At 36.4% G+C, this 72089-nt stretch overlaps 1 protein-coding gene across 2 annotated transcripts; it reads left to right on the plus strand.

Annotated features, from left to right (window-relative positions):
* Nucleotides 1-10072: 10072 nt before the first annotated feature.
* On the plus strand, nt 10073-24943 carry HMGN5 (high mobility group nucleosome binding domain 5). 2 transcript variants are annotated; one of them, XM_053891456.1, is made up of 6 exons: nt 10073-10248; nt 12131-12160; nt 12756-12785; nt 13064-13117; nt 16057-16185; nt 23644-24943. In XM_053891456.1, exons 1-6 carry the CDS (start codon nt 10234-10236, stop codon nt 24373-24375), a joined length of 990 nt encoding a protein of 329 aa, XP_053747431.1. In that variant the 5' UTR covers nt 10073-10233; the 3' UTR covers nt 24376-24943. The 2 variants fall into 2 exon arrangements, with proteins under 2 accessions (XP_053747431.1, XP_053747432.1); XM_053891457.1 differs by lacking the exon at nt 12131-12160.
* Nucleotides 24944-72089: the final 47146 nt, after the last annotated feature.

The raw sequence follows: 72089 nt of genomic DNA on the forward strand, positions 1-72089 counted from the left end.
GGGGAACCCACTTACACTGTTTCTCGGAATGCAAACTGGTGCAGCCAGTCTGGAAAACAGTATGGAGTTTCCTCAAAAAGTTAATCATAGAAACTCCCTAAAACCCAGCATTTGCACCAGTAGGTATTTACCAAAAGAACACAAAAGTATTAATTGGAAGGAGCACATGCACCCTCATGTTTATAGCCGCATTATCAACAATAGCCAAATTATGGAAAGAGCCCAAATATCCATCTACTGATGAATGGATAATGAAGCAGTGCTATGTATATATGATGGAATATTACTTTGCCATTAAAAAGAATATCTTGGGGCGTCTGGGTGGTTCTGTTGTTTAAGCATCTGACTCTTGATCTCGGCTCTGGTCATGATCTCATGGTTTGTGCAATCGAGCCCCATGTTGGGCTCTGCACTGGCAGAGCAGAGCCTGCTTGGGATTCTCTCTCTCTCTCTCTCTCTCTGTCCCTCCCCTGCTGGCTCTCTCTCTCTAAAAATAAGTAAACTTAAAAAAAAGAATGATATCTTGCCATTTGCAATGATGTGGATGGAGCTAGATTATATTATGCTAAGCGAAATAAGTCAGTGAGAGAAAGGCAAATACCATATGATTTCACTAAAATGTGGAACTTAAGAGACAGAACCGATGAACACAGGGGAAGGAATAAAAAAATGAGAGGGAGGCAAACCACAAGAAATTATCAACTGTAGAGAACAAACAGGTTTGCTGGAGGGGAGGTAGGTGGGGAATGGGCTAAATGCATGATGGGTATTAAAGTACTTGTAATGAACACCTCCCATTGTATGTAAGTGATGAATCACTGAATTCTACTCCTAAAACCAATATTACACTTTTTGTTAACTAGCTAGAATTTAAATAAAAATTTGCAACAAAAACAAAGAAACAAATTATGACTGAAAAAACAATTATTAGCTATATCATTTGTAAAATAATCACCAGAAATAACTCATATAACACGTAAATAGTTCCTAATACATAGTAAGCTTCCAATAAATGGTAGCTGTTCTTACTAATTTAATCTGGAGAAAACAGGGAATATTTTACTAATAATCACCAAAGAGTGGCTCTGTGAAGGTCTGACCCAAGAGAAAAATATAAAAAGTCCATTTCCTCCTCTTTTCTCACTCCCATTCTCACCCCAAACTCTCCCATGAAAGCATTATGATCATTACCTTCCTAACTTATGCCAAGAACCAATCTAAAACATAGCTGTTCTCTCTTCCTGAAGATCCTGGTATAGATCTTCCCTACAGAAGAAAATAAATCATTTTGTAATTCACACTTTTCTGATGGCAAGCATATAATTGTTTAGAATTAAAAAGCTTTTTTATCCAATTTCTACTGGGTTAGACTAAATCACAATACTGTCAAGCCAGGAAAGTAATTAAGCAGAGAAGGTACACTGAGTCAGTATACTTTGTTGGAAAAATTACAGGCCAAAAGTTGAAATAGGAAACTTGATTTCTGTTCTTAACTTTGCTAATCACTTAGAAATCTTAGGTGAGTTGTTTTATTGCTCTAGGTCTCAACTTCCTCACTTGTAGATGATAAATTCTATGCTGAAACAACTGGCCCAAATTTTGGGAAAAAAATAAAAAAGCTGTATCCCAACTCACTTCTTAAATGTATAAAGTCCAGACAACTGCACAAATACTTTACTATAAAAAGTGAAACTACATAATTTCTAGAGAGAAGTGTTAAAACATATGTTTATAATTTGGAGGGAGGAAGTTCTTCTAAAAGAAAACACAAACAAGAAGTCATAAATAAAAAGTGATACAGCTACATAAAAACTTAAATCCTCTTTTGGAAAAATATACTTCTGTAAACATCTCAAAAGATGAAAGAGAAAAATCACATAGAAAAATAAAGCTCATGGGGCAACTACATGGCTAAATTGGTTGGGCGATATCTTGGGGCAAGTGACCTTGATTTCTGCTCAGGTCATGATCTCACAGTTTCTGGGTTTAAGCCCTGCATCAGGCTCCATGCTATTAGCACAGAGCCTGCTTTTATTCTCTCTCTCTCTCTCTTGAAATAAATAAATAAACTTTTAAAAAAAGGCTTTAAAAAAAGAAAACTAAAGGTTATGTTCAAATAATTCACAGAAAAAGGATACAAATGGCCATCAAACATATAAAAAAGTTGTTCAACTTACAATTAAAGACATATACATCAAAAGGAGATATTTTAATCTATCCAACTGGTAAAAAATAATATATTTTAAAATACTAAATGCTGGTCAAGGCAACGGAAGTGAACATTCTTCTGTGTTGGTGAGAGTGTAAAGTGGTGCTGCTCTCCAGTGCTAATTCTTGCTACAAGTCTCCGAAGCACTTTGTTTCAATCCTTCTCAGAGATACCCCTCTTCCAGTATTCCTAGTATCTGATTTGGCATCCTACAGACACATTTTAATCTGGAACACTGTGTGCAAATAGGTACATTGGTCTTGCTAACCCATCCCCCATCACCTCCTCTGCCTTGAGGAAAGTTCAAAGTCTCCTTCAGTATGGCTCCTTTCCTCTCTTCTACTCTTTGGGATCTCTTCCTTTCTGATAAGCAATTTCCAAAAATTTCAAGAACCTAGCCAGTAAAATTCTCAAAGCATAGCCATTAGCAACTGACTGAGAAGAAGAAACACAAAGATTTGGATAAATTCTTGAAATGGAAACAGAATACAAATTAATATATAAAGGAATTATCCTGCCACAGTTATTTAGTCATTTATTTAAGTAATTTCCACACCCAATGTGGGGCTCAAACTCATAACCTCAAGATCAAGAGTTATATGCTCTTCTGACTGAGCTAGCCAGGTGCCCCTTGCCACAGTTATTTTAAAGATAAAATTAAAATGGCTAAAATGTAATAGGATACTACTTTCTATGGGCAAAAGTTATCATAAACTTACAAAATAATATTTCTATTTTCAAGAGCTACAAAAATAATATTTTTCACAGAACAAGTCATACCTCATGAACCAAAATAGCATGTATTTTATTACTTTTTAAAAATCTTCAATGTTGGGGCACCTGGGAGGCTCAGTCAGTTAAGCATCAGACTTGGGCTCAAGTCACGATCTCACAGTTCATAGTTCAAGCCCTACATCGGGCCCTGTGCTGACAGCTCAGAGCCCGGAGCCTGCTTCAGATTCTGTGACTCCCTCCCTCTCTCTACCCCTCCCCCACTCATGCTCTGTCTCTGTCTCTCAAAAATAAATAAACATTACATTGTTAAAAAATCTTCAGTGTGGACTTTTTCCAGGAGAAATTAAGTGATGAATGGCAATTAATCTCATAATAAATTTAGAAGTGAATTAGAATATGAAAACAAAAGGAGATGGAAGGAATAATTCTATTTTCCCTTCAGTTTGAATCAGCAATGAATTCATATATGAAATAGTCTAAACAATATAAACTATTTAATGAACATATTTAAAAATATTTTCTAGTTTGTATTTGGACAACACAACTCTGAAAGCAAGGGAAAATGTTCCAAAAATATATTTAGTTTATAGGAAATAATGAAAATATGTAAATGTAGATTTATACTATTATCATTAAATGTATAAGAACTGAACATTCCCATTTGCTTGAATGGTTACTCACTTGAATAGAAAATATAATTTTCCAGTGTTAAATGTGTGGGAAATGAATGAAGTATGTCAGCTATTTAACAAATTGATCATAGATTGACTTAATAAAAAGAGGATAGGCATATGCACCCCAATGTTTACAGCAGTGTTCTCAACAATAGCCGAATTATGGAAAGAGGCCAAACGTCTATCAACTGATGAATGAATAAAGAAAATGTGGTGTGTGTATACACACACACACACACACACACACACATACATACATACAGTGGAATATTACTCACCAATTCAAAAGAATGAAATCTTGCCATTTTCAACCATATGAATGGAGGTAGAGAGTGTTATTCTAAGTGAAATAAGTCAGTCAGAGAAAGACAAATATCATATGATTTCACTCATGTGTGGAATTTAAGAAACAAAACAGAGGAACATAGGGGAAGGGAAGGAAAAATAAGATAAAAGCACAGAGGGAGACAAACCATAAGAGACTCTTAAATATAGAAAACAAAGTGAGGGTTGCTGGAGGGGAAGAGGGTTGGGGTATGGGCTAAATGGGTGATGGACATTAGGGCACTTGTTGGGATGAGCAGTGGGTGTTGTATGTAACGAGTCACTAAATTCTACTTCTGAAGCCAATACTACATTCTATGTTAACTAACTTGAATTTATAAGAATAAAGAGAATAGAAACAAACAAACAAAAAGAATGATTCTTTCAAAATGAAGGTAAGTAAGAAATAAGTAAATGTTTTCCGCCATGTCCTTAGAATTTAAGAACACAAGAGATGTATATGAATGATCTCCCAAAAAATGACTCTTAAGAGATATTTCTTAATGGATCTCCTCCAGGGGAACTTCTTTTCTCTCTTCCTCCCTGCACTCTTGCTTTGCTGTGTACTCGAAGGTATTTTCAGACTTAATACCATTATTGTACAGCTGTTTGTTTATTTATCCTCTTAATGGAAAATGCAGTTAGTGAGAACAACAGCATACATTGACAATTTCCCAAAACAAAATCTACTTGAGTTCTACTACTTCATCAGAATATTTGTATGTACAGTTTGAAGATTGAAGCAAACTAGTTTTAACTTTTTTATCACACTTTAGCTATGTTTAAATATGTGTAGATATTTATTTCAAGTAATTTACAATAAAATAAAACAATTTGGAGGTTATATGGTGCTTATTATAAAATAAGCTGATATGTAAGGCTCTAAGTGAGTGGATGAAGCCTAAAACAGAGTAGGGGAAAAATCTCTAGTATGATGCAAAGTTAAGAGAATCCAGCATTTAACTTTAGCCTCTTATTAAAATGGTATCAGTTTACTATATCAAATATTTTTATTAGTGAAGAAGTTGGTTTCTTACACACAACATATTTGATAGGTTGCCACTATTTTCTCAGTGAAGGGTGATTGTTTCTAATCAACACTCATTGATGGGACAGCTGAACTATACCAGAAAACTGATTTATCTTTTCTTGAAAATAGGCTGTAGTCTCATGTGGGCAATATGTGGCATTTATCAAAAAATTTTTTATTATTTTTTAATAAATTCTTGCTATAAATGTAACCAGCATTAGTGAGCTTTCTAAGGAGATAGAAAAAGCCTGAAGCATTAAAGCAAATTAAAATATAAAAAGCCAAAATATAATTGTTTTAAAGATGCCATTATCTTAGTGTACCATAATATTCACACAAATTGTAGAAGTCTCCCAAACTACATCTTAGTAGTTTATTAGCCATGGACTAATATTTATGCTTCTATAAGATAAGGCTGATAGTAGGAGCACCTGGGTGATTCAATTGGTTAAGCCTCTGACTCCTGGTTTCCACTCAGGTCATGATCTCACAGTCAGTGGAATGGAGTCCCATGTCTGGTTAGGATTCTCTCTCTCTCCCTCTTCCTCTGTTCCTCCCCTGCTTCCACTCTGTCGCACTTCCTCTCTCAAAATAAATAAATAAACTTTAACAAAAGATCAGGCTGATGGTAAAATATTAGAAAAAATAAGATTTTAAAACTCTTATATTTCATGCAAAAATACAAATTAAGTTTAATAGAATTTAGTAAATTTAAAGGAAACATAAGTCCTTATAGCTAAAGTAAAAAACTTTGGAACTCTTTTCGAGTAAATGAGGACACCTACGAGAAATGGAAAATTTTCAAATAACTTTTAGCCAACAGAAATACTTTCAAGTAAAATTACAGATGAGCTAAAAGTTATTCCAGAGTTTCAGCTAAGTGCTGTAATCAATCCAAGCAATTCCTCAGATCAATCTTCAACAAGACTCAAAAATAAGTGCATTGATGTATTTGGTTCACTGTAGACTTACCATTTATTTTGCTCTTTGAAAATACCAACCAACAATATATTTAAAACACAGAATTTTGGGGCGTCTGGGTGGCTCAGTCGGGTAAGCGTCCGACTTTGGCTCAGGTCATGATCTCTCTGTTCCTGGGTTTGAGCCCCATGTCGGGCTCTGTGCTGACAGCTCAGAGCCTGGAGCCTGCTAAGGATTCTGTGTCTCCCTCTCTCTCTGCCCCTCCCCTGCTCATGCTCTGTCTCTCTCAAAAATAAACATTTACAAAAATTAATAAATAATAAAACATAGAATTTTAATTACATACTAAAAGTCTTACATCATTATTTGTTAGCAATAGTAGGTAGTTTTCTGATTTTTTCATTTTTTGTAAATATAATGGAAACAATAATGGTAATGGATGATGCCAAAATCAAAGATAATTTAATAGATAAAAGCAAATATCTTTTTACTAATCAATCAGTATTTTTGAGATCCCATTGCACATAAAGCAGTGCATACAGAAATACTTCTAATTATGTAACATATATATCATTCTAAACTATAAACAGGACATTTGACGACCTCTTTTATTTTAACTGCCTAGCACCCCTTTTCTCATAAATACATAATCTTTCTTTTTTTTTTCAACGTTTTTTTTTTTTTTTTTTTTTATTTTTGGGACAGAGAGAGACAGAGCATGAACGGGAGAGGGGCAGAGAGAGAGGGAGACACAGAATCGGAAACAGGCTCCAGGCTCCGAGCCATCAGCCCAGAGCCTGACGCGGGGCTCGAACTCACGGACCGCGAGATCGTGACCTGGCTGAAGTCGGACGCTTAACCGACTGCGCCACCCAGGCGCCCCAGATAAATACATAATCTTAATATTCTCTTTTGGATTATCTTTCTGTTTAATGTTGGTTTCTTTCCTCTATAATTTTTCATATCTTTCTGTGTCTTCTCCCAATGGTTACCCAGTGGACATGCTAAAGTTTCTGTAGGTTTTTAGAGGGTTGTAGGTATACTTAATACTCAGGGGAAATTAGAGAGTCCAGTGGAGAGTTGTCTAACAATCAACCTTTATAGTCAATAAACAATTGTAAAAGAGAAATAAGCCAATTTAATTTTATAAAAACTGAGCCAAAAAAGTCTTAATTTGACAATTATACAAAGATTAAAGCCTTACTTAAAAATAATTTATCAATTTTAGAAAAATAGTTTTTAAAGTTAGTAAATTCATAGAAACTATGTAGAATATGATGTGCTGAGAAAATATTCAGGCAAGGCGAAATAAGTATATAAAATTTTAAATCAATGTGAAATTTTAGGACTGAATGGTTGGGGAAAATCAGGTTTGCTTGTGTCATATGAGTGGTACAATTTAAATTCTATAACATAATAAGAAAGCAGGATCTTTTAGGGCAGAAATGATTGGAGAAGGCTTTTGTCAAAGAGGTAATATTAGATTTGAATCTGAGCAGTTTTGGTAGACATTTGATAGGCAAAGATATAACAGAATGGGTCTGTAGATAATAATACAGCAAATGAAGAGTCTAGGGTAGGTTGGTTTGTATAAAAGGCCACCTGATTAATGACTAGAAAGAACATGGTATGTGGTAGGTCAAGAATTAGAGAACTATGTCACAATTAGAATATTTTCTTATGCATGCATGACTATTTTTTCAATCTGACAAGACATAAATCACAGTTGCAACAAGTCAGGCAGCAAGGAAGAAAAACTGACCAAAAAACAAAAATGCTGACAAACTTAAGAGGTATCTTAGATCTCACTGACTACACATTTGTGCTTTGCCTCAAAACTAAGCCTGACTTCCCAAGGCTTCACATGATCATTTGTTTCAGTCCACTTGGACTAGGCATTCTTTTCCCTAACAAGTACAAATATTTCCTGTATCTGCATTTGCTGTTAACAGTCTATTCAACAGTTCAGAGCCAAGTCAAATATCACCTTCTCAACAAAAATTTTCTCCAATGATCTGCCCTAAATGATAGTTCCCCTCTGTTATAATATCAAACTTAGATTGTACCACTCATATGATAAAGCAACCTTGATTTATAAATATGCATGCAACTGCTTGCTCTATGTTAAAAATTATAAAAATCCTAAGGGTAGAAACTATGTAATTTAACTTTGCATGCCAGAGAGTTTTGTCTTTTTACAGGTTAGTCTACAAAACCAAAATCCAATTCAAAAAATAATGCTAAATACGAATTTGTTGAGTAAATGTGTTCCAGTGTTGCCACATTTTTCATTCCCTTCATGTTTTTTTTTTCTTATCCTTTTGAGGCAATCCTCATTTTGTACCCAATTTTTATACTTACATTCTAACTCTTGGAACATAAAATGATTGAAAAATATCTAGGCTCGCTCAGTAATGTTTTCACCATAAGGGCAAAAAGAGGCCTCTAGAGGATCTAAGGATGATTCCAATAACTGTGGGCAAAGGAAGCAATATAAATGTCTTCTTAATTTACTTACTTGAATCAGAATACAATGAGATTGGAGAAGGGAAGTTGACTTGTAATCAAACTGTCTTATACTACTGGATCTGTTTAATTCCACAGTATAGATGGCTGGGGAAGAATGGGCAAAAATTTAAATGATGGGTTCTTCTGTTAGGCCATATTTTAGTTTGAGGGGATGCTTCTGTATTATGTAACAGCTATGAATATTAAATTTTTAAACTGGCAATTCCAATTTTTTAGTACACATGAACACAAATGAAACTCCCCCTTTAGGTAGCTGTGCAAAATATTAATTTCCTTTTTAAATTAAACTTCCAGAATAAGGATTTGGCCTGTCGTTGGAGCACTTTTAAACCCAATTACATGTTACAACAACCAAAGTAAGGTACTCTGAGAAAGGGCTTCAGGACCTGGAATCTCCATTTCTACCCACAATTATCCTCAAGTACAGTATTTGCCAATTCCCATCCCCACTCCCACAACTTTTAGGTCTCAGGAACTAACTTTGGAAGGCAGATAGAAGTCTCTTTTAGAGGAGAAATCCGCCTAAGGATGGGTTAAACTATGGTGAGGCTAAGGAGACACTATCCTTCGGCATAAAATGTAAGAACTCCAAAACTCAACAATGAAGATAAATACTTAATGCACTATTTTAAATATCTAAATTAATGTACCAAAGTCCATGATGAACAAAATACCAACATTTTTCAAAAAGGATCCTACCCTGTGCTTGCATGACTCACCTCAATCGCCTCACCCTAATCTGAGTTTTGGGCCCATCCTTAAATTTTGTGGCACAGATGAGTGCCTTTTAATCACCTGATCCTAGTCCAGGCTCTGAGTCCTAAACACACTTTTGCATGGCACCTTCCTGAGTCCCTTCACTAAATGCTACCTTTGGATTCAAAATCCCTTGTATCAGCACTTTAACTCTGGATAGACCTTTGTTATTACAAACTTAACTCGAGGTCCCATTCTTGGTGTATGCTTACCAAGTGGGATATCAGGTGTCTGTGCCCTCAGGCTCTTCTGCTCTTCCAGCTCTCAGTTTTCTTTCAACTCTTCACCTGCAGGAGACGCAACATTTTGGCACCCTCCTCGTGCCAGGACCACAATACTGCTTTGGCGGAAAGTTCCCACAACCAGAGAAACAGCTTCAGTCTTCTCTACTTTCTGAATCAGTACTCCCCCCGCCCAGTTCATCTCCATCCTCCTGCCAGAGGTAGAATGTGAAGACTGGAGCCTATACTCAACACGGTCTCAAAAACACTTTATCCCTGGAAATAAGTAAAAGTGGTGGTTTTGGAGACTGTGGAGAAAGCAACTGCTGTGACTTTCGCCTGTTATTACAACATAAAAGAAAAACAAAATCAAGACAACTCTGGCTTTCCCGCCAGTCTTAAGCTTGAGCATTTTGCATTTATCAAGTCCGCGTGCTCCTCCGCCACACCAGCGGTCTGAAAAGGCAGCCTTAGCAGGGCGTCTGACAAGTCTGTGGACCACGCCCCTGGGTAGATCAGCTTTCTTTATTGGTCTCACTGCCTGTCATTCAAATCTGGCTCCCACTCCAGCTAACCATTCACGTAGTTTGGTTGCGTCTTGGTGCGTTTAATGTTGCCAATAACGAGGTGGTTTTTTGTTTTGTTTTGTTTTGTTTTGTTTTGTTTTGTTTTGTTTTGGGGATTTTTGTTTGTTTGTTTGTTTGTTTGTTTTGCCGAGTACAGGTCGTGCTGCAATTAGTTCATTGAAAACTCAGTTGCTCTCTGAGCGCTTGGGCAGAGACTGCTTTCGGCTTTTTTTCTGCTGATTAAGATCTCCTGTAGAGAGCTGCAACAATGCCCAAAAGAAAGGTAAGTGAAATAGGAAGATAGAAGGGGAATTAGAGACTGAAATACATATTTCCTAATCCGTAGAGGTTTTAGAAAGCATTTTGGCTTCTAGTTCGATTTTGTGATGTACTGAATGGAAGGGGGAAAGAAAGGCAAAGAATGATCAGTGTAAGATTAAGGATGGTCTTGAATGCAACTAGTAGTTCACTTTCGGCTTGTTTTGTTTAAGGGAAATAATCGTTTAAGAGGTGTCTCCATGCTGAATTACAAACAGCCATAGCGTTGTGCTGTCGCTTCCTACCCCACCTCCCTTCCTCCGCTTACCCTATTGGAGAACACTTCTCTTAACCACACTTCCAGGCACCAGTTTCCTCCTCAGCCTCCGGCTTTTCTCCGGGAACCGTCCCGTTTGGGGTAACGAAAGCCACGGCTTTCTCCCGTATTTGCCTTTGTTCTTCCCGTTTTCTTTTTCCTTTTTCATCTTCCCTCCTCCACTTCTTGTCATGCCAGATGGCTATGCAATGGTAATCCTGTGCCATTAGGCGGCGCAGACTTCAAACTGTCTTAAAGAAGGAGAGAACCACCTCTGCAATTAGCAACTTTAGGGCTATGAGATCTGGGGTTCTCCAAACTCTTTGTGTAAAGGTGGAGAGATGGCAAGAGAACTGCGTAAGATAAAAACTATTGCTGATGTTGCGGTAGCGTGGATTTATTCACTTTTAGACATGCAGAATTGATTTGAGGTATTCAAGGGCTACAGGTATTTTGCAAACCCTCATTTCAAAAATTGTGACTCCTCTCTTGGACAAGAGATAAATTTACTACCAGTGTTTATTTGAATATTTGTTTGTTGTTTTGGGAAGGGGGGTGTCCCTTAGTAGTGAAATTGAACGCTGTTTCATTGCTTCATAAAATTGGAAAACACTGTGCTGATGTAAAGCAGTGTGATTGTTTTGATATTATTCCTATTTATCCGGCCACCTTCCCTATTTCTAAAACATAGGAATAAGACCGAAATTCCCCTGTGCTCTGGGGCTGTATGAATCATGTAATAGCTTGATAATTCCCAGAATAAAGGGCTGCTCAAATACAAAAAGCAATGGTTTTTAGTAACCATCCCATTTCCTGAGATTCCCTCTGCTGAGCTTTTCTAGGCTTGTGCAATGGGTCGTGCTATTTTACAGATCTGACAGCAACCTTGTAGCAGGTAGTGGCGGGAAGTTTTAAGGCCCATGGCCAGCTCCTCGGAATAATGCATTGACGTTGCAGGGGTTCCCTCCATAAAAGAAAAAGAGGGAAGGAAGGAAGGAAGGAAGGACCGAAAGGAAGGAAAGAAAGAAAGGGAAAGAAGGAAAAAGAAAGAAAGAAACAAAGAAAGAAAGAAAGAAAGAACAAAGAAAGAGAAAGCAAGCAAGCATTGAAACATTGTGGGGGTTGTAGTTTTTGTATGAAGGACTTGGAAAAATTAATCCAGCCAGTAGAGAGGATCAGATAAGTACAATTGCATATAAAACATAAGGCAAAACACAGGGAAATTGAGGGAAGTTCCTCCTTCATTCTGCCCACCCCCACACTTTTTTTTGGCTTTAACACTGGCTACAGCAGGTGGATTTTAAAATTTAAAAGGTTTGTTTGTAGGAGATGCAATTTACACAAAAGGATGGAATTATTAGTTGTGTGAATTTATGTCTTGAGAATGCATTTGCATCTTGGTGCACATTTGCACATTAGCGGACAGCAGTGTGTAGCATGCTACTAGGAAATAACACGTGGCTACTTGAGCTGGAATCCAGGAAAAAAGTCATAAATGGTTATGTTACAACTGTAATCCATATGCAATATTTTCTAATCTATGTGTTTATATCGATGACCTGATTCCTGTGTGGTTTTCTCCTCTGTATAGGCTGCCAGTCAAGATGGCACCAGGCAGGGGGTGAGTTTTTTTTAGTTTTAGAATATGACTGAAAAAATCCACTTGTTTTATGAATTTGAGACACACAAGCAGCTAAAAATAGATGCTGATTTGTATATTTGTACCATATGAGTATGAATATGGTATGCTAGTGAGCTCTCTCAGAAATATAGCAGGTATTGAAAATTACAAACTTCTTGGAATTTAGGACCTTATGCTTGTTAAGCTCTGAAGAGAGTTTCTTCCTTTTAAGCAAAAAAAAAAAAACAAAAACAAAAAAAAACAAAAAACAAAAAAAAAAACATCTTTGTCAGTTTGCAAGAAGGGGCTATATTCTTATTTCTAAATATGCTCCTTGTTATTAGCCATTGTGTTCATTTAGCTTAGCATTTGAAGTTTAATTTGAGATATTTTTCTTTAGCTGTATAAAGGGTCCAGGGTAGGGGAAATAAAAATTTATATTTCTACTATATATTCTACTCAAGTTTACAACTGCCTCTTTAAAAACAATGCTCATGTAGTGTTGCACTAAATATTTTCACAATATAAATAATTCTAGTTTTGTGTGTCCATAATTCTGTTAACTGTTTTGTTTTTTTTTTTTTTTTACTTATAGCCAAAAAGAAGATCAGCCAGACTGTCTGCTGTAAGTGGTCTTTTTAAAACGCTTCTCATGTATTGTAAAATGTACTTTTAAAATTCAGGGAATCCTACACAATACTACCTATTTAGTACAAGATTTATTTTGGATGTTGTTGTAAAAAATTTCACACTAAGGACATGTTTGTTTGTTTGTTTTTCCTAGTGCTTGGTCCGAACTATACCCATTTATTGAAATTAAGAGGTTGGATTTCATTATTAGTAATCTGTCTTCAATTATGATTTTTTCCTCCCCCCAACCATGACTTGTGTTTTTTGATGCAGATGCCCGTGCCCATTACACCAGAGTTGAAGCCCAAAAGAACATCGATTACAAAGGTAAAATTCAACATGCAATGTTGACAGAAGATTACTCTTCTTTAGAAATAATTTTTTTGGAGGGGCGCCTAGGTGATGTGGCTGTCGGTGAAGCATCTGACTTCGGCTCAGGTCATGATCTCAGGGTTCATGGGTTTGAGCCCTGCATCAGGCTGTATGCTGATAGCTCAGACCCTGGAGCCTGCTTTGAATTCGGTGTCTCCCTCTCTCTCTGCCCCTCCCCCACTCACTCGCACACGCGCTCTCTCTCTCTCTCTCTCTCTCTCTCAAAACTAAACATTAAAAAACATTTAAAAATAATGTTTTTGGAAAGGCATACAGCTGATCATTTTGCTTTCTTTACTTTCTGTTTAGCTAGTAATATGTTATATTATACCATATGGTACATGTAAACTTTTTGAGTAAGGAATATTTGTTCACGTTCTGTGATTGTCTACCGTATTTTGACATTTTTATTAGGAAGAAACAAAATAAAATTTTAGTTGGGTAGACTTGTAAAATATATATGCCTTTGACATCATATAGTCACAACACCAATATTGCTGGAAAAACAAAAGGTGTAAACTGTAGTAACCAAAATAATGCTTTGTAATAATAGTAGTAACTAACATTTGATAATACTTTACAGTTTGCAAAGTGTTTTCACATAAACTATTTTTATTTTTATTTATTTATTTATTTATTTTTATTTTTCAATATATGAAATTTATTGTCAAATTGGTTTCCATACAACACCCAGTGCTCATCCCAAAAGGTGCCCTCCTCAATACCCATCACCCACTCTCCCCTCCCTCCCACCCCCCATCAACCCTCAGTTTGTTCTCAGTTTTTAACAGTCTCTTATGCTTTGGCTCTCTCCCATTCTAACCTCTTTTTTTTTTTTTTCCTTCCCCTCCCCCATGGGTTTCTGTTAAGTTTCTCAGGATCCACATAAGAGTGAAAACATATGGTATCTGTCTTTCTCTGTATGACTTATTTCACTTAGCATCACACTCTCCATTTCCATCCATGTTGCTACAAAGGACCATATTTCGCTCTTTCTCATTGCCATGTAGTACTCCATTGTGTATATAAACCACAATTTCTTTATCCATTCATCAGTTGATGGACATTTAGGCTCTTTCCATAATTCGGCTATTGTTGAGAGTGCTGCTATAAACATTGGGGTACAGGTGCCCCTATGCATCAGTACTCCTGTATCCCTTGGGTAAATTCCTAGCAGTGCTATTGCTGGGTCATAGGGTAGGTCTATTTTTAATTTTCTGAGGAACCTCCACACTGTTTTCCAGAGTGGCTGCACCAATTTGCATTCCCACCAACAGTTGCAAGAGGGTTCCCGACATAAACTATTTTTAAATGAACATAATTGATATTCTATACTCTAATGTTATGGCTAATGACATTAGAAATAGAAATAGCCTCAATATTAAGTTCGTTTCTCCATGTTGTTATTTCTTTCTTTCTTTCTTTCTTTCTTTCTTTCTTTCTTTCTTTCTTTCTTTATGACTGTGTGCAAATATAATACTAGTAATTTTTTAAACTGCTTTACTGAGGTATGACTGATATTTTAGAGATTGGTTAACTTCCTAAAATCATAAATGCTTAAAGCTAGGAGGAACATTAAAATCCTCGAATCCCATCATTTTGTGATTGGAGAAACTGTAAATTACAGGCATATTTATAAATCGCTTTGAATTATTTGATTAAAAGATACTGCTGGGGCCGCCTGGGCTGTTCAGTTGGTTGAGTGTTCAACTCTTGATTTTGGCTGGGGTTATGAGCCATGGGTTCCAGCCCTGCATCAGCTCCACGCTAAGTGTGGAGGCTGCTTGGGATTCTCTCTCTCTCCCTCTGCCCTTCTCCCTGCTCACATACTTTCTCTCTCAAAAATAAAAAGAAAGATACTGTTAAAACTAGGGCAAGTGAAGTTTTAGTAACAAGTAACAACAGGAGAGAAAAGTTTAAAAAAATTTTTTTTCTATTTAACATTTCAAGGTCACTATTCTATGAAATTGGGTACTCAATTTATAGGCTATTAAGATAGTAAACACTTTATTTCCATTAAAATTAGAAGATAATGTTATAATAAAACAAACACTATATAATCCTGGACTTTAAAATGCGTTATTATACTTGACTCTCTGTTTTTCGTGTGTTAAAATAGTAATAATATATCTATATTGTATTTTATAGTTTCTAAAGCAATTTCACATATATTTTACCATTTGTTCCTAATAACACCCCTATGAGGTAGGTGGAATTACTCTTTTTTACATATAAAAAAACATGCACAAAAAGATTTATACTTTTGCTCAAGATCACATCAAGTAAGTAGCAGATCCAAAATTCAAACACAGGTTTTCTGGCATCTTCACCCAGTGCTCTTTACTCACATAGGCAAAGAGCTTTCTTGGTAAAGCAATCATGATTCAAGTCATTTCAAAACTTGTAGAACGTATATTGAATCACTTATGTCCCCAGGAAATCTCTTAAAATATATATAAAGTGATGCCCTTGCTAGTGTTTCTCTTAATTATTAGTCACTGGAGGCTTTGCAATAAACAAAACCCTGTTGCTAATTATTAGACATGACAGATAAACTGGCCCCCTCTAGTCAAAAAGAGTTAATTTATAAAAATCTAATCTGATGCAGGCAATTAGCTTTGAGTGGTCAATGGTCAGTATTCTAACTTGTTGCTTCTCATCTAAAAGAAAATGTATTTGATTTATATCAGAAGAATATTATTCATTTTTAATGCTGCTTTGGGTTTACAATGGAGGTAAAAGTGTCGAGTGATGATTTCATTGATATTAAGTTTATATGGATATTTTAATCTTTTTATAAATCATTACAGCAGCTGATAAAATAACCTGGGCCATTTAATTAGCACACCACTTAAGTTGTATATTTGTTTTTATTATTCTGTGTTGCTGGACAGAAAATGAAGACAGAACATGATACGATGGAAAAAAACACAGATACAAGTGCCAAAGCAATAACTGAAAACAAGAAAGAAGTCATTAAAGAAGAATATAGTGATGAAAATGGAGAAGCCAAAATTATGGAGGTATTTTAAATATTAACAGATTTATCCATTTGAAAGATCAACAATGGGTACAACTGAAGGAAATCTTGTTTGACTTGCAGTTTAAAAGTTGAGAAACATTAAATGAGTAGTGGTTCTATACTGTGTTAGTCCATTCCAGCTGCCATAACAAATACCACAGACTAGGTAGCTTATAAATAACATAAATTTATTTCTTATAGTTCTGGAGGCTGAGAAGTCCAAGATCAAGGCACCAGCATTTTTGGTGTCTGGTGAGGACCTGCTTTCTGTTTTATACACAGCAGTCTTCTTGCTGTGTCCTGACATGACAGAAAGGGTGAGAGAGATCTCTGAGGTCTCTTTTGTAAGGACACTGATCTCATCCATAAGGGCTCTTCCCTCATGACCTAATCACTTCTCATAGGCCCTACCTCCAGGTAGGGGATTAGGTTTCATCATATAAATTATGGAGAACACAAATATTCAGTTTAAAACATATAATAGTATTGAAGGGGAAAATAAGAAAATGAATTTAAAATATGAGAGTTTACAGGTATAAGTAGTGAGAATATTGGGTTTGCATTGCTATTGGTAGAATAATGACAGTGATCATGACTTAGTAATAATAAAATGACTTTTATTAAATAGAGAGCAATCCTTTATTCCTTTTGTTGGCAAATGGTCTATTCATAAATCCCTTTGCAAGATCATATGATTCTTTTCCCCTTGCAGATTGCAAAACAAATTATTATGTAAATGTTTCTTATAGATCTTTATTTGCATATTTAATGCATACCATAGTTTTTGATATTGCAGTAAAACACTGAAAATGGGATGTAGTGCCAAATATACAAACCAAAGCTGTGCAAATAGGGAAAAAAATTTTGTAAGTGATCCTATGCTATATGGTGAAAGACTTTTATTTCTTATTTACATTATTTTTTGTTTAAATTTAGTTAGTTAACATACAGTGTAATACTAGTTTCAGGTATAGAATTTAGTGAGTCCTCACTTACATACAACACCCAATGCTCATCACAAGTGCCCTCCTTAATACCCATCACCCATTTAACCCATCCCTACACCAACCTCCCCTCCAGCAAACATCAGTTTGTTCTCTGTAGTTAAAAGTCTGTTTTCTGATTTGGCTCTCTTTTGTTCCCCTATGTTCATCTGTTTTGTTTCTTAAATTACACACATGAGTAAAATCATGTGGTATTTATCTTTTTCTGACTGACTTATTTCACTTAGCATAAGGCTCTTTAGCTCTCTCTAGCTCCATCCATGTCTTCACAAATGACAAGATTTCAATCCTTTTTATTCCATTGTATGTATGTATATATATGTATATATGTATGTGTATATATATATATATATATATATATATATATATACACACCACATCTTATATATCCATTCATCAGATGGTGGACATTTGGACTTTTCCCATAATTTGGCTATTGTTGATAATGCTATAAATATTGGGGTGCATGTATCCCTTCAAATCACTATTTTTGTATCCTTTGAGTAAATGCCTAGTAGTACAATTGGTGGAACATAGGGTAGTTCAATTTTTAACTTTTTCGGGAAGCTACATACTATTTTCCAGAGTGACTCCTCCACTTTGCATTCCAACCAACAGTGCAAGAGGGTTCCCCTTTCTCCACATCCTTGCCAACACCTGTCATTTCCTATATTGTTAATTTTAGCTGTTGAGACTGGTGTGAGGTGATATCTTATTGTAGTTCTGATTTGTATTTTCCTCATGATGAGTGATATTGAGCATCTTTTCATGTGTCTATTAGCCATCTGGATGTCTTCTTTGGGAAAATGTCTATTCATATCTTCTGCCCACTTTTTAACTGGATTATTTGAGTGTTGAGTTTGATAAGTTCTTTATAGATTTTGGATACTAACACTTTATCAGATATGTCATTTGCAAATATCTTCTCCAATTTCATTGGTGGCCTTTTAGTTTTGTTGTTTGTTTCCTTTCCTGTGCAGAGGCTTTTTATCTTGATGAAGTCCTGATAGTTTATTTTTGCTATTGTTTCCCTTGCCTCAGGAGATATATCTAATAAGAAGGTGCTATGGGAAATGTCAAAGAGGTTGCTATATGTGTTATCCTCTAGGATTTTGATAGTTTCCTTTCTCAAATTTAGGTCTTTTATCCATTTTGAATTTATTTTTCCATATGGTGTAAGAAAGTGGTCCAGTTTCATTCTTTTGCATGTTGCTGTCCATTTTTCCCAACACCATTTGTTGAAGAGACTGTCTTTTTCCCATTGCATATTCTTTCCTGCTTTGTCAATGACTAATTGACCATACAGTTTTTGGTTCATTTCTAGGTTTTCTATTCTGTTCAATTGATCTATGTGTCCATTTTTGTGCCAGTACCATACTGTTTTGATCACTACAGCTTTGTAATGTAACTTGAAGTCTGGAATTGTGATGTTTCCAGATTTACTTTTCTAAGGTTGCCTTGGATATTTGGGAACTTTTGTGGTTCTATACAAATTTTAGAATGGTTTAGCTCTGTGAAAATGCTGGTGGTATTTTGGTAGGAATTGCATTCAATGTGTAGATTGCTTTGGGTAGTATAGACATTTTAACACTATTTGTTCTTATAATCCATGAGCATGGAATATTTTTCCATTTCTTTGTGTCATCTTCAATATCTTTCATAAATTTTTTATAGTTTTCAGAATAGAGATCTTTTACCTCTTTGGTTAGGTTTATTCCTAGGTATCTTATTGTATTCGGTGTAATTGTAAATGGGATTGATTCCTTGATTTCTCTTTCTGCTGCTTCATTATTGGTGTATAGAAATGCAACCTATTTCTCTACACAATTTTGTATCCCGTAACTTTATGGATTCATGTATCCATTCTATCAATTTTTGGTGGAGCCTTTGGGTTTTCACTGTGTACAGTATTATGTCAACTGCAAAATTTGAAAGTTGGCCTTCTTCCTTGATGATTTGGATGCATTTATTTCTTTGTGTTTTCTGATTGCTGAGGCTAGGACTTCCAGTACTATGTTAAATAACAGTGGTGAGAATGGATATACATGTCTTGTTCCTGACTATAGAGGAAAAGCTCTGTTTTTCCCCATTAAGGGTAATGTTAGCTGAGTTTTGTATATGGCTCTTATGATGTTGAGGTGTGCTCCCTCTATCCCTACTTTGATGTGGGTTTTTATCATGAATGGATTTTGTACTTTTTCAAATGCTTTTTCTTCATCTATTGAGAGGATCATAAGATTCTTTTCTTTTATTAATGTGTTGTATCACATTGATTCATTTGCAAATATTGAACCACCCTTGCAACCCAGGAATAAATCCCATTTGATTGTGAAGAATGATTTTGTCAATGTATTGTTGGATTTGGTTTGCTAGTATTTTATTGAGAATTTTTGCATCCATGTTCATCAGGGATATCAGGGCTATTGCCCTGTAGTTGTTGTTGTTGTTGTTGGTGGTGGTGGTGGTGGTGGTGGTGGTGGTGTGTGTGTGTGTTTTAGGAGAATTCTTACCTGGTTTTGGTATCAGGGTAATGCTGGTTTCATAGAATTAATTTAGAAGTTTACTTTCCATTTCTATTTTTTTGGAATTGTTTAAGAAGAATATATATTAACTTTTCCTTAAATGTTTGTTAGAATTCCCCTGTGAAGTCATCTGGCTCTAGACTTTTGTTTGTTGGGAGATTTTTGATTACTGATTCGATTTCTTTGGTGGTTATCAGTCTCTTCAAATTTTCTATTTCTTTCTGTTCAGTTTTGGTAGTTTATGGTTCTAGGAATGTATCCATTTCTTCCAGATTCTCTGATTTGGTAACATATAGGTTTTTTTTTTTGTAATATTCTCCTATAATTCTATTTCTGTGGTGCTGACTATTATTCCTCCTCTCTCATTTGTGATTTTATTTATTTGTGCCTTTTCTCTTTTCTTTTTGATAAGTCCTGCTAGGGGTTTATCAATTTTATTAATTTTTCCAAAGAAATCAGCTCCTGGTTTTTGTTTGTTTTTTCTGTATCATTTATTTCTTCTCTAATCTTTATTATTTCCCTTCTTTTGCTGCTTTTAGGGTTTGTTTGTTGTTCTTTTTCTAGCTCCTTTAGGTGTAAGGTTAGGTTGTTTATTTTAGATTTTTCTTGCTTCTTGAGGTAAGCCTGTATTGTTATATATACTTCCCTCTTATGATTGCTTTTGCTGCATCCCAAAAGTTTGGACCATTGTGTTTTCATTTTAATTTGTTTCCATGTATTTTTAAATTCCTCTTTGATTTCCTGGTTAACCCATCATTCTTTAGTAGGATGGTCTTTAACCTCCATGTATTTGTGGACTTTCTGAATTTTTTCTTGTGATTGACTTCAAGTTTCATAGTACTGTGGTCAGGAAATATGCATGGTATGATCTCAGTCTTTTTGTACTTGCTGAGGTCTGAGTTTTGACCTAGTATGAGATCTCTTCTGGAGAATGTCCCATGTTCACTCGAGAAGAATGTGTATTCTGCTGCTTTAGGATGAAATATTCTGAATGTATCTGTTAAGTCTATCTGGTCCAGTATGTCATTCAAAACCATTGTTTCCATGTTTATTTTCTGTTTAGATGATCTGTCCATTGATGTACTTGGGGTTTTTAAAGTCCCCTATTATTATTATATTATTGTCAGTGAATTCATTTATGTTTGTTATTGTTTTATATATTTGGGTGTCTCTATGTTGGGTGCATAAATATTTATAATTGTTAGATCTTCTTTCTGGATAGTCCCCTTTATTATGATATAGTGCCCTTCTTTATCTCTTGTTACAGTCATTGGTTTAAAATCTAGTCATTCTGATATAAGTATTGCCACTCCAGCTTTGTTTTGATGTCCATTTGAAAGACAAATGTTTCTCCATCCCCTCACTTTTAGTCTGCATGTGTCTTTAGGTCTAAAATGAGTTTCTTGTAGGCAGCATCTAGTTTGGGCTTGTATTTTTATCCATTCTGACACCCTGTGTCTTTTGATTGGAGCATTTAGTCCATTTCCATCCAAATTAATTATTGATAGGTATGTATTTAGTGCAATTTTATTACTTGTTTTGTCATTGTTTCTGGAGATTCTCTCTGTTCATTTCTAGTCTTTGTTGCTTTCAGTCTTTCCTTCCCACTCAGAGTCCCCTGTAATATTTCTTGCAAGACTTTTTTAGTGGTCACCAACTCCTTTAGGTTTTTGTTTTGTTTTATTTTGTTTTGTTGTTGTTGTTTTTGTTTGTTTGTTTTTGTCTGGGAACCTCTTTATCTCTCCTATCCTGAATGATAGACATGCTGGATAGAATATGCTTGGCTGTAGATTTTTACCATTCAGTACATTGAATCTATCATGCCACTCCCTTCTGGCTTGCCAAGTTTCTGTGGAACCTTATTGGTCTTACCTTGTACTTTATGGACTTCTTTTGTCTTGCTGCTTTTAGAATTTTTGTTGTTATTGTTTATCACCATATTTTGTATATGTAACTACCATATGTCTTTGTGTTGGCCTGCTTTTGTCAGTTTTGATGGGAGTTCTCTTTGCCTCTTGTATTTGGACGAATATTCCCTTCCCAAGATTAGGGAAGTTTTCAGCTGTATTTCCTCAAGTAAACTTCCTGCCCCTTTTCTCTCTTGTTCCTGTGGGATGCGTATGATAGGAATGCTATTATGTTTGATGGGGTCACTGAGTTCTCTAAGCCTACTCTCATGATCCAAAATTTTTCTTCTCTGTTTTGTTCAGCTTCATTATTTTCCATATTTCCATCTTCTATATCACTTATTTGTTCCTCTGCCTCTTCCATCTTGTGGTCATTACATCCAGTCTGTTTTGAATCTCAGTTATTGCAATTTTCATTTTGGCTGGATTGTTTTTTAGCTCTTTTATCTCTGTGACAAGTGCCTCCCTAATATTTTCCATGCCTTTTTCAAGACCAGCTAGTATCCTTACGATTGTTGCTTTAAATTCTGGATCAAGCATATTACTTATGTTTGTTTCAATTAGATCCCTGGCCATGACCTTTTCCTGTTATTTCTTTAGGGATGAATTCCTCCATCTGGGCATTTTTCTAGGTCTCTATCTTCTTCTCTGTGTTAGAAAAGCCAGTTATGCTTCCTGCTCCTGAGAGTAATGGCTTTATGAAGAAGAGGTCATATAATGTTCAGGGCCTGGCTCTTCAGGAAGTGTCTGTTGTGTGCTGCATGCGCTCTGCTGCTGTGTTTGGCTGCTCTATCCTTCAGGTCAGTCATTTATAAGGGTTGTTCTTGCCTGCAGTGGGAAGTGTTTGGACCTTGGCCAGAGGGTTGCAAATTTTAACTAGGTGTGCTCTGGTCTGCTTATTAAGAGATCTGATGCTATTTCGACTAGAGCTGAAGCTTTGCAGAAATCTGTGGTCAATAGAAGTGGTGTGTGTGGGAGGTCGTGCTAGTCTTCTGAGGAAGGGGCTCACTGCACTGGTCCTTAGGCACACTTGCCTGAGAAAAGCAGTACCAGCAGAGTACAGGGTGTTAGGACTTGGTGTAAATAGGTTAAGCAGCCAGTGTTGTTCCTGTGCTGTCTACTGAGGTAGGTTTATTGCTGAGGGGCAGGGGAGGGAAATGGCGCCAACCCATTCCTCTGTACCTAGGACCTCTAAATCTCTAGTCTTTGAGCCCCACTGGTGGCAAACCACAAAAATCAGCCTCTTTCATTTTCCCAGCCAATGGCTTTGGGTAAGCATTCTCCTTGTGCATTTTCCTGTGTGTTCCACTCTCTCTCAACTTTCTCTGCAACCACAGATCTCTCCCTTCCACAGCACATGTGATCCATTTCACCCCCAAACCACATCTCCATACTTTCTGCCTTCCTTGATGTGGCCTCTTCTCTCCCTCTAGTTGTGTAGTTTGTTCTATGAATCCTCAGGTAAATTTCTTGGGTATTCAGAATCATTTGATAGTTATCTAGCTGTATTTGAGGGATGATGCAAACCTATTATCTGCCTACTATGCTACATCTTAGCTCTCCCCCACAGCCTACCCAGTCAAAGAGTTTTCAAGTAACTTTTACAAAGAAAACCTAAATCTCACCATTATAGAAACAAAATATTATTTCCTCAAAAGAATGCATTTTATTTACTCACTGAGAATTGCTGATATAGAATATATGTCATTTTTCCATATTTACTCTGTTTCCCATATTTGTAATGAAAATTATTTATATGAATATATTTTCCTGAATTTATTGTTCCAAATATCCATTTCTACATATGTGTGTGGAATTATTTTAGTTAATTATATCTCTTAGGATGTTTTCCTTATATCTTGATATTTGGGAGGTGTTTTTCACAATAAAATTACTTTCTTATAAATGGAGATCATTCTTTTTATAAAAGAATAATTATAAAACAGCTATAACTCTGTCTAAATACTTAAGGAGAACAATTCCAAATTTATAAATATAATCTTGTTTATTTCCTCTCTATATATAGGCACCAGCTCCTGAAAAAGAACTTGAGGAAATGAACGAAGAAAAAAATGAAGATGTTGAAGGAGAGGGAGTAGAAAAGAATGAAGCAGTGTCACCAGCAAGAAAAGAAGATGAGAGATATCAGAAAGGAGATGGAGAAGATCAATACAAAAAAGAAGAGAAAGGAGAAGATGGGCAAGAGAACAAAAATAGAAAAGGAAAAGAAGATAGAAAAGAGGATGAAGATAGGAAAGAAAAAGAAGAGGGAAAGGAGGAAGAAGACAAAAAAGAGAAAGGATATGAAAAAAGAGGTGAAGATGGAAAATGGAAAGAAGATAGCAAAGAGAAAGAAGAAGAAAGAGAGAAAGGACATGAAAAAGTGGATGAAGATGGAAAGGGAAAAGGAGAAGATAGCAAAGAATTGGAATGTGAAAAAGACAAAGGAGAAGAAAAACTGGGAGAAGAAAGAAAAAAGAATGAAGATGAAAAGGAGAATAAAGGTGGAAAAGAGGATGAAATTGGAAATGAAGAAGAAGATGGAAATAAGCAAGAAGGTAGAAAAGAGAAAGGAGAAGATGGAAAGGAGGGCAAAGATGGAAAAGAGGAAGATGAAACAGAAGAAAATGGAAAGGAAGATGGGAAAGATGGAAGAGATGGAAAGGAAAATAAGAAGGCTAAATTGGGAAAGGAAGTAGCTGATAAAGAAGAGGCCAAAAAAGATGAAAAAAAAGGAGAATCTCAGAATATTGTTTAAAGCTTCCCTATATAGTATCATAATTTGGTAATATGTGCCTCCATGTTGTAATGTTAATAGAGATGAATATTTTTTATCAAATATTGTATAAACACAACTTTTCTTTAGCATCAATGTAATTTCAGAACATCTTCATGCTGATTATTCATCACAAAGTAGCTAACATGAAACCTTTTTACATTTTGTGATTATAATAGTGGAATATATAAAAATATTCTTTCAACTTTTTGAGTGACTTTCCTTTTGTGTAAGTTATGTATTAAATCTGTGAATTTTAATTTTACTTGTATGTGATCAAGTCACAATGTGGGGATATCATGAAAGATTGTTACAACATTCTTATGGTTCTCTAGGTTGTTTTTATTAAAAAAAAGTGAACTATTTTCTGTAATGCAAAGAGTTAGAATTCTTTCCCAAAAATAACTTTATTAACAGCTTGTGAACAAATAAAATTGTAATTCCATTTTAAAAAGATTTACACATTTTTTTTCAAAAGGACAGTTCTGATTATACATGTATCCACAAAATTTTACTGGGTTGATCTTAATAAAAATTCTCTTCAAAAATAGTTGTAGTTTTTTATATCTCTAAAAATGTAGTTAGTGAAATATTATAGCATTTAATTTTTTATATTGTGATATTCATAAAAATTTAAAAGTTTTTTTGCACTGAGATAAAATTAACATAAAATTTACCATTTTAACCATTTCTAATTCAGTGGTTTTTAGTACATTCACAATGTTGTGTGATTACCACCACTACCTAATTCCAGGACATTTTCACCCAAATAAAAACCAAAGTGCCAATTAGTAATCTTTATATTCTCAACTCCCTCCTCACCTGTCCCTGGTAGCCACTAATTTAGTTTCTTTATAGATTTGCCTATTCTAGATATTTCATAAAAATAGAATCATGCAACGTGTGGCCTTTGTGTCTGGCTTCTTTCACTTAGGATAATGTTTTCAGGTTCATTGATGTTGTAGCATGTATCATTACTTCATTTATTTTTATGGCTGAATAATATATTACATTGATATACTACATTATTTCTTGATGAACATTTGAGTTGTTTCTATGTTTTCTCAATTATGTATAATGCTGTTATGAATATCCGTGTACATGTTTTTGTGTATATATATATTTTTATTTCTCCTAGGTATATATTCTAGGAGTAGAGTCACTGGACCAAATAGTCATGCTATAACTTTTTGAGGGTCTTCCAGACTGTTTTCCAAAGTGGCTTCAGCATTATATATTCTCACCAGCAATATAGGAGGGTTCTAATTTCTCCACTTTCTTGTCAATACTTCTTATAATCTATATTTCATTATGTAACCATCCTAGTGGGGTGATATGGGGGTGATTAAAATTATGGTGATTTTGATATGCATTTCCATAATGATGTTGAGCATCTTCCCATGTGCTTATCAGCCATTTGTGTATCTTTGGAGAAATGTCTAACAAATCCTTTGCTCATTTTCACTTGGGTTGTCTTTTTAGTATTGTGTTGTAAGATGTGTACATATTTTATATATAAGTGCCTTATCAGTTATAATATTTGCAAAAATTTTCTCCCATTCTATGGGTTGTCTTTTCATTTTCTTGATAGTGTCCTTTGATGCATAAAAGTTTTTAATTTTGATTTAAGTGTAATTTACCTTTTCTTTCATTGCTTGTGTTTTGTGTGGCATATCTAAGAATCTGGAGCCAAACCCAGGTCACAAAGACATACATCCATATATCTTAAGAGTTTTATAGTTTAACTCTTACATTTAAGTCTCTGATATATTTTGTGTTAAATTTTCTACATGGTGTGAAGTAGGGGTCCAACTTTATTAATTTACATGTGGTCATCCATTTGTTCAAGCACCATTTCTTGAAACACTATTTCCCTATTGAATAGTCTTAGCACTCTTCAAAAATGAATGGACCATAGATGTATGGATTTATTTCTGCACCCTCAAATCTATACCATTAATGTATATGTCTATATGTCAGTACCATACCTTTGATTACTGTAGCATTGTAGTAATTTTTGACATCAGAGAGTATGTGTCCTCCAATTTTGTTCTTGGTTGTTCAGGGACCCTTATAATTCCATATAAGTTTTAGGATCAGTTAGTCCATTTCGCCAAAGAAAAGGCAGTTGAAATTTTGCTTAAGGATCACAATAAATATACAGATAAGTTTTGAGAATATTGCTATACCAAGAAAATTTTCTTTCAGTACATTAACACAGGATGTCTTCTCATTTATTTAGGGTAGCTTTCATTTCTTTCAGCAATATTTTGCAGTGCTTTATGTACCAGTCTTATACCTCCTTTATTAAATTTATTCCTAAGTGTTTTATTATTTTTGATGCTATAAATGGATTTCTTATTTCCATTTTGGATTGTTCATTGCTACTACCTAGACACAACTGAGTTTTGAATATTAATCTTGTATCCAATTTTGCTGAACTAGTTTATTAGATTTGGTAGGTATTTTGTGGATTCTTCAGAGTTTTTTTTCTAATTTTTTTTTTTAAAAATTGTATCCTGCAACTTTGCTGAATTCATGTATCAGTTCTAGCAGACTTTTGGTGGAGTCTGTCAGGTTTTCCATATAGAGTATCATGTCATCTGTGAAAAGTGAAAGTTTGACTTTATCTTTGCCAATTTTGATGACTTTGATTTCATTTTGTTCTCTGATTGCTGATACTAGGACTTCCAACACTATGTTATACAACAGCGGTGAGAGTGGACATCCCTGTTGTGTTCCTGATCTCAGGGGGAAAGCTCTCAGTTTTTCCCCATTGAAGGTGTTATTAGCTGTGTGCTTTTCATAAATGGCTTTGATGATGTTTAAGTATGTTCCTTCTATCCCAACTTTCTTGAGGGTTTTTATTAAGAAAGGATGCTGAATTTTTTCAAATGCTTTTCTGCATCTATTCACAGGATCATGTTTCTTATCTTTTCTTTTATTAATGTGATGTATCATTGATTGATTTGTGAATATTGAACCAGCTCTGCATCCCAGGAATGAATCCCACTTGATCATGGTGAATAATTCTTTTTATATGCTGTTGAATTTGATTTGCTAGTATCTTATTGAGAATTTTTGCATCCACATTCATCAGGGATATTGGCCTGTAGTTCTCCTTTTTTTGTTGGGTCTCTGTCTGGTTTGGGAATCAAAGGAATGCTGGCTTCATAGAATGAGTCCAGAAGTGTTCCTTCCCTTTCTATTTTTTGGAACAGTTTGAGAAGGACAGGTACTATGACTATTTAAAAAAAATTAAGTTTATATTTTATTTTTAGAGAAGAGAGAGCAAGCGGGGGAGGGGCAGAGAGAGAGAGAATCCCAAGCAGACTCCGCTGTCAGCACAGAGCCTGACGCAGGGCTCAAACTCATAAACTGTGAGATTGTGACCTGAGCTGAAACCAAGGGTCAGATTCTTTTTATTTCTTTTTTTAATTTTTTTAATGTTTATTTTTGAGAGAGACAGAGACAGAATGCGAGTGGGTTAGGGGCAGAGAGAGAGAGAGAGGGAGACACAGAATCCGAAGCAGGCTCCAGACTCCAAGCTATCAGCACAGCCCGATGTGGGGCTCAAACTCACGAGCTGTGAGATCATGACCTGAGCCAAAGTCAGACGCTCAATGGACTGAGCCACCCAGGTGCCCCCAAGAGTCAGATTCTTAATCAACTGAGCCACCCAGGTGCCCCCAGAGTTTTCTATTCATAAGATCATGTCATTTGTAAATAAAGATCATTTTGCTTCTTTCCAATGTGGATGTCTTTTTCCCTTTTTTCTCTTGCTTGATTTCCTTGGTTTTAAAAAGACTCCATGAATATTAAGAATAAAAAAGGAAGTAAGTAAATCCAGAAGTCCAGCTTCCAAAGCATACAATTCTGACTCTTTCCCAGAGCTGGGAAAACTTTTCATACCATTTCATATCATGTCTCAAAATTTACTAAAATGCTACAGTAATCAAAACTGACCTAAAAGGGCAGGTTAAATCTCTAAGCACATTGTCTATAACCTCCCACTTCCTAGCCAAATTCTGCAGCCACAGAAAATGTACTGTCATAACTTCCAATATAACAACTGGTTTTTTAAACACCTTAGTCCCTTTCATTTCCAAGGCTAAAATAAAAGTAACAATGCTTGTTTTCTCTTAAAAAACACATTCCAAGTGATGGGTAGAAATATGGTAATGAGTAATCTTAACTTTTCATGTGAAATTCTACCCTCTACATAAAGCAGTTAGCCATCTTCACCTTACAACATTTTTTAACTATATATCTATTGATATATATATATATATATATATATATATAGCATTCATATTACAAGAATGTCATAGTATACTACAGAAGGATCATTCTTTCACACTACGAAACTAAACACTTCTCCAGGACTTGTATTATTTTTTGATATTTTCATTGGATCCTACATTCCCTTTACCATAAAAACTTTGATACACACAATTTCTCTTCTAAACGTTTCAAAAATAGTAAGTTGTGAAGGGGAGAGTGGAATAGAGGAGTGTTAATTTAAAGAAACAGTATACCATCACTATAAGTGAAAGTGGATATAAATTATAAATCTATACCAGAAAAATACTTAATAAAATTATGGAGAAACAGACAAAGGTATGCAAAAATCTTTAGGAAATACCACAGAGAAAAGTTGTTTAAGAAATGTACTTGGAGTTTTCTTAGTAATATGAAGTATCCTTTATTAACTATCTCATTGGCAATGCTAGTTTTTGGTAATATACTGATTCATCACAATAATTGATTTTCTGAGTATATAGTGCTGAAGTTTTAATAAAAGTTCTGTCATGACTTTAAAGTGTTTGCCCTATTAATAAGCATGTTTTTGGCTAGTTATAGCATGTCTCAGGATAAAAATTTTTAATGTGAATAACCTTTGAAATCATTTTCTAACTAGATGGTAAGGTATAATTCAGTTTATTGCTGTACCTTGATAAAAAAAATAACTATACATAATATTTCAGGGTATATCTGCTACATAAAACAAAGCCTGCCCTCAGTGTTTCCCTCTAATAACACCTAAAATGTTTCAAGCTGAACATTATTAATCCTTATAAAAGTCCCATGTTTAAGATGGTGTCAGCAAAAGGAGACATAGAGCTAGGGCATGTCAGAGTTGGAGTCCAATCTCATAATAAACCATAATATAATAAGTATTATTGATGACCTACTAAGATCACACAGATAAATACTGACACCATTTTTAAAGGTTAAGGTTTTTTTTTAATTTTATTTTTTTATTTTTTAATATTTACATCGAAATTAGCATATAGTGAAACAATGGTTTCAGGAGTAGATTCCTTAGTGCCCCTTACCCATTTAGCCCATCTCCCCTCCCACAACCCCTCCAGTAACCCTCCATTTGTTCTCCATATTTATGAGTCTCTTCTGTTTTGTCCCCCTCCCTGTTTTTATATTATTTTTCTTTCCCTTCCCTTATGTTCATCTGTTTTGTATCTTAAAGTCCTCATATGAGTGAAGTCATATGATATTTGTCTTTCTCTGATTGACTAATTTCGCTTAGCATAATACCCTCTAGTTCCATCCACGTAGTTCCAAATGGCAATATTTCATTCTTTTTGACTGCCGAGTAATACTCCCTTGTATAGATATACAACATCTTCTTTATCCATTCATCCATCGATGGACATTTGGGCTTTTTCCATACTTTGGCTATTGTTGATAGTGCTGCTATAAACATGGGGGTGCATGTGTCCCTTCAAAACAGCACACTTGTATCCCGTGGATAAATGCCTAGTAGTTCAATTGCTGGGTCATAGGGTAGTTCTGTTTTTAGTTTTTTGAGTAACCTCCATACTGTTTTCCACAGTGGCTGCAGAAACTTACATTCCCACCAACAATGCAAAAGAAATCCTCTTTCTCCGCATCCTCGCCACCATCTGTTGTTGCCTGAGTTGTTAATGTTAGCCATTCTGACAGGTGTAAAGTTGTATCTCATTGTAGTTTTGATTTGTATTTCCCTGATGATGAGTGATGTGGAGTATTTTTTCATGTATTGGTTGGCCATCTGGATGTCTTCCTTGGGGAAGTGTCTATTCATGTCTTTTGCCCATTTCTTCACTGGATTAATTGTTTTTTGGGTGTTGAGTTTGATAAGTTCTTTATAGTTTTTGGATAGTAACCCTTTATCTGATATGTCATTTGCAAATATCTTCTCCCATTCTGTCGGTTGCCTTTTAGTTTTGCTGATTGTTTCCTTCACTGTTCATAAGATTTTTATTTTGATGAGGTCCTAGTAGTTCATTTTAAAGGTTAGGTTTTGAAAATCCTCAAATAGTAATGTTTTGGTCCTAAAATAAATATTTTTATTCAAGGTACTATTGCAACAATTTTCCAAAATTAAAAAACAGAATTGTTGAAACAAGTTGGTTAACATGTAAGGAACAGAGAAAAAGTCCAAAATCAGCTTCAGTTTAGAACCTCCTGTGCTGAAATGAAATTAAGTTAAATCTAAACCATGATAGAAGGTAAATGACTTATGTAAAGATGCTTTTTCAGAATACAGAAAGGGATTTTTAATGTAATAACTACTCAATAGATATGATTTTTATCTTAAAATACATGAATTCAAGACAATTACATACTTTTAATAATGATACACTTGCCTCCCATGAATTGTCCCAAGGCAATGGTCTTTCAGATTATATTGACATCCTTAAATTGGAAAATGGTAAGTAGACAAAAGTCTGATTTTGTATGGAGTAATAACCATTTTCTCTAACATATTATCTCTCTAACTTAGAGCTGTTCATTCTTATTGTTTATTACAGACTTTGAAAATATTTTTTTGAAATTTGTTTTTCTCATTTTCTTTTATTTTAATTAAAAAAATGTATACTTATTTTTGACAGAGACAGAGTTCGAGTGGGGGAGGGGCAGAGAGAGGGAGACACAGAATCCAAAGCAGGCTGCAGGCTCTGAGCTGTCAGCACAGAGTCTAATGTGGGGCTCGAACTCACAAACCATGAGGTCATGACCTGAGCCGAAGTCAGACACTTAACCGACTGAGCCACCCAGGCGCCCCAAAATTTGTTTTTCTCATGAACATTTTCTTACATATTTATATCAAGTATCACATAAAAGTGTAGATCAAGGTGGTTTTCCTGTCTTTCAAAGAGTCAAACATTAAATCTAGAAAAATTAAATATCCTTTAAGAAACAAAACAATGATTTAGTATATGTTATCTGATAACACAGGCATTTAATCTTTTAGCAACTATATTATGCAGTCCAGGCTTTGTGGAATTTACTAAATAATATAAATTAACCCCAATGTTTATAGAAATTGAATATTACAGATCATATAAGGGAAAGGATGTGTGTGTGTGTGCGTGTGTCTGTGAGTGTGTGTGTTTCCAGAGGAGAGAGAAAGGAGTAATTACAAAGTGAGATGGATGATTTTGAAATATTTTAGTATTAGTGGTTTAAAAGGCTATTTTTTTCATACAGATTAGGCACTCTGACCAAGGGTTAAATAAATCTTCAAATATTTAGCACATATAAAAGTGTTTACTACGTGCCAAGCACTTTCTTAAGCATTTTTTATATATTATACATACATGTAAAAAACACATTTACATATAATAAACCTATGATACAGGTATTATTATTATTATTTTCACTTTATAGATAAGGAAACAAAAGCACAAAGTTCAATAGTTTAGTTTACTTGTATGAAATTCATAATTTCTGGGATTTGAACTAGGTTATGCTGTCTCTAAAACAGAAGTAACCCACAGGCCAATTTTGCCCAATAGACTTTTTGTTTTGATTTGTAAAAATACAAATCCAATGAGAAATGACAAGTACTAACCAGTGTTGCAATTTATATTCTTTAATTCATTTAATCAATAAATATTTCTTGAGTACCTACTATGTGTCAACTAGGTACTGTTACATCTGTGAAGAAAATAGAGATTTCCTTTGCTCTCATTGATCTTATTTTCCAGCAGAGGAAATCAATATATTTTTAATTACATAAATAATTAAATGGTTACAACTTTTTAAATGTGATTACAACTTTTTTAATGTCATAGAGGAACAGTAAGGTAGCTAAAAGACAATATGACAGAGACAGAAGAATAGTGAGGTACCTAAAATACTGAAGCTAGCATTTGTAGGAGGTTAGAGGTGCTAATTTTCATGTAACATAGTGTCTAATTCATTCACCCAGACATATGAGTTCATTGAACTCAGCTGTGAGGTTCTCACTTGAGGTTTTCTGGGCCTGGAAAACTATGTATTACTTCTGCTGCATTTTGTTAGTCAAAAGAAACCAAAGTTCAGCCCAAATCCAAGAGAAAGAAAATAAACAAGGCAACAAATACAGGGAGGCATAGTTTATTGCAGACCCATATTTGGAGATTAGCTACTATGAATCTCAGTTCTCTTGTTCTCTGTTTACAGAATCCCTACATCAATGTTGGATCTTCCAGATTAATCGTCAACTATAAAATATCTTTTCTCTTATTTTTTCTCTTTTTTTCATCTTTCTGGGATTGTTCTTATATTCAATATGTTTATTGAATTTTATTTAACAAAATTAATGTTTATTTTTGAGAGAGAGAGTACAAGCTGGGGAGGGGCAAAGAGAGACGGAAAAACAGAATTCGAAGCAGGCTCCAGCCTCTGAGCTGTCAGCATAGAGCTTGACACGAGGCTCAAACCCAGGAGCTGTGAGAGCATGACCTGAGTCAAAGTCAGACGGTTAACCAACTCAGCCACCCCAGGAGACCCTGTCTATTGAATTTTATATTTCTTTTTTTATTTTAAATTTCCATCAGCTCTTTTTGTTCTATGATTTTCTTTTTGTCATATCAGGCTATGCTTTTTTCTTAATGTAACATTTTTCTCTCCTTTGTCTTCCAATATCAATATTACAACAATTTACTGCTTTTCTTTTTGCTTGGTTTGTTTTAAATTTTCTTCTATTCCCTGGATTGCTACATTTCCTCCAATGTCCTCCGTCTCCACTTTATCCCCTTTTTGATTTGTTTTGGTAACTGCCTTTAATGTTAGTTTTCGCTCAAATTCCAGGTGATTTAAGACATTTAACACTTATATTTTAGAATGAGACACTAAAAAGCTTATTGGGTGGAGCTTTGCAACTAACAGCATCATTAGCTGATGTGTAGGAATCTCACCATTTTATGAGCAGCATCTACCAATGTCATTCTCCATGAGCCTTTTCTCTTCAGTTAGTGAGTTTCTTTAGAGAGGAACCATTCAAACTCCTGTATGAATATATAAGCTTGACTACAGATATTCTGAAAACCCAACATACATGAGGAGCTGTGAGCCTCTGTGTTAGTCAGGGTTCTCCAGAGAGACAGAACCAATAAAAGATAGATAAATTAGATACATCATTGATTGATACATAGATAAATGATAGATTAGATAGATTTATTGTAAGAAATTAACTTACATAATTATGGAAACTGGCATATCTAAATCTGTAGTATGGGCCAGCAGGCTTAAAATCTAGGGGCGTCAACATTTCAGTTCCAGTCTGAGGCCAGCAGCCTAGAAAACCGGTAAAGCCAATGGTGCAGATGTAGGTAGTCAGCTAGAGAATTACTTCTTTTCTCAGGGAAATCAGTCTTTTTGTCATATCCAGGCCTTCAACTAATTGTATTAGGACAACCAACATTATAGAAGGCAATCTGCTTACTCAAAGTTCATGAATTTAAATATTAAGTTCATCCAAAAATATCTGCCAAATCGACACATAAAATTAACTATTACAGCCCCATTGATTATTATGTACACTTTCAATTAATCACTGTGATGTTTTCAAAAGGCCCCTTACCTCTCTCCTTAGTTGTGCCTAGTATCACAGAGTCCAGTGCCCTTTTGTTCCAAAGTCTCTAGTAACTAAAATTGTAGCCTATGGATACTTTGACCAATAGAATGAGGCAGAAATGGACTGAGTTGACATTAGAGGTTAAATAATACTTTGCTGTGTTAAGCTATTCTGTACATTATAAAATGTTTAACAACATCCCCAGTTTCTACTAACAGGGTGCCGGTTCCATCCTCCCTCCACTTGTGAAAGCCAAAAATGTCTTCAGATATAGCTAAATCCCATGGAGTAGAGGCATAAATAAATAAATGAATAACCCTCAGTTGAGAACCACCCATTAGTGGGTTCTGTTTCCTAATTCTTGGAACACTCACTTTTGGAATGTGTGCTCAGGAGCACTCCAACCTCCATGTGAAATGTCTGACCACCCTGAGATAACCATGCTAGGAGGAGGCCTATGACAGAGAGAAATGACCAATTAACCCTCAATTGTTTCTGCCATTCCAGCTGAGGAGCCAGACACATAGGTGAAAAAGCCACCTTAAACAGCCAGTGAAGTTTTCAGATCACTCTAGCGTCTGCTACCATTCAACTGTAGTCATTTCAGGGACTCCAAATGAATACTAAGCTGATCCCTATAAGTTCACAGAATCTTGAAAGATAATAATAAATTTTTATTTTAAGCCATTAAGTTTTGGGATAGTTTGTTGCAAAATATAAGTAAATGGAATGTAAATTATCAAGGAAGTAATGCAAGAACATTTTTTTAGGACTAAATCACTTAAAATTCTGGGTAAAAAGATTTATCAAATGCCCAGCACAATAAATTAAAAAGGAAAGATATCAAGGGACATCATCAGGAAGTTTTGGGACATTATGCATTAAAAGAACAACCTAAAAGCTTACAATTTTTATTCTCTCTCCCTCTCTTACCCCCCTTCATTGTGTGAGTGTGCATGTGCACAAAGGGAAATGTGCACATGTGAGTGTTCATGTGCACATTTTTTTGTTTTAAGTTTTTATTTAAATTCTAGTTACTTAATATATAGTGTAATATTAGTTTCAGGAGTTGAACTTAGTGATTCATCATTTACATATAACACCCAATGCTCATTACAAGTGCCCTATAATACCCATCACCCATTTAGTCCATCACCCTGCCCACCTTCCCTCCAGCTACCCTCAGTCTGTTGTCTATATGTAAGAGTTGATTTTTGTCTCTCTCATTTTTTTCTTTCCCCTATTTTTAGCTGTTTTGTTTCTTAAACTTCATTTATGAGTGAAATAAATGGCCTTTGTCTTTCTTTGACTTATTTTGCTTAACATAATACATTCCATCTCCATCCATGTTTTTGCAAATGGAAAGATTTCATTATTTTTTATGGATGAGTAATATTCCAGTGTGTGTGTGTGTGCGTGTGTGTGTGTGTGTGTGTGTGTATGCCACCACTTCTTTGCTTCTTTATACATTCATTAGTCAATGGACATTTGGTCTCTTTCCATAGTTTGGCTATTGCTGATAATGCAGCCATAAACATCAGGGAGTATGTGCCCCTTCAAATCAGGGTTTTTGTGTCCTTTGGGATAAATACCTAATTGTGAAATTGCAGGGTGGTAAGATAGTTATATTTTTAATTTTTTGAGGAATCCTCATACTGTTTTCCAGAGTGGCTGTACCAGTTTGCATTTCCACTAACAGTGTAAGAGTGTTCCCCCTTCTCTGAATCTTCTCCAACATTTGTTCTTTCCTGAGTTGTTAATATTAGCCATTCAGACAGGTGTAAGGTGATATCTCACCAGAGTTTTGATTTGTATTTCCATGATGATGAGTGATGTTGAGCATCTTTTCATGCATCTGTATGTCTTCTTTGGAAAAATTTCTGTTCATGTCTTCTGCCCATTTCTTTATTGGGTTGTTTTTTTGTATGTAGAGTTTGATAACATATTTAGAAATTTTGGATACTAATCCTTTATCAGATACACCATTTGCAAGTATCTTCTCCCATTCCACAAGTTGCCTTTTAGCTTCATCAATTGTGTCTTTCACTGTACAGAAACATTTTATCTTGATGAAGTCCCAATAGTTCATTTTTGCTTTTTTCCCCCTTACCTCCAGAGAGGAGTCTAGCAACAAGTTACTAAAACCAATGTCAGAGAGGTGCTGCCTGTGTTCTCCTCTAGGATTTTAATGGTTTTCTGTCTCACGCTTAGGTCCTTCATTTTGAATCTATTTTTTGTGTCTTGGGTAAGAAAGTGGTCCAGTTTCATTCTTTTGCATGTTGCTGTCCATTTTCCCAACACCATGTGGTGAAGAGACTGTCTTTTTTCTGTTGGATGTTCTTTCCTACGATGTTGAAGATTAGTTGACCGTGCAGTTGTGGGTCCATTTCTGGGTTTTCTATTCTGTTCCATTGATCTATATGTCTGTTTTTGTGCCAGTACCATACTGTTTTAATGACTACAACTTTGTAATATAACCTGAAGTTCAGAATTGTGATGCTTCCAGCTTTGTTTTTTTTCAAGGTTACTTTGGTCATTTGGGGTCTTTTGTGGTCCCATACAAATTTTAGGACTATTTTTTCTAGCTCTGTGAAAAATGCTGGTGACATTTTGGTGGGGATTGCATTAAATGTGTAGATTATTTTGGGTAGTACAGACATTTTACCATTATTTGTTCTCCCAATTGATGAGTGTAGCATGCTTTTCCATTTCTTGGTGTCATCTTCATACAAAAATCTGTTGCATTTCTATACATCAATGAAGCAGCACAAAAAGAAATCAAGGAATGAATTCCACGTTTTACTTAAAGGATACAAAAATACTGATTCAAAGGGATACATGCACCCTGATGTTTATAGCAGCATTATCAATAATAGCCAAACTATGGAAAAGCCTAATATCCATCAACTGATGAATGGATAAAAAAGTGGTGGTCAAAAAAATGAAATCTTGCCATTTGTAACAATATGGATGTAGCTAGAGTGTATTATGCTAAGTTAAATAAGTCAGAGAAAGGCAAAAACCATATAATTTTATATATACAGCATAATTCTACATCATATATGTAGAATTTAAGAAACAAAATAGATGAACATAGAGGCAAAAAGAGAGGTAAATCATGAAACGGACTCTTAAGTATAGAGAACAAATTGATGGTTACTGGAAGGGAGGTGGGCGGGGGGGATGAGTTAAATACTGATGGGTATTAAGGAGGCACTTGTAATAACCACTGGGTGTGGTGTGTGGGTGATGAATCACTAAATTCTACATGTGATACTGGTGTTGCACCCTATGTTAACTAACTAGAATTTAAATAAAAACTTGAAAAAATAGATGTTACTTGATGGTTTATGTTATTGTTAAGGTCAATAACAGGCTATTAGTATTTTAGTTTTGCAGGAATCAAATGTTATACAGAGATTCTTGACTATGTGGGAGGTTGGCACCTCTAACCCCCATGTTCAAGTGCCAACTGTATATAGTGAACTGGTCTTTGACAAAGAAGCAAAGGCAATACAAGGAGCAAAAATAGTCTCTTCAACAAATTACACTCGAAGAAGTAGACATTCATATGTAAAAAGTGAACATATACACAAACCTTATACCAATTGTAAAAATTAATTCAAAGTAGCTCATAGCCCTAATTGTAAAACACAGAAATATTAAAATTATAGAAGATAACATAGAATAAAACCTACATGACTTTGGCTGTGGTGATGTCTTTTCAGATGCAATACTAAAGATATGATTCATGAAATTAATAACTAATAAATTGGAATTCATTAAAATTAAAAACTGCTCTGTCAAAGACACTATTAAGATAATTAGAATATAAGCGACAGTCGTGGAGAAAGCATTTACAAAAGATACATCTGGTAAAAGACTATTATTCAAGTTATAAAAAAAAACAACACTTAAATCTCAATAATATGAAAACAAACAACCCAACTAAAATGTGAGCCAAAGCTTAACAGACATCTCATGAAGTAAAATATACAGAGTACAAATATACATAGGAAAAGAGGCTCTACATCATATGTCTTCAAGTAAATGTAAATTAAAATATCTCAATAATGAGATACTATTACACACCTATTAGAGTGACCAATGTCCACAACACTGACAGCACCAAATACTGGTGAGGAGCTGCTGGAGCAATAAAAATTCTCATACATTTTTGGTAGGAATGCAAAACGGTACAACCATTTTGGAAGATTTTTTTTGAAGCTTCCTACAAAGCTAAACATAATCTTACCATATGAGCCAACAATCAGATAAGTAAGGTATTTACTTAACAGATTTAAAAACTTATATCCACACCAAAACCTGCACACAGATATTTATAGAAGTTTTATTTATAATTGCCAAAACTTGGAAGCAATTAAGGTGCCCTTATTTCATTAGGTGAATGAATTAATAAAATGCAATACATCCAAACAATAGAATATTATCCCACACTAAAACAATGAGGTATGGAGCAATGAATAGACATGGAGGAAGCTTAAATGCATATTACTAAGTGAAAGAAGCCAATCTGACAAGGCTACATACTGTATGATTCCAACTATATTACATACTGGAAAGGGCAAAAATATGGAGATAGTGAAAAGATCAGTGGTTTCTAAGAGTTGCAAAAGGTAAAGATAAAGAGGTAGGCACAGAGAACTTTTAGAACTGTAAAAATACTCTAATATTATAATAATGGATATATGTCATTATACTTTTGTCCAAACCTATTGAATGTACAACAGCAAAAGTTAACTCTTAATTAAACAATGGACTTTATGATGTGTGTCAATGTAGGTTCATCCTTGGTAAAATTGTACCATTGTGTTGAGTGATGTAGATAATGGGGAGGCTATGAATTTGTGGGGGCAAGAGGTATGTGAGAAATCCCTGTACATTCCTCCCAATTATACTGTAAATATAAAACATCTCTTAAAAATTATCTTTAGTTAAGAAAATACAGAAAACTCAGTTCAATTTGAATTTCAAATAAACATTAATTTTTTTTAGTATAAGTATGTTCCATGCATTGGTTTCTTTTGACCTATTTAATAGATCAGTAGACACAGAATAAATTCAAAATAGTTCTTGAAGAACTACTGTGAACAAAGGCTCTACAGACAATTAAGTTTCCTAAAGGAAAACTATAATACATATATTAATATGAAAAATTTTAAAAGGAAGAGAATTTGCATAATTCATTTTATAAAACTAAGATATCCAAGGCAAAACATAGGAAAAATAACACACTAAAGAAAAATATCTTTATCTTAATAAATTGTGTCTAAGAAGTCCAAGTAAAATGTTATAAATGGAAATTGAGTACATTGAAACAATACATATTGACAAATCAGGGTTTGTTACAGTAATATAATGATAATGTAATATTGAGGAGTATATCACTAGAACACATTGACAGTTTGAAGCAAAAAAAATGACATTATATACTAACACAAGTAAAAATAATAAAAATATCTTTCATTTAATGAGTGCTTACTCTGTGCAGACTGAACAAGAGTCCAAAAGGGTATTTGAAAAAATTAAAACCAATTCCAGATTTTTTTATAGTTTTACTACACTAAAAATAGAAGCTTAATATGATCTAAAGTGTGTTTTAAAAACATACACATAAAAAGTGTCAAAGAAAACATAGAACTATTAATAATAACTTTCTCTGGGGAAGTAAAAATTAGAAGTGGGAATGGGCTATATGAAGTGTAGGCATTTCACCTTTTATTCTGTACACGTTGGTATTATTTGACTTTTTAATGATGAAAATATATTTGTGTGTTATTTGTATAATGTTTATAAATGGTTACATATTTAAGGTAACAAAGAGCATCTACTATTGGTAAACAAAGAGCATCTACTATTGGTATTATACCGTAATCTACAAAGCAGAGGGTGCTTGCTTTTGACGAAATTATTTAAAGTTATACATATATTCTATCCATTCAAGTTAAACTCTAAAGAGGAAAAAGAAATTGCAGTATTTGAAAGAGAAAGAAAACTTTTTTATTTGTTGATGTTATGTCTTAACCCCAAAAAATCCAAGAGAATCAAATGAAAAACTTCTGTAGCTAATGAAAGAGTTCCATAGAGAAATGAGTTAATAAACAATACACACATTGCAATAGCTTTTCCTTATAATATAAGCAATAATCTTAAAAATACAATAGGAACAATGTTTTTTCTCTATAGCAATAGAGAATATAAAAATTTTGAAAAAACTAAATAATAAATAGATAGGACCTAGAAAATTAAACTATGAAGTTTCACTGAAAGGACAAAAAAAGGTAAATTTCTATAGGTATATCTCTAAAATCTTTTCAAAATAGCCTACAGATTTCATGCAATTTTTAAAACATTCTTAAAAGAATTTGCTTAGAAACAGCAAAGTGTATTTCTAAGGATAAATCAGAAAAACAGTCCAAAGTTTTAAACAAAGAATAATAAGGGAAAACTTTTTCTATCACATGTTAAAACATATTATAAGACAATAATAATTAAATTGTATGGAATTGATGCACAAACTGAGAAATTAAAACAGAATAAAAAACTTTAAAACTTACTCAAATATACAAAAATGTAATAATAAGTGTTGAATTTTATTATTACTTTAAATTTTTGTTTATTTTTTTAATTCTAGTATAATTAGCATAAAGTGTTATATTAGCTTCAGGTGTACAATATACTTATACAAAAATTCTATACATTACTTATGCTCACACAGTAAATGTTCTCCTAACCTCCTTCACCCATCACCACACCCACCTCACCTCTGGCAACCACCAGTTTGTTTTCTATATTTAGGAGTCTGGGTTTTTTGTTTGTCTCTATTTATTCATTTGTTTTGTTTCCTAAATTCCATAGGTAAGTGAAATCATAGGATATTTGTCTTTCTCTGACAACTCAACACCAAAAAGAAAAAACAATTAAAAAAGACATGAGCAGAAGACATGAATAGACACTTCTCCCAAAAAGACATACAGATGGCCAACAAACACATGAAAAATGCTCAACATCTCTCATCATCAGGGTAATGCAACTCAAAATCACAATGAGATATCACCTCACAAATGTCTGAATGGCTAAAATCAATAACATAAGAAACAAGTGTCCATGAGGATATGGAGAAAAGTAAACTCTTGTGCACTGTTAATGGGAATATAAACTGGTGCATCCACTGTGGAAAACAGTATGGAGCTTCTTCAAAAAATTAAAGACAGAATTACCATATGATCCATAATCACATTGGTGAGAATTTCCCCAAAGGAAATGAAAACTCTAATTAGAAAAGATATATTCAGGGGATCCTGGGTGGCTCAGTTGGTTAAGCGTTCGACTTCAGCTCAGGTCATGATCTCACGGTTTGTGAGTTTAAGCCCTATGTCAGGCTCTGTGGTGACAGCTTGCTCAGAGCCTGGAGGTTGCTCTGGATTCTGTCTCCCTTTCTCTCTGAGCCCCCCACCCTGCTCACACTTCATCTCTGTCTCTCTCAAATAAATAGATAGATAGATAAATAAATAAATAAACAAACAAACATAAAAAAAAAGAAAAGATATATTCTTCCCTATGTTTGTTGCAACATTATTTACAATAACCAAGATTGGAAGCAACTGAAGTGTCCATTCACAGATGAATGGATAATGAAGATGTGGTATGTATATATGTATATGTATGTATATATATATATATATATATATATATACATATATATATATATATATAATAGAATACTACTCAGTTATAAAAATAATGAAACATTATCATTTGCAACAACATGGATGGATCTAGGAGGTATAATGCTCAATAAGTCAGTGGGGAAAAGATGTATTGTTTAGTTAATGCTACTGAAATCATTGATTAATTATATGGGATAGAGTGTAGGGAAATAGATCCTTACTTTATGCAATTCTCTAAAGATAAAACAAATCTAGGTGAATTAGTTAAAATAATCATAGTCAAATTAGGAGAAAATATGAGTAATTCTTAAATTTTAATAATGGAAATAATTTTAATTGTAAAAAAAGAGGAACTATGAAAAGACAGGTATGTCTACATGAATTTGAAAATTATGTATAAAGAAAATGAACACATTTAAAAGACAAATGGCAAATGAGAAGTACAGTGCCACATATCTGGAAGCCAAAGGATTACTATTATTAATATATAATGAGCTCTTATAATCATTAAGATAAATAGGAATAGCCCAATAAAATGGTTAAAGGGCCTGAATAAAAAAAATGACAAAAAGTTAATTACCAATAAATATTAGAAGACATTAATTTACAAGTGATGAAAAAATGTCAAGCGATGAGATAAAATATCTCTTGTGATCCAATATTTGTTTTTTAAATCCCTGAAGTTATAAGAATGCAATAGGGACCTATGGTCATCACAACACAAAATATTCCTTAATCAAATGAATGCTTATAAAATTAATCCTTACTCAAACTTTTTCCGCCACTTCACACTAATGCTAATTCCTAAGTATTTTGACATCTTTATCAGTTGGTCACTAATTATGTAATATGAGCATACATATGAAAACATATTGAAAATACAATGCAAATTGATTCCATATTAAAATTGCATAGATTGCAAAAGATGCAAGATTTTATGAAATCAATAAAAGAAATGATGGGCAACAGCTTAAGTAACAAACTAAGATACTGATAAATGTAGCTATTGCAGATTTAGCTCAGTTCAAACTGAAGATGATAAAATCTACCACAATGATAATATAGCTACAAAATAGAAAGCTGGAATATCAAACGACTGAGAGCCATCTGAGAAACTTGATGAAACCCATAATTTTTGAAAATAACTCTTTTCAAATAAATGGTAGACATGATATCACGTATGTCATTGTTTTGTTGGAAAAATTACAGTCTTGTCCCCATATTAACACTTGACTATATGCTTAAGTGTAATTATTAATTAAGTGTAATTATTACCTACTTTTATTAAATATAAGATAAAATAAATTTATTTTTATAATTTATTATTTTATTTTCAAAAATAAACCCCAGGGCACCTGGGTGGCTCAGTCGGTTAAGCATCTAACTTTGACTCACGTCATATTCTCACAGTTCGTGGGTTCAAACTCCACATCAGGCTCTGTGCTGACAGCTCAGAGCCTGGAGCCTGCTTCGGATTCTGTGGCTCCCTCTCTCTCTCCCCCTCCCCCACTCGTGCTCTGTCTCTCAAAGACAGATAGACGTTTAAAACAATAAATAAATAATAAAATAAAATCACAATCCAACAATTTTTCTTTAGTATTTACTCTAACATTATAAGTGGCCTTTCTTTCTGATTCCAATAGTCCTTAAATAGTAAGAAATCCTGGTTCATTTTTCACCTATCAGATTAGGTAGAATTTTGAAACAATGATAACATTCTTCGTTAGTGAGAGTATATAAGGAAGCAAGTATCTCTATTTACCTCTGATAAGAAGTTAAACAGTACAAGTTTACAGAGGGCATTATAACAATCTATATCAAAAGGTTTACAATTTTACACTGCTTGAATCAGTGATTCCATTTATAAGAACTTTATCTTTAGAAATAGAGATATGAATAAATATGTTTGCATAAGGATGCTCAACATGCTATTTATAATAGATAAAATAAGTCAACAATATCAATGTCTAACATAGTAAATTTTTACCTGAATTATTTAATTACTCCTCAAAACAAATCTATGAGATAGATACTTCTATTGACTCCATTTTCTCAGATGAGAGAAAAAAGAGGCAGAAAAATCTTAAACATTATAGTGTCATAGATATGCATGTATTTTTCTTAATTCAGTTACATTAAATTTTTAATATTTTATAATGAATAAAATGTAGTATAAATAAAATAATTATACATATAATTGTACTAGATCAAGAGTTCTCAAACTGGGATCTAAAGATTTCTGTGTGTCCCAGGATATATCTATTCCCATCTACCTTTGAATACATAAAAGTTTTAAAACATTTTTGTTTTAATCATTTTTAGTTTTCATTTCAAAGATATTCTAATGATTTTCTGAATTACTTGGGTATCTGCCATGAGATTTTAGTGCCCAGGTTATTATTTATGCTTATGACCATATTAGTGCCCAATGATCACATAAAGTGAAGATGTTTAACATTCCTTAAGCAAGTATGGCTACATTATTTGACATATCCTGATGTAAAAGGTTTGAGCCTTGCAACTGCAGAACCTACATTAAATTCTTTTACCTTCATTGTACTTCTCAGTATCTGATATTTTTATTTTTATTTACTTGTTTGTTGGTATATTTTCTGTTTCCAACCACTAGAATGTATGCTTTACGAGTGCAGGAATATCGTCTGTCTTATTTACTGCTGCATCCAAGAACCTGAAATACTGCCTGGCATAAAACAAATGTACAATATATTTAAAGTTCAATGAACAAATAAAAAACACATCCTGATTTTCTACTGGACATTGATGAAGGCTGAATGTTAAATATTGCTCTTCAACTGACCATATGACCTAAAATGTCCATCGTGAATTACATGCCGATTCATGTACTTATAAGGTACTCGGTCATCAAGTGGTGGTACTACATAGAATACTCATCCTAAGCCCATCCTAAAGCCCCAAATAAGTAGGATTGACAGTTTGCTTACACTCTGTGGAGTGTCTTATTCTGTCACACTATTGTAACTTTCTTGATTTGCACTATTTACTCATGAAGTGTTGACCTATGCTGAGATTGATTTCAGATATATGACTCTTCACAGTAATGCTTGCCCAAAGTGGACAGATCTGGCATCATAGACCCACTCAGGAGAAATGGGAAGACCAAAAGTGGAAAGAAAGACACACAAAGGGAAGAGCTTTATAGGAGGGTGTATTTTAAGCAGATATATTCCTGTCTACTTTGCCTAGAAGGAAGAATAGCCTAAGGTCAGAATATACACCGATTCATAAACAGTAACAAATGAGCTAGTCAGAAATTAGGGATTTAGAAGGATCACAATTGATTAGAATAGTTAAAGGGAGAGAGGATAAATTTTTCCAAATGGACTCAGTACCATAGTATATTCAAATCCCGGATCCAGGGGAAGATGGCAGCGTAGGAGGACGCTGGGCTCACTGTGCGTCCTGCTGATCACTTAGATTCCACCTACACCTGCCTAAATAACCCAGAAAACTGCCAGAAGATTAGCATAAGGGAGTCTCTGGAGCCAAGCGCAGACGAGAGGCCCACGGAAGAGGGTAGGAAGGGCGGCGAGGCGGTGGGCACTACACGGATTGGCGGGAGGGAGCCGGGGTGGAGGGGCAGAGCAGAGACCCCGAGTCTGGCTTGCAAAAGCAGAGGGGCCGGACAGAGAGTGTTCGGACAGCAAGCAGGACTAAACATCTGGAAGGTTATAAGTTAACAGCTCTGCTCGGAGAGCGGGAAGGCTGGAGGACAACGGGATGGAGAGTTGTTGAGCCCCGGACAACAGAGCTCAGCTTGGTGGGGAACAAAGGCGTTCACCAGCGCCATCTCCTTTGCCCATCCCCTAGCCAAAAGCCCAAAGGGAACCAGTTCCTGCCAGGGAACTTGCTTGCACCGTGCAAACACCCAACGCTGTGCTTCTGCAGATCCATCCCTCCGGCAGCGGGTCTGACTCACTCCAGGTGACACAGGGCCCCTCCCAAAGCAGATCACTGAAGGAGAAACGAGCTAAGCCTGCCCCTCCCGCCACCATGCATCTTGCCTATCCACCCCAGCTAATACACCAGATCCCCAACACCACGAGCCTGACAGTGTGCACGTAGCCCAGACAGGGCAGGCCACCCCACAGTGAATCCTGCCCCTAGGAAAGGGGAAGAGAAGGTACACACCAGTCTGACTGTGGCCCCAGCGGTGGGCTGGAGGCAGACATCAGGTCTGACTGCGGCCCCACCCACCAATGCAAGTTATTCAAGACAGCACAGGGGAAGTGCCCTGCAGGTCCGCACCACTCCAGGGACTATCCAAAACGAACAAAAGGAAGAATTCCCCTCAAAAGAATCCCCAGGAAATAACAACAGCTAATGAACTGATCAAAAAGGATTTAAATAGTATAACAGAAAGTGAATTTAGAATAATACTCATAAAATTAATCGCTGGGCTTGAAAACAGTATACAAGACAGCAGAGAATCTACTGCTACAGAGATCAAGGGACTAAGGAATAGTCAGGAGGAGCTAAAAAAATGCTTTTAACGAGCTGCAAAATAAAATGGAAACAACCACACCTAGGATTGAAGAGGCAGAGGAAAGAACTAGAAGATAAAATCATGGAAAAATAAGAAGCTGAGAAAAAGAGAGATAAAAAAATCCAGGAGTATGAGGGGAAAATTAGAGAACTAAGTGATGCACTAAAGAGAAATAATATACGCATAATTGGTATTCCAGAGGAGGAAGAGAGAGGGAAAGGTGCTGAAGGTGTACTTGAAGAAATCATAGCTGAGAACTTCCCTGAACTGGGAAGGAAAAAGGCATTGAAATCCAAGAGGCACAGAGAACTCCCTTCAGACATAACTTGAATCGATTTTCTGCACGACATATCATAGTGAAACTGGCAAAATACAAGGATAAAGAGAAAATTCTGAAAGCAGCTAGGGATAAACGTGCCCTAACATATAAAGGGAGACCTATAAGACTCGTGACTGATCTCTCTTTTGAAACTTGGCAGGCCAGAAAGGAATGGCAGGAGATCTTCAAAGTGATGAATGGAAAAAAATGTGCAGCTGAGAATCCTTTATCCAGCAAGTCTGTCATTTAGAATAGAAGGAGAGATAAAGGTCTTCCCAAGCAAACAAAAACTGAAGGAATTTGTCACCACTAACCTAGCCCTACAAGAGATCCTAAGGGGGATCCTGGGAGACAAAGTACCAGAGACATTGATACAAGCATAAAACATACAGACATCACAATGACGCTAAACCCATATCTTTCTATAATAACACTGAATGTAAATGGATTAAATGCGCCAACCAAAAGACATAGGGTATCAGAATGGATAAAAAAACAAGACCCATCTATTTGCTGTCTATAAAAGACTCATTTTCGACCTGAAGACACCTTCAGATTGAGAGTGAGGGGATGGAGAACTATTTATCATCCCACTGGACGTCAAAAGAGAGCTGGAGTAGCCATACTTATATCAGACAAACTAGACTTTAAATTAAAGGCTGTAACAAGAGATGAAGAAGGACATTATATAATAATTACAGGGTCTATCCATCAGGAAGAGCTAACAATTATAAATGTTTATGCGCCAAATACCAGAGCTACCAAATATATAAAACAATTACTCATAAACATAAGCAACCTTATTGATAAGAATGTAGTAATTGCAGGGGACTTTAACACTCCACTTACAGAAATGGATAGATCATCTAGACACATGGTCAATAAAGAAACAAGGGCCCTGAATGATACATTGGAGCAGATGGATTTGACAGATATATTTACAACTCTGCATCCCAAAGCAACGGAATATACTTTCTTCTCAAGTGCACATGGAACATTCTCCAAGATAGATCACATACTGGGTCACAAAACAGCCCTTCATAAGTATACAAGAATTGAAATCATACCATGCATACTTTCAGACCACAATGCTATGAAGCTTGAAATCAACCACAGGAAAAAGTCTAGAAAACCTCCAAAGGCATGGAGGTTAAGGAACACCCTACTAAAGAATGAATGGGTCAACCAGGCAATTAGAGAAGAAATTTAAAAATATATGGAAACAAATGAAAATTAAAAGACAATAATCCAAACCCTTTGGGATGCAGCGAAGGCAGTCCTGAGAGGAAAATACATTGCAATCCAGGCCTATCTCAAGAAACAAGAAAAATTGCAAATACAAAATCTAACAACACAACTAAAGGAAATAGAAGCAGAACAGCAAAGACAGCCTAATCCCAGAAGAAGAAGAGAAATAATAAATAACAGAGCAGAAATAAATAATATAGAATCTAAAAAAACCTGTAGAGCAGATGAACGAAACCAAGAGCTGTTTTTTTGAAAAAATAAACAAAATTCATAAACCTCTAGCGAGGCTTCTCATAAAGAAAAGGGAGATGACCCAAATAGATAAAATCATGAATGAAAATGGAATTATTACAACCAATCCCTCAGAGATACAAGCAATTATCAGGGAATACTATGAAAAATTATATGCCAACAAACTGGGCAACATGGAAGAAATGGACGAATTCCTAAACACCCAGATACTTCCAAAACTCAATCAGGAGGAAATAGAAAGCTTGAACAGACCCATAACCAGCGAATAAATTGAATCATTCATCAAAAATCTCCCAACAAATAAGAGCCCGGACCAGATGGCTTCCCAGGGGAGTTCTACCAGACGTTTAAAGCAGAGATAATACCTACCCTTCTCAAGCTATTCCAAGAAATAGAAAGGGAAGAAAAACTTCCAGACTCATTCTAGGAAGCCAGTATTACTTTGATTCCTAAACCAGACAGAGACCCAGTAAAAAAAGAAAACTGCAGGCCAATATCCCTGATGAATATGGATGCAAAAATTCTCAATAAAATACTAGCAAATCGAATTCAACAGCATATAAAAAGAATTATTCACCATGATCAAGTGGGATTCATTCCTGGGCTACAGGGCTGGTTCTACATTTGCAAATCAATCAACGTGATACATCACATTAATAAAAGAAAAGATAAGAACTATATGATCCTGTCAATCGATGCAGAAAAGGCATTTGACAAAATCCAGCACCCTTTCTTAACAAAAACCCTTGAGAAAGTCGGGATAGAAGGAACATACTTAAACATCATAAAAGCCATTTATGACAGCCCACAGTTAATATCATCCTCAATGGACAAAAACTGAGAGCTTTTTCCCTGAGATCAGGAACACGACAGGAATGCCCACTCTCACCGCTGTTGTTTAACATAGTGTTGGAAATTCTAGCATCAGCAATGAGACAACAAAATTAAATCAAAGGCATCAAAATTGGCAAAGATGAAGTCAAGCTGTCGCTTTTTTCAGATGACATGATATTATACATGGAAAATCCGATAGACTCCACCAAAAGTCTGCTAGAACTGATACATGAATTCAGCAAAGTTGCAGGATACAAAATCAATGTACAGAAATCAGTTGCATTCTTGTACACTAATAATGAAGCAACAGAAAGACAAATAAAGAAACGGATTCCATTCAGAATTGCATCAAGAAGCATAAAATACCTAGGGATAAATCTAACCAAAGATATAAAAGACCTGTATGCTGAAAACTATAGAAAGCTTATGAAGGAAATTGAAGAAGATATAAAGAAATGGAAAAACATTCCTTGCTCATGGATTGGAAGAATAAATATTGTCAAAATGTCAACACTACCCAAAGCTATCTACACATTCAATGCAATCCCAATCAAAATTCCGCCAGCATTCTTCTCGAAACTAGGAAGAGCAATCCTAAAATTCATATGGAACCACAAAAGGCCCCGAATAGCCAAAGCAATTTTGAAGAAGAAGACCAAAGCAGGAGGCATCACAATCCCAGACTTTAGCCTCTACTACAAAGCTGTGATCATCAAGACAGCATGGTATTGGCACAAAACCAGAAACATAGACCAATGGAATAGAATAGAAACCCCAGAACTAGACCCACAAACGTATGGCCAACTCATCTTTGACAAAGCAGGAAAGAACATCCAATGGAAAAAAGTCAGTCTCTTTAACAAATGGTGCTGGGAGAACTGGACAGCAACATGCAGAAGGTTGAAACTAGACCACTTTCTCACACCATTCACAAGAATAAACTCAAAGTGGATAAAGAACCTGAATGTGAGACAGGAAACCATCAAAACCCTAGAGGAGAAAGCAGGAAAAGACCTCTCTGACCTCACCCGTAGCAATCTCTTACTCGACACATCCCCAAAGGCAAGGGAATTAAAAGCAAAAATGTACTACTGGGACCTTATGAAGATAAAAAGCTTCTGCACAGCAAAGGAAACAACCAACAAAACTAAAAGGCAACCAACGGAATGGGAAAAGATATTTTCAAATGACATATCGGACAAAGGGCTAGTCTCCAAAATCTATAAAGAGCTCCCCAAACTCCACACCCGAAAAACAAATAACCCAGTGAAGAAATGGGCAGAAAACATGAATAGACACTTCTGTAAAGAAGACATCCGGATGGCCAACAGGCACATGAAAAGATGCACAACGTCGCTCCTCATCAGGGAAATACAAATCAAAACCACACTCAGATATCACCTCATGCCAGTCAGAGTGGACAAAATGAACAAATCAGGAGACTATAGATGCTGGAGAGGATGTGGAGAAACGGGAACCCTCTTGCACTCTTGGTCGGAATGCAAATTGTTGCAGCCGCTCTGCAAAACAGTGTGGAGGTTCCTCAAAAAATTAAAAATAGACCTACCCATGACCCAGCATTAGCACTGCTAGAAATTTACCCAAGGGATACAGGAATACTGATGCATAGGGGTACTTGTACCCCAATGTTTATAGCAGCACTCTCAACCATAGCCAAATTATGAAAAGAGCCTAAATGTCCATCAACTGATGAATGGATAAAGAAATTGTGGTTTATATACACAATGGAGTACTACGTGGCAATGAGAAAGAATGAAATATGGCCCTTTGTAGCAACGTGAATGGAACTGGAGAGTGTGATGCCAAGTGAAATAAGCCACACAGAGAAAGATAGATACCATATGTTTTCACTCTTATGTGGATCCTGAGAAACTTAACAGAAACCCATGGGGGAGGGGAAGGAAAAAGAAAAGAGGTTAGAGTGGGATAGAGCCAAAGCATAAGAGACTCTTAAAAACTGAGAATGAACTGAGGGTTGATGGGGGGGTGGGAGGGAGGGTAGGGTAGGTGATGGGTATTGAGGGGGGCACCTTTTGGGATGAGCACTGGGTGTTTTATGGAAACAAATTTGACAATAAATTTCATATATTGAAAAAAAGACAAATCCCATATACATGCTCCTCTGAAAAGTTACTACAACAGAAAAAAAAATGAGTGAATGAATGAATGAATGAATGAACAAATGAACAATGATGATGGTGAACAAGATGGTCTTTTCAGTTGCCCAGTGCCAGTTAAAAAAAGGTAACAATTTCTCATACAGGGTATATATAATGAGAAAGTTATCAGAGTTTGGGAAATTTGCAATTCTCCAAGTCTTCAAAAGTCAAGTCAATATTGTCATTATTTTTGTCAGGATACCAGTCTTTTCTAAGTAATTCTATAATTTCTATATAAGAAATCAGCCAGGGTTAAGAATTCAACCAGCATTTTATTTTTTCTAAGGTTTTATTTAAAATCTAGTTAGTTAAAATATAGTGTAATGTTGGTTACAGGAGCATAATTTAGTGATTCATCACTTACATACAATACCCAGTTCTCATCACAACAAGGACCCTCCTTAATAGGTCACTTATTTAACCCATCCCCCCACCCAACACCCCTCCAGCAACCTTCAGTTTGTTCTCCGTATTTGAGTCTCTTATGGTTTGCCTCCCTCTCTGTTTTTATCTTGTTTTTGTTTTCTCATCTTCTGTGTTTCTCAAATTCCACATTTGAGTGAAATCATGTGGTATTGTCTTACTCTGGCTGACTTATTTCACTTAGCATAATACATTCTAGCATTGTTGAAAATGGCAAGATTTCAATCATTTTATGGTTCGTAGAATTTGACTGTGAAGTTATTTGGTCCTCGACTTTGTATGGGGTGCCTGGGTGGCGCAGTCAGTTAAGCAACTAACTTTGGCTCAAGTCATGATCTCATGGTTCATGAGTTTGAGCCCTGTGTTGGCCTCTGTGCTGACAGCTCAGAGGCTGGAGTCTGCTTTGGATTCTGTGCCTCCCTCTCTCTCCCCCCTTACCCAGCTCATGCTCTCTCTGTCTCTCTCAAAAATAAACGTTAAAAATGTTTTAATTAAAAAGAAAAAATCTAAGAAGACCATAATATATGGAGATTAAACAATATATTACTAAACAATGAATGGGTCAACCAAGAAATCAAAGAAGAAATGAAAAGGTGAATGGTAACAAACTAAAATGAAAAGACAATGGTTCAAAACCTTTGGGATACAGCAAAAGTGGTTTTAAGAGGGAAGTTTATAGCAATACAGGTCTACCTCAAGAAGCAAGAAAAAAATCTCAAGTAAATAATCTAACTTTATACCTAAAGAAACAAGAAAGAGAAGAACAAACAAAATCCAAACTGAGAAGAAGGAAGGAAATAATAAAATTAAAGCATAAATAAATGATATAAAACTAAAAACAAAACAAAACAAAAAAAAACAATAGAATAACTCAATGAAACCAGAAGTTAGTTCTTTGAAAAGCTCAACAGAATTGATGAACCTCTAGCCAGACTCAAAAGAAAAAAAGAAGAAAGAAAGAAAGAAAGAAAGAAAGAAAGAAAGAAAGAAAGAAAGAAAGAATCATATAAACAAAATCACAAGCAAAGGAGGAGAAATAACTGACACCACAGAAATACAAACAATTGTAAGAAAATATTATGAAAAATTATACACCAAAAAAGGGGACAAACTAAAAGAAATAAATAAATTCCTAGAAACATGAACCTACCATAACGAATCAGGAATAAATAGAAACTTTTAACAGACTCATTTCCAACAAGGAAATTGAATCAATAATCAAAAAACTCCCAACAAAGTCCAGGACCAAATGGCTTCACAGTTGAATTCTACCAACCATTAATGAAGAGTTAATACCTTCTCTTCTGAAACTATTCCAAAAATATAGAAGAGGAAGGAAAACTTTCAAATTCATTATTTGAGACCAATATCACACTGATACCAAAACCAGATAAAGATACCACACACACAAAAAAGAAAACTACAGAGCTAATACCTCTGATGAACATAGATGCAAAAATACTCAACTAAATACTAGAAAAATGAATTCAACAATACATTAAATAAATCATACACCACAATCAAATGGGATTTATTCCTGGAATGCAAGGGCAGATCAATATTTGCAAATAAACCAAAGTGATACATTACTTCAGTAAGAGAAAGATAAAAGCCATATGATGATTTCAAATAGATGCAGAAAATGCACTTTACAGACTGCAACATCCATTCATGATAAAACCCTCAGCCAAGTAGTTTTAGAGGGAACATACCTCAACATGATAAAGGCCATATATGAAAAACCCACACTGAACATGATACTCAGTGGGGAAAAAACTGAGAGCTTCCCCACTAAGGAACAAGACAAGAATGTGCACTGTCACCACTTATTCAACATAGTACTGGAATTCTTAGCCACAGCAGTCAGACGAGAGAAAGATATAAAAGCATACAGATTAGTAAGGAAGATGTAAACCTTTCACTATTTGCAGATTATATGATATAATATATAGAAAATCCTAAAGATTCCACCAAAAAACTACTAGAAATAATAAATGAATTCGGTAAGGTTGCAGGATACAAAATCAATGTAGAGCAATCTGATGCATTTCTGTACACTAATAATGAAGTAGCATAAAGAGACATTTAAAAAAAATCACTTACAATAGCACCAAAAATAATTACATACCTAGGAATAAACTTAACCAGATCTGTACTTAAAATCTGTACTCTGAAAACAAACAAAACAAAACAAAACAAAAAAACCTGATGAAAGAAATCGAAGACAACACAAAGAAATTCCTTGATCATGAATTGGAAGAACAAATATTGTTAAAATGTTTATACTACTCAAAGCAATCTATACATTTAATGCAGTCCCTATCAAAATACTAACAGCATTTTTCATGTAACTGGAACAAACAATCCTAAAACTTGTATGGGACCATAAAAGACCTTGAAAAGAAAAAGTAATCTTGAAAAATAAAAACAAAACTGAAGGTATCATAATTCCATATTTTATTCCCTTACAAATCTGTAGTAATCAAAACAGCTACTGTTCTAGGTCATGCAAGAATGGGCTTTTGTATAAGCATCCCCTGTTTACACTGAGTGTGCCTGGAAGCTTTGACAGGCTAGCTGGAGCTATAGAGGGCATAAGTAGGGGAAGTCCCAGGGAACACCACACTGGAGCTTCCTTGATTGGACAGCTTGAGCTAGAAATGGCATGGGCTAGGGCATCCCTAGGCACACTGTGCCTGAACCTCTTTGGTCGTATGGATGGAGCTACAGCAGGCATGGGTCAAAGGATTGTAGGGCATCCCATGCCAGAGTCAACTTAGTGGAATGGCTGGAGGTGAAGAAACCACAGGCCAGTGATTCCTGAGGCATGTTGTGCCAGGGCCACCTTGGAAGGATTGCTGGAGCTGTAACAGGCATGAACTGGGGGGGGGGGGGGGTTCTGTCCATGCTGCACCAGGCCTGTCTTGGCAGGGCAATTGGATCATGTGCAGGCCATGAAGGGTTCTAGAGCACACCATGCCTGGGCTGCCCTGGTGGGATAGACTTGGGGCAGATCATGGCTGGGGGTTCCCAAAGCATTCCATGCCAGGGCCTCCTTGGGGGAATGGCTGGATCTGTATGCCAAAGCAAACCAGATAGTCACTTAAACCCTACTCCAGTCCACACTATCAAGGTGTAAAGGAAACAAAAAAAATGATACTCACAAGCACCTCCAACCCCAAAGAGATTTTCAGTAGTTTGACCCATTTGGCAATGCTCTAGGGTTAGCTAGTGGACTTCCTTTACTTGCAGTAAGTTGCCCTTTAAACCAATGTTTTTTTCACTAAGCCCCATGGTAGGCAATTCTGTGTGAAGCTTCCTCAATGACATCACTCCCTACTTAGGGTTGCTGAGTCAGGAGTGGGGTTCCTGCTATTACTTTTTTCTGTATCTCCCACCATTCTTTATGTGGTCCTTCTATCATTTGTTGTGCAGAGCTTCCAATCAGCCCTCAGTTCTTCAGGAGCCATTGCTCTATATGAATATATATACATTTGGTATGACCATGGGTGGAAGTGAGTTCACAGCCTTCCTACACCACCATCATAGACCCCATTGTAGTTTTAATTTACATTCTCTTCTAGATCATAATGTTGAAAATCTCTGCATGTGCTTATTTGCCATCTGTGTATGTCCTTTGATGAAATGTCTCTTCATGTCTTAACCATTTCTAATTGGATTTTTTTAACTTTTGAGTCTTTATAAAGTTATTTATATGTTCTAGACACAAAGACTTTATGGGTATATGGTTTGCAAATATTCCCCCATAATCTGTAACTTACCTTTTCATCCTCATAGTAAAGTCTTTCACTGAGCAAAAGTTATAAACTTTGACAAAGTCTAACTTATCAATTTTGCCTTTTATGGATCATGCTTTTTTATTAATGTTTATTTTTGCAAGAGAGAGCACATGAGCGGGAAGGGACAGAGAGAGAGACAGACAGACAGACAGACAGAAGATGAAGCAGGCTCCAGGCTCTGAGCTGTCAGCACAGAGCCTAACATGGGGCTAAAATTCAGGAGCTGTGAGATCATGGCCTGAGCTGAAGTCAGCTGCTTAACCAACTGAGCTATCCAGGCACCCCATGGATCATGTTTTTGGTGTCAAGTCTAAGAACTTCACATACCCCTAGATCCTGAAGAGTGCCTTCTATTTTTTTCTAAATAGTCTTATAATTTTACATTTTTAACTAAGAGTGTGATCCATTTTACATTAAGTTTTCTACAAAATGTGAAATTTAGGTCAAGTTTACTTTTTGTCTGATGAATGTTCAATTGTTCCAGCACCATTTGTTGAAAAGACTATTCCTCCTCTGTTAAATTGCCTCACACCTCCATAAAAAATCAACTGGGAATATCATTTTAATTCTTGTCCTGGGTTCTCTATTTTGTTCCTTTGATCAATACATTTTTTTGATCAATACATCTACCTTCCACCAATATCACACTGTGTTGATTACTGTAGTTAAATAATACTTCTTAATACCAGAGAGGAATTACTCCCACTTCATTTTACTTTTCAAAATTATTTTAGCTATTCTAATTACACATTTTGAATAAGCTTCTTAACACCTATCAAAATCTTGCTGATATTTTAATAGGAATTATGTGAAATTTACAGATCACTTTGGAGACAAACGACATTTTTACAATGTTGAGCCTTTAAATTTATGAATATGATGTGCCTCTCCATTTATCTTACTCAATTTCTTTCATCAGCATTTTGTGATTTTCAGCATGTAAATCTTGTGCTTGTTTTATTACATTAATACCTGTTTTCCATTTTTTTGAAAAACCATATATACTATTATGTTTTTGATTTAAGCTGATGCATGTTCGATGCTAGTGTAGATCATTTACCTTGAAGCACTCATGTAATCTCTTTTTTGGATTGGGAGGGAAGATGGTGGCATAGGAGGACGCTGGGCTCACCGCTCGTCCTGCTGATCACTTAGATTCCACCTACACCTGCCTAAATAACCCAGAAAAACGCCAGAGGATTAGCAGAACGGAGTCTCCAGAGCCAAGCCCAGACGAGAGGCCCATGGAAGAGGGTAGGAAGGGCGGCGAGGCGGTGTGTGCTCCACGGACTGGCGGGAGGGAGCTGGGGCGGAGGGGCGGCTCGCCAGGCAAGCAGAGCCCCCATGTCTGGCTGGCAAAAGCAGAGGGGCCAGACTGACTGTGTTCCCTCAGCAAGCGGGACTTGACATCTGGAAGGTGATAAGTTAACAGCTCTGCTCAGAAAGCGGGAAGGCTGGAGAACAAAGGGAGGGAGAGCTGCTGAGCCCCTGGACGGCAGAGCTCAGCTTGGCGGGGAACAAAGGCACTCGACAGCGCCATCTCCCCCGCCCATCCCCCATCCAAAATACCAAAGAGAACCAGTTCCTGCCAGGGGAACTTGCTCACTCCGCGCAAACACCCAACACTGTGCTTCTGTGGCGCCAAACCTCCGGCAGCGGATCTGACACCCTCCCGCTGCCACAGGCACCCTCCTGAAGTGGATCACCTAAGGAGAAGCGAGCTAAGCCTGCCCCTCCTGCCCCCATGCACCTTGCCTACCCACTCCAGCTAATACGCCAGATCCCCCGCACCACAAGCCTGGCAGTGTGCAAGTAGGCCAGACGGGTCACACCACCCCACAGTGAATCCCGCCCCTAGGAGAGGGGAAGAGAAGGCACACACCAGTCTGACTGTGGCCACAGCTGCGGGCTGGGGGCAGACATCAGGTCAGACTGCGGCCCCACCCACCAACTCCACTTATACACCACAGCACAGGGGAAGTGCCCTGCAGGTCTTCACCACTCCAGACACTATCCAAAATGACCAAACGGAAGAATTCCCCTCAGAAGAATCTCCAGGAAATAACAACAGCTAATGAACTGATCAAAAAGGATTTAAATAATATAACAGAAAGTGAATTTAGAATAATAGTCATAAAATTAATCGCTGGGCTTGAAAACAGTATACAGGACAGCAGAGAATCTCTTGCCACAGAGATCAAGGGACTAAGGGACAGTCACGAGGAGCTGAAAAGCGCTTTAAACGAAATGCAAAACAAAATGGAAATGACGATAGCTCGGATTGAAGAGGCAGAGGAGAGAATAGGTGAACTAGAAGCTAAAGTTATGGAAAAAGAGGAAGCTGAGAGAAAGAGAGATAAAAAAATCCGGAGTATGAGGGAAAAATTAGAGAACTAAGTGATACACTAAAAAGAAATAATATACGCATAATTGGTATCCCAGAGGAGGAAGAGAGAGGGAAAGGTGTTGAAGGTGTAATTGAAGAAATAATAGCTGAGAACTTCCCTGAACTGGGGAAGGAAAAAGGCATTGAAATCCAAGAGGCACAGAGAACTCCCTTCAGACGTAACTTGAATCGATCTTCTGCACGACATATCATAGTGAAACTGGCAAAATACAAGGATAAAGAGAAAATTCTGAAAGCAGCAAGGGATAAACGTGCCCTCACATATAAAGGGAGACCTATAAGACTCGTGACTGATCTCTCTTTTGAAACTTGGCAGGCCAGAAAGGATTGGCACGATATCTTCAGTGTGCTAAACAGAAAAAATATGCAGCCGAGAATCCTTTATCCAGCAAGTCTGTCATTTAGAATAGAAGGAGAGATAAAGGTCTTCCCAAACAAACAAAAACTGAAGGAATTTGTCACCACGAAACCAGCCCTACAAGAGATCCTAAGGGGGATCCTGTGAGACAGAGTACCAGAGACATCACTACAAGCATAAAACATACAGACATCACAATGACTCTAAACCCGTATCTTTCTATAATAACACTGAATGTAAATGGATTAAATGCGCCAACCAAAAGACATAGGGTATCAGAATGGATAAAAAAACAAGACCCATCTATTTGCTGTCTACAAGAGACTCATTTTAGACCTGAGGACACCTTTAGATTGAGAGTGAGGGGATGGAGAACTATTTATCATGCCACTGGACGTCAAAAGAAAGCTGGAGTAGCCATACTTATATCAGACAAACTAGACTTTAAATTAAAGGCTGTAACAAGAGATGAAGAAGGGCATTATATAATAATCATAGGGTCTATCCATCAGGAAGAGCTAACAATTATAAATGTCTATGCGCCGAATACCGGAGCCCCCAGATATATAAAACAATTACTCATAAACATAAGCAACCTTATTGATAAGAATGTGGTAATTGCAGGGGACCTTAACACCCCACTTACAGAAATGGATAGATCATCTAGACACACAGTCAATAAAGAAACAAGGGCCCTGAATGATACATTGGATCAGATGGACTTGACAGATATATTTAGAACTCTGCATCCCAAAGCAACAGAATATACTTTCTTCTCGAGTGCACATGGAACATTCTCCAAGATAGATCATATACTGGGTCACAAAACAGCCCTTCATAAGTTTACAAGAATTGAAATTATACCATGCATACTTTCAGACCACAATGCTATGAAGCTTGAAATCAACCACAGGAAAAAGTCTGGAAAACCTCCAAAAGCATGCAGGTTAAAGAACACCCTACTAACGAATGAGTGGGTCAACCAGGCAATTAGAGAAGAAATTAAAACATATATGGAAACAAACGAAAATGAAAATACAACAATCCAAACGCTTTGGGACGCAGCGAAGGCAGTCCTGAGAGGAAAATACATTGCAATCCAGGCCTATCTCAAGAAACAAGAAAAATCCCAAATACAAAATCTAACAGCACACCTAAAGGAAATAGAAGCAGAACAGCAAAGGCAGCCTAAACCCAGCAGAAGAAGAGAAATCATAAAGATCAGAGCAGAAATAAATAATATAGAATCTAAAAAAACTGTAGAGCAGATCAACGAAACCAAGAGTTGGTTTTTTGAAAAAATAAACAAAATTGACAAATCTCTAGCCAGGCTTCTCAAAAAGAAAAGGGAGATGACCCAAATAGATAAAATCATGAATGAAAATGGAATTATTACAACCAATCCCTCAGAGATACAAGCAATTATCAGGGAATATTATGAAAAATTATATGCCAACAAATTGGACAACCTGGAAGAAATGGACAAATTTCTAAACACCCACACTCTTCCAAAACTCAATCAGGAGGAAATAGAAAGCCTGAACAGACCCATAACCAGCGAAGAAATTGAATCGGTTGTCAAAAATCTCCCAACAAATAAGAGTCCAGGACCAGATGGCTTCCCAGGGGAGTTCTACCAGACGTTTAAGGCAGAGATAATACCTATCCTTCTCAAGCTATTCCAAGAAATAGAAAGGGAAGAAAAACTTCCAGACTCATTCTATGAAGCCAGTATTATTTTGATTCCTAAACCAGACAGAGACCCAGTAAAAAAAAGAGAACTATAGGCCAATATCCCTGATGAATATGGATGCAAAAATTCTCAATAAGATACTAGCAAATCGAATTCAACAGCATATAAAAAGAATTATTCACCGGTTCCTGAAGATGGCGGCGTAGGAGGACGCGGGGCTCACAGCGCGTCCTGCCGATCACTTAGATTCCACCTACACCTGCCTAAAGAACCCAGAAAACCGCCAGAGGGTTAGCAGAAGGGAGTCTCCGGAGTCAAGCGCAGACCAGAGGCCCACGGAAGAGGGTAGGAAGGGCGGCGAGGCGGTGCGCGCTCCACGGACTGGCGGGAGGGAGCCGGGGCGGAGGGGCGGCTCGCCGGCCAAGCAGAGCCCCCGAGTCTGGCTGGCAAAGCGGAGGGGCAGGACAGACTGTGTTCCGACAGCAAGCGCGACTTAGCGTCTGGGAGGTCAGAAGTTAACAGCTCTGCTCGGAAAGCGGGAAGGCTGGAGGACAAAGGGAGGGAGAGCTGCTGAGCCCCCAGACGGCAGAGCTCAGCTTGGCGGGGAACAAAGGCGCTCACCAGCGCCATCTCCCCCGCCCATCCCCCAGCCAAAATCCCAAAGGGAACCAGTTCCTGCCAGGGAACTTGCTCGCTCCGCGCAAACACCCAACTCTGTGCTTCTGCGGAGCCAAACCTCCGGCAGCGGATCTGACTCCCTCCCGCTGCCACAGGGCTCCTCCTGAAGTGGATCACCTAAGGAGAAGTGAGCTAAGCCTGCCCCTCCAGCCCCCGTGCACCTTGCCTACCCACCCCAGCTAATACGCCAGATCCCCAGCAACACAAGCCTGGCAGTGTGCAAGTAGCCCAGACGGGCCACGCCACCCCACAGTGAATCCCGCCCCTAGGAGAGGGGAAGAGAAGGCACACACCAGTCTGACTGTGGCCCCAGCAGTGGGCTGGGGGCAGACATCGGGTCGGACTGCGGCCCCGCCCACTAACTCCAGTTATACACCACAGCACAGGGGAAGTGCCCTGCAGGTCCTCACCACGCCAGGGACTCTCCAAAATGACCAAACGGAAGAATTCCCCTCAGAAGAATCTCCAGGAAATAACAACAGCTAATGAACTGATCAAAAAGGATTTAAATAATATAACAGAAAGTGAATTTAGAATAATAGTCATAAAATTAATCGCTGGGCTTGAAAACAGTATACAGGACAGCAGAGAATCTCTTGCCACAAAGATCGAGGGACTAAGGAACAGTCACGAGGAGTTGAAAAACGCTTTAAACAAATTGCAAAACAAAATGGAATCCACGATGGCTCGGCTTGAAGAGGCAGAGGAGAGAATAGGTGAACTAGAAGATAAAGTTATGGAGAAAGAGGAAGCTGAAAGAAAGAGAGATAAAAAAATCCAGGAGTATGAGGGGAAAATTAGAGAACTAAGTGATACACTAAAAAAAAATAATATACGCATAATTGGTATCCCAGAGGAGGAAGAGAGAGGGAAGGGTGCTGAAGGGGTACTTGAACAAATTATAGCTGAGAACTTCCCTGAACTGGGGAAGGAAAAAGGCATTGAAATCCAAGAGGCACAGAGAACTCCCTTCAGACGTAACTTGAATCGATCTTCTGCACGACATATCATAGTGAAACTGGCAAAATACAAGGATAAAGAGAAAATTCTGAAAGCAGCAAGGGATAAACGTGCCCTCACATATAAAGGGAGACCTATAAGACTCGTGACTGATCTCTCCTTTGAAACTTGGCAGGCCAGAAAGGCTTGGCACGATATCTACAGTGTGCTAAACAGAAAAAATATGCAGCCGAGAATCCTTTATCCAGCAAGTCTGTCATTTAGAATAGAAGGAGAGATAAAGGTCTTCCCAAACAAACAAAAACTGAAGGAATTTGTCACCATGAAACCAGCCCTACAAGAGATCCTAAGGGGGATCCTGTGAGACAAAGTACCAGAGACATCACTACAAGCATAAAACATACAGACATCACAATGACTCTAAACCCATATCTTTCTATAATAACACTGAATGTAAATGGATTAAATGCGCCAACTAAAAGACATAGGGTATCAGAATGGATAAAAAAACAAGACCCATCTATTTGCTGTCTACAAGAGACTCATTTTAGATCTGAGGACACCTTTAGATTGAGAGTGAGGGGATGGAGAACTATTTATCATGCTCCTGGAAGCCAAAAGAAAGCTGGAGTAGCCATACTTATATCAGACAAACTAGACTTTACATTAAAGGCTGTAACAAGAGATGAAGAAGGGCATTATATAATAATCACAGGGTCTATCCACCAGGAAGAGCTAACTATTATAAATGTCTATGCGCCTAATACCCGAGCCCCCAGATATATAAAACAATTACTCATAAACATAAGCAACCTTATTGATAAGAATGTGGTCATTGCAGGGGAATTTAACACCCCACTTACAGAAATGGATAGATCATCTAGACACACAGTCAATAAAGAAACAAGGGCCTTGAATGATACATTGGATCAGATGGACTTGACAGATATATTTAGAACTCTGCATCCCAAAGCAACAGAATATACTTTCTTCTCGAGTGCACATGGAACATTCTCCAAGATAGATCATATACTGGGTCACAAAACAGCCCTTCATAAGTTTACAAGAATTGAAATTATACCATGCATACTTTCAGACCACAATGGTATGAAGCTTGAAATCAACCACAGGAAAAAGTCTGGAAAACCTCCAAAAGCATGCAGGTTAAAGAACACCCTACTAAGGAATGAGTGGGTCAACCAGGCAATTAGAGAAGAAATTAAAACATATATGGAAACAAACGAAAATGAAAATACAACAATCCAAACGCTTTGGGATGCAGCGAAGGCAGTCCTGAGAGGAAAATACATTGCAATCCAGGCCTATCTCAAGAAACAAGAAAAATCCCAAATACAAAATCTAACAGCACACCTAAAGGAAATAGAAGCAGAACAGCAAAGGCAGCCTAAACCCAGCAGAAGAAGAGAAATAATAAAGATCAGAGCAGAAAATAAACAATATAGAATCTAAAAAAACTGTAGAGCAGATCAACGAAACCAAGAGTTGGTTTTTTGAAAAAATAAACAAAATTGACAAATCTCTAGCCAGGCTTCTCAAAAAGAAAAGGGAGATGACCCAAATAGATAAAATCATGAATGAAAATGGAATGATTACAACCAATCCCTCAGACATACAAACAATTATCAGGGAATACTATGAAAAATTATATGCCAGCAAATTGGACAACCTGGAAGAAATGGACAAATTTCTAAACACCCACACTCTTCCAAAACTCAATCAGGAGGAAATAGAAAGCTTGAACAGACCCATAACCAGCGAAGAAATTGAATCGGTTATCAAAAATCTCCCAACAAATAAGAGTCCAGGACCAGATGGCTTCCCAGGGGAGTTCTACCAGACATTTAAGGCAGAGATAATACCTATCCTTCTCAAGCTATTCCAAGAAATAGAAAGGGAAGGAAAACTTCCAGACTCATTCTATGAAGCCAGTATTACTTTGATTCCTAAACCAGACAGAGACCCAGTAAAAAAAGAGAACTACAGGCCAATATCCCTGATGAATATGGATGCAAAAATTCTTAATAAGATACTAGCAAATCGAATTCAACAGCATATAAAAAGAATTACTCACCATGATCAAGTGGGATTCATTCCTGGGATGCAGGGCTGGTGCAACATTCGCAAATCGATCAACGTGATACATCACATTAACAAAAAAAAAGAGAAGAACCATATGATCCTGTCAATCGATGCAGAAAAGGCCTTCGACAAAATCCAGCACCCTTTCTTAATAAAAACCCTTGAGAAAGTCAGGATAGAAGGAACATACTTAAAGATCATAAAGGCCATTTATGAAAAGCCCACAGCTAACATCATCCTCAACGGGGAAAAACTGAGAGCTTTTTCCCTGAGATCAGGAACACGACAGGGATGCCCACTGTCACCGCTGCTGTTTAATATAGTGCTGGAAGTTCTAGCATCAGCAATCAGACAACAAAAGGAAATCAAAGGCATCAAAATTGGCAAAGATGAAGTCAAGCTTTCGCTTTTTGCAGATGACATGATATTATACATGGAAAATCCGATAGACTCCACCAAAAGTCTGCTAGAACTGATACATGAATTCAGCAAAGTTGCAGGATACAAAATCAATGTGCAGAAATCAGTTGCATTCTTATACATTAACAATGAAGCAACAGAAAGACAAATGAAGAAACTGATCCCATTCACAATTGCACCAAGAAGCATCAAATACCTAGGAATAAATCTAACCAAAGATGTAAAAGATCTGTATGCTGAAAACTATAGAAAGCTCATGCAGGTAATTGAAGAAGATATAAAGAAATGGAAAGACATTCCCTGCTCATGGATTGGAAGAATAAATATTGTCAAAATGTCAATACTACCCAAAGCTATCTACACATTCAATGCAATCCCAATCAAAATTGCACCAGCATTCTTCTCGAACCTAGAACAAGCAATCCTAAAATTCAAATGGAACCACAAAAGGCCCCGAATAGCCAAAGTAATTTTGAAGAAGAAGACCAAAGCAGGAGGCATCACAATCCCAGACTTTAGCCTCTACTACAAAGCTGTCATCATCAAGACAGCATGGTATTGGCATAAAAACAGACACATAGACCAATGGAATAGAATAGAAACCCCAGAACTAGACCCACAAACGTATGGCCAACTCATCTTTGACAAAGCAGGAAAGAACATCCAATGGAAAAAAGACAGTCTCTTTAACAAATGGTGCTGGGAGAACTGGACAGCAACATGCAGAAGGTTGAAACTAGACCACTTTCTCACACCATTCACAAAAAGAAACTCAAAATGGATAAAGGACCTGAATGTGAGACAGGAAACCATCAAAACCTTAGAGGAGAAAGCAGGAAAAGACCTCTCTGACCTCAGCCGTAGCAATCTCTTACTCGGCACATCCCCAAAGGCAAGGGAATTAAAAGCAAAAATGACTTACTGGGACCTTATGAAGATAAAAAGCTTCTGCACAGCAAAGGAAACAACCAACAAAACTAAAAGGCAACCAACGGAATGGGAAAAGATATTTGCAAATGACACATCGGACAAAGGGCTAGTATCCAAAATCTATAAAGAGCTCATCAAACTCCACACCCGAAAAACAAATAACCCAGTGAAGAAATGGGCAGAAAACATGAATAGACACTTCTCTAAAGAAGACATCCGGATGGCCAACAGGCACATGAAAAGATGTTCAACGTCGATCCTTATCAGGGAAATACAAATCAAAACCACACTCAGATATCACCTCATGCCAGTCAGAGTGGCCAAAATGAACAAATCAGGAGACTATAGATGCTGGAGAGGATGTGGAGAAACAGGAACCCTCTTGCACTGTTGGTGGGAATGCAAATTGGTGCAGCCGCTCTGGAAAGCAGTGTGGAGGTTCCTCAGAAAATTAAAAATAGACCTACCCTATGACCCAGCAATAGCACTGCTAGGAATTTATCCAAGGGATACAGGAGTACTGATGCATAGGGGCACCTGTACCTCAATGTTTATAGCGGCACTCTCAACAATAGCCAAATTATGGAAAGAGCCTAAATGTCCATCAACTGATGAATGGATAAAGAAATTGTGGTTTATATACACAATGGAATACTACGTGGCAATGAGAAAAAATGAAATATGGCCTTTTGTAGCAACATGGATGGAACTGGAGAGTGTGATGCTAAGTGAAATAAGCCATACAGAGAAAGACAGATACCATATGGTTTCACTCTTATGTGGATCCTGAGATACATAACAGAAACCCATGGGGGAGGGGAAGGAAAAAAAAAAAAAAAAAAGAGGTTAGAGTGGGAGAGAGCCAAAGCATAAGAGACTGTTAAAAACTGAGAACAAACTGAGGGTTGATGGGGGGTGGGAGGGAGGGTAGGGTGGGAGGGAGGGCAGGGTGGGTGATGGGTATTGAGGAGGGCACCTTTGGGATGAGCACTGGGTGTTGTATGGAAACCAATTTGACAGTAAATTTCATATATTAAAAAAATAAATAAATAAATAAATTAAAAAAAAAAAAAAAAAAGAATTATTCACCATGATCAAGTGGGATTCATTCCTGGGATGCAGGGCTGGTTCAACATTCGCAAATCGATCAACGTGATACATCACATTAACAAAAAAAAAAAGAGAAGAACCATATGATCCTGTCAATCGATGCAGAAAAGGCCTTTGACAAAATCCAGCACCCTTTCTTAATAAAAACCCTTGAGAAAGTTGGGATAGAAGGAACATACTTAAAGATCATAAAAGCCATTTATGAAAAGCCCACAGCTAACATCATCCTCAACGGGGAAAAACTGAGAGCTTTTTCCCTGAGATCAGGAACACGACAGAGATGCCCACTCTCACCGCTGTTGTTTAACATAGTGCTGGAAGTTCTAGCATCAGCAATCAGACAACAAAAGGAAATCAAAGGCATCAAAATTGGGAAAGATGAAATCAAGCTTTCGCTTTTTGCAGATGACATGATATTATACATGGAAAATCCGATAGACTCCACCAGAAGTCTGCTAGAACTGATACATGAATTCAGCAAAGTTGCAGGATACAAAATCAATGTACAGAAATCAGTTGCATTCTTATACACTAACAATGAAGCAACAGAAAGACAAATAAAGAAACTGATCCCATTCACAATTGCACCAAGAAGCATAAAATACCTAGGAATAAATCTAACCAAAGATGTAAAAGATCTGTATGCTGAAAACTATAGAAAGCTTATGCAGGTAATTGAAGAAGACATAAAGAAATGGAAAGACATTCCCTGCTCATGGATTGGAAGAATAAATATTGTCAAAATGTCAATACTACCCAAAGCTATCTACACATTCAATGCAATCCCAATCAAAATCGCACCAGCATTCTTCTCGAACCTAGAACAAGCAATCCTAAAATTCATATGGAACCACAAAAGGCCCCGAATAGCCAAAGTAATTTTGAAGAAGAAGACCAAAGCAGGAGGCATCACAATCCCAGACTTTAGCCTCTACTACAAAGCTGTCATCATCAAGACAGCATGGTATTGGCATAAAAACAGACACATAGACCAATGGAATAGAATAGAAGCCCCAGAACTAGACCCACAAACGTATGGCCAACTCATCTTTGACAAAGCAGGAAAGAACATCCAATGGAAAAAAGACAGTCTCTTTAACAAATGCTGCTGGGAGAACTGGACAGCAACATGTAGAAGGTTGAAACTAGACCACTTTCTCACACCATTCACAAAAAGAAACTCAAAATGGATAAAGGACCTGAATGTGAGACAGGAAACCATCAAAACCCTAGAGGAGAAAGCAGGAAAAGACCTCTCTGACCTCAGCCGTAGCAATCTCTTACTCGGCACATCCCCAAAGGCAAGGGAATTAAAAGCAAAAGTGAATTACTGGGACCTTATGAAGATAAAAAGCTTCTGCACAGCAAAGGAAACAACCAACAAAACTAAAAGGCAACCAACGGAATGGGAAAAGATATTTTCAAATGACATATTGGACAAAGGGCTAGTATCCAAAATCTATAAAGAACTCATCAAACTCCACACCCGAAAAACAAATAACCCAGTGAAGAAATGGGCAGAAAACATGAATAGACACTTCTCTAAAGAAGACATCCAGATGGCCAACAGGCACATGAAAAGATGTTCAACGTCGATCCTTATCAGGGAAATACAAATCAAAACCACACTCAGATATCACCTCATGCCAGTCAGAGTGGCCAAAATGAACAAATCAGGAGACTATAGATGCTGGAGAGGATGTGGAGAAACGGGAACCCTCTTGCACTGTTGGTGGGAATGCAAATTGGTGTAGCCGCTCTGGAAAGCAGTGTGGAGGTTCCTCAGAACATTAAAAATAGACCTACCCTATGACCCAGCAATAGCACTGCTAGGAATTTATCCAAGGGATACAGGAGTACTGATGCATAGGGGCACTTGTACCCCAATGTTTATAGCAGCACTCTCAACCATAGCCAAATTATGGAAAGAGCCTAAATGTCCATCAACTGATGAATGGAGAAAGAAATTGTGGTTTATATACACAATGGAATACTACATGGCAATGAGAAAAAATGAAATATGGCCTTTTGTAGCAACGTGGATGGAACTAGAGAGTGTGATGCTAAGTGAAATAAGCCATACAGAGAAAGACAGATACCATATGGTTTCACTCTTATGTGGATCCTGAGAAACGTAACAGAAACCCATGGGGGAGGGGAAGGAAAAGAAAAAAAAAGAGGTTAGAGTGGGAGAGAGCCAAAGCATAAGAGACTGTTAAAAACTGAGAACAAACTGAGGGTTGATGGGGGGTGGGAGGGAGGGGAGAGTGGGTGATGGGTATTGAGGAGGGCACCATTTGGGATGAGCACTGGGTGTTGTATGGAAACCAATTTGACAGTAAATTTCATATATTAAAAAATTAAAAAGGGGCGCCTGGGTGGCACAGTCGGTTAAGCGTCCGACTTCAGCCAGGTCACGATCTCGCGGTCCGTGAGTTCGAGCCCCGCGTCAGGCTCTGGGCTGATGGCTCAGAGCCTGGAGCCTGTTTCCGATTCTGTGTCTCCCTCTCTCTGCCCCTCCCCCGTTCATGCTCTGTCTGTCTCTCTCTGTCCCCAAAAAAATAAATAAAAAACGTTGAAAAAAAAAATTAAAAAAAAAAAATTAAAAAAAAAATAAAAATCTTATCATCATGGATAAAAAAAAATAATCTCTTTTTTAAAACATATTTTGATACATAAATTCATTTATCTTAATGTGTATCTATGCAGCTGAAATAGCATTATTTTGCTTTTCATTTGCTTAAACTTCATAAATTGTTATGCAGAAGACAAATGGAAAAGAAATTAGGGTAAAATTTTCTCTTACTAAAAGTGTAAAAGTGCTCAGAAAGTCCACAGATTTTCATGAGATAAATGCTAACAGGATTAAATATTATGTTTTATATTTTTACAAATGTTTACATATATGAACACATTTATTAAATATGCACAAAGAAAATCAATGTTCTATTAACATTCAGAATTCAATTTTAAAATATTTCAAGTATTTGTGTGACAAAACACAATAATGAGCAGGTTTATTTGTTTTCATTAATGAGTGAGTTTGAAGCTGATACATGCTGTACACCTTAAAGTTATATAGTAACTTTATGTCAATTAATATGTCAATTATTTCTCAATAAAACCAGAAAAATTGACCTTTTAGAAACAATTAAAATATTCAAACAGAAATGGAAAAAAATACTGTTTGAAGCATCAAAATATTTCTTAAATCCTATGTAATTACACATTTATTTCACGCTGATTTTGAACTCACTGAATATGGCACCCTATTTTAAAGAGTTTTTACAGTAAAATAAGTATAAGAATACACAAGGTGTTTGAAGTTTCATAAATTTGGAAATATATTTACTTGATTACATTTTTGAATTTAGAAATACATGTTTAGAGTTATAATGAAAACTGAAGGGTGTTATGATCTTCAGTTATGGAAAACTGAAGGGTGTTATGAGAGTGTTTGTGTCCCTCTCAAGTTCATATGTTGAAATCCTAATGTCTAATATAATGTTATCAGGAGGTGTGGCTTTTGGGAAGTGATCAGGTCATGAGAGTAGCGCCCTCATAAATGGGATCAGTGCCTTCATAAAAGAGGTTTCAGAGGAATCCCTTGCCCCTTCCATCATGTAACAACCCAGTAAAGGTAGTAAAAGTCGCCAGCTATAAGCCAGGGTCTTCACGAGACAGTGGCCATACTAGCACCTTACTTGGGCTTCCCATCCTCTAGAAATTTATTGTGATAAATAAATGCATGTTGTTTATAAGCCAGTTCATCTGTGGGATTTATTATAGCAGTCTGAAAAACTAAGACAAAATTGATATCAAGAAGTGGGGGTGCTGTTATAACAAATGCCTAAATATGTATTAGTAGCTTTGGAACTGCAGCAACTAGAAGAAAATTGAGGTACATGCTAGAAAAATCCTGCATTCTTGAGGGTTAAGGAGTAGAGGAAAGCTGTAGAAAAACTTTCAGTCTTCTTAGGTAATAACACAGTGGTCATGAACAAATGTTGGTAGAAACATGAATGGTATATTTCTGCTCTGATATTTATTATTTCTCTTCTTCTTCTGGGTTTGGGTGTCTTTGCTGTTCTGCTTCTATTTCCTTTAGGTGTGCTGTTAGATTTTGTATTTGCAATTTTTCTTGTTTCTTGAGATAGGCCTGGATTGCAATGTATTTTCCTCTCAGGACTGCCTTCGCTGCATCCCAAAGGGTTTGGATTATTGTCTTTTAATTTTCATTTGTTTCCATATATTTTTTAATTTCTTCTCTAATTGCCTGGTTGACCCATTCATTCTTTAGTAGGGTGTTCTTTAACCTCCATGCCTTTGGAGGTTTTCCAGACTTTTCCTGTGGTTGATTTCAAGTTTCATAGCATTGTGATCTGAAAGTGTGCATGGTATGATCTCAATTCTTGTATACTTATTAAGGGCTGTTTTGTGACCCAGTATGTGATCTATCTTGGAGAATGTTCCATGTGCACTGGAGAAGAAAGTATATTCTATTGCTTTGGGATGCAGAGTTCTAAATATATCTGTCAAGTCCATCTGATCCAATGTATCATTCAGGGCCCTTGTTTCTTTATTCATCCTGTGTCTAGATGAACTATCCATTGTTGTAAGTGGAGTATTAAAGTCCCCTGCAATGACCACATTCTTATCAATAAGGTTGCTTATGTTTGTGATTAATTGTTTTACGTATTTGGGAGCTTCTGAATTCGGCGCATAGACATTTATAATTGGTAGCTCTTTCTGATGGAGAGACCCTATAATTATTATATAATGCCCTTCTTCATCTCTTGTTACAGCCTTTAATTTAAAGTCTAGTTTGTCTGATATAAGTATGGCTACTCCAGCTTTCTTTTGACTTCCAGTAGCATGATAGATAGTTCTCCATCCCCTCACTTTCAATCTGAAATTGTCCTCAGGTCTAAAATGAGTCTCTTGTAGACAGCAAATAGATGGGTGTTATTTTTTTATCCATTGTGATGCCCTATGTGTTTTGGTTGGAGCATTTATTCCATTTACATTCCGTGTTATTATTGAAAGATATGGGATTAGAATCATTGTGTTATCTGCAGGTTTCATGCTTGTAGTGATGTCTCTGGTACTTTGTGGTCCTTGCAACATTTCACTTACAGAGTCCCCCTTAGGATCTCTTGTAGGGCTGGTTTAGTGGTGATGAATTCCTTCAGTTTTTTGTTTGTTTGTTTGTTTGTTTGGGAATACCTTTCTCTCTCATTCTATTCTGAATGACAGACTTGCTGGATAAAGGATTCTTGGCTGCATATTTTTTTCTGTTCATCACATTGAAGATTTCCTGCCATTCCTTTCTGGCCTGCCAACTTTCAGTAGATAGGTCTGCTACTAGTCTTATGGGTCTCCCTTTGTAAGTTAGAGCCTGTTTATCCCTAGCTGCTTTCAGAATTCTCTCTTTATCCTTGTATTTTTCCAGTTTCACTATGATATGCCCTGCAGAAGATCGATTCAAATTACATCTGAAAGTAGTTCTCTGTGCTTCTTGGATTTCAATGCCTTTTTCCTTCCCCGGATCAGGGAAGTTCTCAGCTATGGTTTGTTCAAGTACACCATGAGCCCCTTTCTCTCTCTGTTCTTCTGGAATTCCTATGATACGGATATTTTTCCATTTCATTGCATTCCTTAGTTCTCTAATTCTCCCCTCGTACTCCTGGATTTTTTTTCTCTCTCTTTTTCTCAGCTACCTCTTTTTCTATAATTTTATCTTCTAATTCACCTATTCTCCCCTCTGCCTCTTCAATCCACACTGTGGCCACCTCTATTTTATTTTGCATCTCATAGCATTTTTTAATTCATCATGACTATTTTTTAGTCCCTTGATCTCTGTAGCAATAGATTCTTTGATGTCTCTATGCTTTTTTCAAGCCCAGTGATTAATTTTATGA

Source organism: Panthera pardus, unplaced genomic scaffold (genome assembly GCF_024362965.1).
Source record: "Panthera pardus isolate Hobbes unplaced genomic scaffold, ASM2436296v1 HiC_scaffold_27, whole genome shotgun sequence".
Lineage (NCBI taxonomy): Eukaryota > Metazoa > Chordata > Mammalia > Carnivora > Felidae > Panthera > Panthera pardus.

Excerpts from the sequence above, each read along its gene's own strand:
- HMGN5 (XM_053891456.1), top strand. Across the intron at positions 12,161-12,755 it reads AAGATGGCACCAGGCAGGGG|CCAAAAAGAAGATCAGCCAG; the intron begins GTGAGTTTTTTT and ends TTTTACTTATAG. Across the intron at positions 13,118-16,056 it reads AAAGAACATCGATTACAAAG|AAAATGAAGACAGAACATGA; the intron begins GTAAAATTCAAC and ends GTTGCTGGACAG.